Source organism: Pelecanus crispus, chromosome 14 (genome assembly GCF_030463565.1).
Source record: "Pelecanus crispus isolate bPelCri1 chromosome 14, bPelCri1.pri, whole genome shotgun sequence".
Taxonomy (NCBI): Eukaryota; Metazoa; Chordata; class Aves; order Pelecaniformes; family Pelecanidae; genus Pelecanus; species Pelecanus crispus.
Genome location: NC_134656.1, coordinates 13062508 through 13132781, shown reverse-complemented (window position 1 = coordinate 13132781; position 70274 = coordinate 13062508). Strand labels below are relative to the sequence as shown.

General features: G+C 49.2%; 3 protein-coding genes across 3 annotated transcripts in view; 1 reads left to right on the top strand and 2 right to left on the bottom strand.

Annotated features, from left to right (window-relative positions):
• The window catches only part of SERINC3 (serine incorporator 3), an 8103-nt gene extending 2475 nt beyond the window's left edge, over positions 1-5628 (bottom strand). The window contains exons 1-7 of the mRNA XM_075721111.1: positions 5584-5628; positions 4837-4998; positions 4173-4366; positions 2990-3069; positions 2100-2237; positions 1064-1233; positions 236-326 (exon numbers count right to left, since the gene is read on the bottom strand). Coding sequence (XP_075577226.1) covers positions 236-326; positions 1064-1233; positions 2100-2237; positions 2990-3069; positions 4173-4366; positions 4837-4998; positions 5584-5622 — 874 coding nt within the window. The 5' untranslated portion in view covers positions 5623-5628. The remainder of the gene's footprint in view (positions 1-235; positions 327-1063; positions 1234-2099; positions 2238-2989; positions 3070-4172; positions 4367-4836; positions 4999-5583) is intronic.
• A 26919-nt stretch (positions 5629-32547) lies between these two features.
• Positions 32548-38165, top strand: PKIG (cAMP-dependent protein kinase inhibitor gamma). Its single transcript, XM_075721402.1, has 3 exons — positions 32548-32660; positions 36767-36942; positions 38086-38165. The coding sequence occupies exons 1-3, from the start codon at positions 32548-32550 to the stop codon at positions 38163-38165; spliced, it is 369 nt and encodes a 122-aa protein (XP_075577517.1).
• A 4570-nt stretch (positions 38166-42735) lies between these two features.
• Positions 42736-63835, bottom strand: ADA (adenosine deaminase). Its single transcript, XM_075721367.1, has 11 exons — positions 63800-63835; positions 55932-55993; positions 52538-52660; positions 52245-52388; positions 51322-51437; positions 48524-48648; positions 45963-46034; positions 45581-45682; positions 44769-44836; positions 44135-44264; positions 42736-42837 (listed from the first exon to the last, which is right to left on the bottom strand). The coding sequence occupies exons 1-11, from the start codon at positions 63833-63835 to the stop codon at positions 42736-42738; spliced, it is 1080 nt and encodes a 359-aa protein (XP_075577482.1).
• Between the last annotated feature and the right edge of the window lie 6439 nt (positions 63836-70274).

The window sequence follows — 70274 nt, the reverse complement described above, 5'->3', positions numbered from 1 at the left end:
GGGTGTAATAAATAAATAAAATCAGAATGCCCTGACACTTTTCTTTCCCCTCACAAATACCCCAGTTTAGTTCTGGAAAGAGAAGATTTGATGGTTTCAGTAAAGTTGGCTTTACTGCCTCACTAGATTTTATCTAGACAGATCAACAAACCCTACACATCGATCTGTAGTAACTGTGAGCCCCATCAACAGCTTCTGCAGCAAAATATGTTACTCAAGACAGCCTGCTGCTTACCAGGCTCATTGGACATGGCTGACCAAGTGAGATACATGGTGTAGAGCGTGATAACAGAGGACTGGAGGAGGCCAGAGCGAGGCTGATGTTCCTGTTCAAAGACAGAATAGCAAGCCAAGGTCAATAGGGCAAGCTTCACCTATAGTTGGGTAAGTTTTACCTTGCTGCCACAGATTCAACAATTATTAGCATGAAAGACTTTAGTTTTTAGAAATACATTGGGCTTTGTTCTGTGTTTAAAAGACTGGAAGAAACTCCTTAGAGTAATACAATTTATGCCGTGAGCAACTCAAACACGGAAGGAATAAGCAAACTAAATCCAGTTTTTCTGTGCCCAAGACTTGGTTATGGGTTCTTACCGAGTTAATCCCAACTTGCTTAACGGTTTTGTAGATAGGAATCTAGCATGTGATTTATTTGAGCAATTCCAGTTCCGAATCAAGTAACATGCAAGCTTTCTCTCATATTAAACACGCAAATACATAATTTCAAAGCCACAGTATTACGCCAATAAATTCTCAGCTTATTTTGCTTTTCCCTAATGGGTCTCTCTGTTCTGCCAGAATCTCCACACTAAAACCATGCCAGCAGTGCCCCACATGGAAACAAAGTCAAAAACAGTGTAGCCAAAAAAAGCCTATCTTCAGGAAACATGTCACTACATAGTGCATTGGTTTCAGAGTAAGATTTTTTTTTTAAAATGTTCCTAGCTAGCATAGCTATGGACAGCCAAATTTTAAAGTTCTTATGTCTGACTGAGTTGGTACTATTATCTTTCTTACTTTCCTGCTTTGTATGTCAGAAGAAAATAGCAGAGAAAAATAATACCTGAACTTTTGGACAGATAGAAACAATGGAGACAGCAATGCACAGGATCATATTAATGCTTATAAAGAACTTGTTCTCAGTGCAGTCATAAGGCTTTGTGTAGAAAACATAGAAGAGCACAACAAAAACCAGCGACAAGGCATAGAACAAGCTCGTACAGGACAGCAGAGCTGGAGGGGGAAAAAAAATAACTGTTACAATACGCCACATAGTTTAACAGTACATCTAAGGTGATTTAATGACCAGCTACTACTGTAATGAGACAGTGCCTCTTCCTCACTTGGAAGTCTGGTTCAGAAAACTAGACTAGCAGAATGCATTTTTATTTGGTATGGCTAAATTTCTGCTTTGGCTTACTAAGTACTGTAGCTCAGAGGAAAGCCAATGCTGCCATCAGGGGAGTAAGACCTGCCTTTCAGCGGCAGTTTAATTGGTTTAATTGATGCCAAGCCACAGTGTCAAAATGAGAGTTGTTTTTTGCACACTTCTCGGGGGCTATTTATAAGCCCTGAATTCCCCCTTCTATGCTAGAGGCCACCCATTGTCATTTCCATTCTGCTGTGTTCTTTATAAGAAGCTACAAAATGCTGTTGCAGCATTCGTAGCTATGAGCAAAGAACCACAACAATTAGTACTTTGTAATTTACTGGTCAGCTCGGGAGCATGCGCTGAGGCATGCTTTGTGTTGTACTGCAGCCACTGTCATCAACATAACTGACTTCCTGAGGACCTCAGCAGGGGAGGTGGCAAAGCAAAGCTAGAGTCAAAGAGATCCAGGCTACTAGCTCTGCACTCCCACTGCAAACTAGGCAAGTGTTGTTTATTATGACTGCCAGATCTGCTAATCACAAGCCTAAAATATTTTGCCTTTTATTTAACAAGAAAAAGGCAACACTCCAGCTATTAATTCCAAATGTTTACAGTAGTGACTCAAGGAGACTGGAGTGTAATTCTAGGTATGTTCGCAAACTAGTAAGTGATATTCTGCAGAGTACTGGCCAGCAGAAACAAACCCTTTACAGGTTAAGATTCCTACCTGCATACCAACATTTAGAATTTCCCTCCTCCATTCTCTCAACCCAGCTCTCATTCCACGAGTGAGCAAAGTCCACAAGAAGCACCAACTGGATAAGAATGAAGCAGAAGGCTCCACAAATGCCAATAGCAAACCAAGCTAGAAAAGGGAGCAAGAAAAACAGGGTTAGCTTTCATCATTTGCATGCTACCCCAGTTTAAAACAACAAAAAAAAAGTTCCTAATTATACTACAGACAAATAATGAAAAAGTCTGAAACTATATTTAGAAATGCAGATGCTGTTTGGCCTCCATCCTGCAGAAGCATGCAAAGTCCCAACTATTCAACAGTGTAGCCTATGCCAGTCAAGCTGAGCATGGGAACGTTTAGCCCAAAATGTTTTCAGAATGAATGCAAGATCTAACACAAGACATCTTTGCGTATGTAAGTACCATCATGCCACGTTTCTTTGAGGATCAACAACGTTTTCAAGTTCCTGTGATGTGGCCAGACAATAAAGGTTTCTTGCACAGATTTTTCAGAGACTCTAGGGAAGTATCTAAATACTTGTCAGTATTTAAAGCACTTGTATTTAAAGCACAGTATATAAAGCACTTGTCAGTGTTCTGAGCTGCCTCTAACCTAAAGTGTCAGAAGACTCAGCCCAGTAGCAATTGTGTCACGGAGTACGGAATTATTAATACACAACACCTGTGCACTCAAAGAGATTGCTTATTGCCATAACTTCAGCTGGTCACCAAAATACTGGATGAACCAAGATACTCTAATGAAGTAGGACAGAATCTGTATCTTCTACAAGGTAACTTTCACTATCACAACTATAGCCTGGTAAGTCTGTGAAAAGGTTTGAGTTTATTAAACAGAACTTCATGATGACATATTAACTGTACCTCTTGTGAAAGGCCCTTCAGGAATGTAAAATGCTCCAACCATGATAGCCACAATGGCAGCTATTTTGAAGAACCAGAACCTTTAAAAGAAGATGTAAGTTGAAAATATTAGTCTTACTCTGCACACAATAGTCATGGTTTACATGATCAAGAAGCTTGCTGTACACAGATGAGTGTCTAACAGAAATTTAAAGAAAAAAAGTTGTGTTCAGTGGGACTATAGATAGAGATGTTCACCAAATCAGGGGGAGGGTGAAGCAACGGTCAGTACATTGGAGACATGGACCGACAGAAACCTCAAATTCAACAAAGCGTTGAACATACAGAGCGTTGCACCTGGGACGGAAAAACCCCGTGCAACAGGACAGACTGGGGGCCAACTGGCTAGAAAGCTTTGCTGAAAGAGGAGCTCCTGCTCCAGCAAAGGGAACATGAGTCAGCAGCTCATCTTTGCAGGGAGGAAGGCTCTGCGCCGTTCAGCTAGGAGAAGGGAAAAGGGAGATCTAATTGCTGTTTTCAGCTGCCTGAAAGAAAGGTGTAAAGAAGACAAAACCAGACTCTTCTTGCGGGTGCACAGTGGAAGCACAAGAGGCAACATATGCAAAAAAAGAGAAACTACAGTTAGATATTGCAAAAAATTGCACAGGTTGCCCAGAGAGGTCAAAGCGTCCCCATCCTTTTGAGACATTCAAAACTCAACTAGCCAGGACCCCGAACAACCTGCTCTGACCAGGGGGTTGGATCATATAATCTCCAGAGGTCCTTTTCAAGTTAAATACTCTAAGATAATTCAGTCATCTAGCCCAGAACTAACCCAGTTAAATCAGTAAATCAGAAACCAGTTTCTGCTGGCTTACTGGGTCAGACTGGCTTAGTACATGACCCAGTGAGCGCCAGAGTCAGCACACGGATGGTGATATGAACTAGCTGAAATCTACCATCTCTGTGGAAACACAAAGGGGTGGCCAGAGCATCCAGAGTTACCCAACCTCAGAGCATTATCAGAACATTGAACATTACATAAATAGGAAGCTTTTTAGAAGACAAAAGCATTACTCTGTATTCCGTTCAAAAGAAACTCGAGGCTGTCAATGCATGCACAAACAAATTGCCACTGTGTTCAGCAAAGAAACTTGAGAGACGAAACAAGTTGGAAGACCAGACAGCTGGCTCACACACATACCCATTGTGTACTGAGGCTCTTGGATCATTACTTGTTTTCACTTCTATCATGAGCAGAGAGAGGAGAAAGAAGAACACTGCCATGGCAAAGCTGATTCGATAGACAGCTCTGTATCCAACAAACACATCACAGCTGACAAAGCCATCCATATGCGGTATCCGAGTATGAAACCCCTCATCACAAAATCCAGGTATCTGAGTAAAGACACATTTAGTCATGAATTTACATCTGCATTTGCAATTACTTTCTTTAAGCACTCTAAACAGCTAAGGCTTTCAGTCAGCTGTCTTCTGGGAGATCTGATAACAAAAGTCCTTGTGCTCAGCCAGCCTGCACAGACCTTATTGTCGTCTTTTCCTTCCCCATGTCATCACTAAAAACATCCAGGAAGATTAAGATACCAAAGCAGCAGACCTCTGATAACAACTGGCAATCTCCAGGTCTGTTCAGGTTTCAGAGACCAGGCATGTTCTTAAAAAACATACATTCACTGAATTTGCTATTTCAGCTAGAAGTCGTTCAGTACATGCAGTCTCTTGGAGGACAAGGCACATTTGCATGTTTGTGTCTCTCATGTAATCCACTCCCAGTAAAAAGGATCAGTAGTCACTGGCACAAGTAATGTTTTTTGCAAACAGTTAGAAAGAGGTTTTCCCCTCCATACCTTTTTCAGCTGCTCTTCCATCCCTGGTGCCAGCATAATGCAGGCAAGAACAGTACTGAGGAGGAGGAGGAAGGCATAGATAAGGCGCGTCACTGTTGAATTCTTGCTGTTGGGACAACATCGGCACAATAAACACGAGGCACCGCTGCACAGACAGGGAATCTGAAGGAAAGAGACAGAAATAGTAAGGGCATTCCCCTCGTAGCTGACACCGGGCTATTCAACGACAGCGAGAGAGAAAAACCCAGACTCCATTTAGAGACACTCCGCTCCCTGCCGGACCACACAGATAAACCGTGAATCAACACTTCCGACTGACATCGTGTTGGAAAACACCCGTCGGTAATCTGGCTTATCAGCCTGGGCTCCGTTCCGGGGCGTCGCCGCCTGGCAGCGGCCCGCAGCGCCCCGCGCCTCCGCGGCCACCGGCGCCGCTTCGCAAGGGCAGGCCCCGCCGGCCAGCGACCCGCCTCCCGGCCGGGCGACGGAAGAGCGGGACAGTTACGGCCCGGCGCCCGCTCTGCCCCGAGGTGCTGAAGCCGCCCCGGCTCTCCGGAGCCGGCGGGACCAGGCTTCTGCCCGCGGGCCGCGGGAGCGGCGCCAGCGGGGTCACCGGCCCCGGGGTCACCGGCCCCGGGCTCGCCGGCTCGAGCCGGGCGCCCGCCGGAGGCACCGCTCCGGGCCCCCGCCCCCCGGGGAGGAAGGGGGGTGGGTTGGCGCGGCAGCCCCCGCCGCGCCGCCACTCACCCAGCTGGCCAGCGAGCAGACCCCCAGCGCCGCCCCCATGGCGCCACCGCCGAGCCCCCTCCGGCCACTTCCTGCTTCCGCCCCTACCCGCGGCGTCAGGTGGCCGCCGTCCGGCGCCGCCGCCGCTCATTGGCTGCTCGCGCCGTGCCGACGCGCTCGGGGGGCGGCTGCCCGCCAATGAGAAGGCAGAATAGAGCCGCGCGCGAGCAGAAAAATAGGCGAGGGAGGGGGAGCCGCTGTTTATGAATGCTCCTTCCGCCTTCTCCGACACGAGAGGGTCGTAAGGGGAAGGGGCGCTGATTGGTCAAAACGGTCAGGGAGCGGGCGGTTCCTCCAGCAGCACAGCCAATGAATGAGGCTGATCGGCAGGCCCGGCAGCTATTCAATACCTCCCTCTCCCTGAGGCCGCCGGGGGCGCTCGGCGGCGCCTTGGCCCTCGACGGTTGCCATGGCGGCAGCGCGGGCGAGCAGGCGGCGGGGCGGGCCTGTCACCGGGCCGTCACCGGGCCGCCCGCGGGGCTGGGGGCCGAGCAGGCCCTGCAGGGCACCCCCGCCCGCCCTGTGCACCGTCTGCGCCGGTGAAACGGCCCCCCTCGGGTTCCAGAGGGAACGAGGGGTTGCCGCGCATGGTGACAAGCGTCACGTCCGTGCAAAGGTTGCGTTGAAGCTGTGTGAGTTACACCTGCGTCACCGCTGAAGCACTGACCTCACCGGAGGGACTGCGACAAGTGGGACGCCTGAGGAAGCGGGCGGGCGGCTCCCGCCGCTTGACGTCCAGCCCTGTGTGGCTCACAGGGGTGCGGGCAGTGGCTCATGGCTGGGGACACAGCTGTCACCTGCCCTGCCTGAGGCCCAAGGGCCTGCTCAGCCTCTCAGAGCTGTTTGACTGGGGAGGAAATCTGTAGTTCATTCCCATTCTTGCCCCATCATGATACGAACACAAGCGCTCGTGCCTCAGAGCTCGCGTCATGTTGCTGCCCCTTTTTTTCCGCATGCTTTGCTGAGCACTGAACGGTGTCTGGGAGCTTTGGCCTGTATAGTGTCATAACGGGGCCCTGGGTGGAAGCAGCAAAGCTCACGAGCCTTTCACAGGTGGGCTTTCTCAAGGAGACACTTCCGCATCAGTTCACACTAGGCTCAGTTCATGTTTTGAAGGTGCATGGCTGTAAAAGCTAGAGATGCACTCCTTTAAAATGGAAGAAGAGGTAGAGGAACCGTGTGAAAAGAAACGTTGTTCTGCTGCTGCCCAGAGCTCAGGGCCCTCTCTGGTTTTGGATTACCAGCGTACTGCATGACTTACAGTTTGGAGGAGTTAAGAGAGACAGCTGAGTGACTACGTTCCTTGTCGCTAAGGTCTGGGAGCAAATGAAATGGATGCGAGATGGCTATAAGGATATAATAGCAGCAAGAAGGTGACAAAAGTTCACACAGAAGTTCAGGAGAACAGTTTGGAGCTATTTAATTGGCATTAGTGTTGCAAAATATCAGCAGGCAGGGTCAGAACTGACCAGTTTGAGTTACAGGATATATTCTGGCTATAGCAATTCCAGCTATTGCACACCACTTCCCACTGTGTCAGACCCTTCTTTCCTTCACAGTCCCTTTCCAAAAAAACTGCTTCCATCACAGAAAGGGACAAATAATCAGAATGACAGCTTTATTGCCATCTAAAATTGCCAAGAAAAGACAAAAAGCATCCAGTATATACCAGCCCCTTATTTTCCACAGCAGCTTTAACACTCAGAGTTTATGAACATTATGTTAACAGTATCATCTCTCTTGTAATCAGCCTCATTCATGAAGACACACAGGCTTCTTTCAGAAAAAGATCACACCATAAATCATTGAAAGTGTGCTCCCTTCAGCTAATATATGAGCCTTTATTACTAACATATTTTTATTACCCTTTTGGGTGCACCAGCTGGATGTGTAAGAAGGCTTTTGACGTATCCCTGCTACTTCACTGTTTGTTGACATGAATGTATGCAGAATAAAGGCAGAATCCAAACTTCTGTGTTCCCTTCCCAGTAATCCTGGGTATATAATTTCATAGGTATATTACTAATACAGTGATGAAACTCAGCTAAATCCTGAGTCTGAGATGTTTTCTTCACAGGAAATTTATGAAACTAATCATTTTTTTAAGTACTGTGGGATCCTCCACTGGATTATGTTAGGGAAAGACAAAGGATACAGATAAAAAACTTTTTCCTTCCACTGTGCACGTAACGAGATTTCCAAGTGCTCATTTTACTTCCCAGTGTAAACCCCCTCTGATGCTGCGTAACATCACCTCAAACCACACGTTTAACAGGAGATAAGGATGAAGTCAGCCTAGTGACTGTCAGCTATGGGAACAAGCCAGGATATGGCAGGAGGTTATCCTAGTTTGTACAAAAATACCCTGCTCTGGTATGTTAATCAGTTCTGACAGCAGAACCAAACAGTGCATCCCTTACCCTTATTTCCCATACATATCCATATGTTAGTTGAAATGCCTAGAATAAAAACCTTGAAATTAGGTAATATTTAAAGGAAATGTGTCAGATACAGTCATTTGAAAGTAGTTCTCTGCAGTTCTTTGTGCAACTGAGCTCATAAAAAAATGTCACTCAAGCTTGTGCGTTAGTGCTATTCTTGCTAATCTCAAGGGTCTCTCTGTCATGATAACAAAAATCCAGAATTTTCCTGATATTCCCTGGAGTATTTGAGGTTCCCTGCTCTGCATGGCCTGTATTTTTGCAGGTAGCAGATCCCATGTACAGGTTATAATTGAATAATCCTTTGACCATCCAGAATCTTTCAGTCAGGTGAAGGGAACTGCAAATTGGAATGATTGGGTCAAATGTAAAACTTAAAATATCATACATAGCCTGTGTTTCCACAGTAGTGTTGTCTTGACCAGTATACAGGTCTAAACATCTTGCAGTGCTCTGACCTGCATAAACTTCCAGATTTTGAGGCATCAGCATTCAGCTTTGTAATATAACCCTCTTAATTATTGAACTTCTGTAAAGTGTTTGGTTTTAAACAGTATTTATAACTGTGCTTTGATTAGATCTCCAGAGCATAAAGAATTACAGAGTTTTATTTAGGGACAACTGCTTTTCCAGCTGTTAAGTTCAGGCTTTGGGCTGAGCTCTATTCCACCATCCAGATTTTAACTGTGCTTTGAGAACAGCCGTCACAGTCCTCAGTCTGTGAGGAAGATAGTCATTACATAATGGGCAAATACTGCTACGGCTGAAACCACCAGTGGGTTTAATTAGTCTTTAAATGGTCAGAGTTAACAGCTTCTACAAAATCATGATGTTCTAGCAGGGTAGAAAGTTCTCCCAGGTATAAATATCATTAAGTTTATGGAGATCCCAGATTACTTTCACTGGGGTCTAATCTAATTGTGTGCTGCTGATACCAGGATTCACTCACCACTAACATGCAAAGGCCGATGTGTGCTGTCTGCTGCAATTCCCCAGGGAAGCGTAGGTGATCGGTGCCAGCAGCGTGGCTCTTTGCATACAGGCTGGCTTTACGCTCACAAGCCCCTGCAATTTGAGTTCAGTAAAAATCAACCGAGTCCACACTCTCGAGTCTTCAAATATGCAAGCTTCTTTTCTCCGCAGTCCTTTGCTCACGATTTTATAATTCTCATCTTCCCTTGACTGCGTGGTCTGTGACTGCATTAGCACCTGCCTCTGCACTTCTTAGACTTATCATGTCATGGATACGTGAGTCATCTTATTTGTGATCTGCTGAGCTGAGTGAGAGTCATAGTAGAGTTGTGCGCTTCAAGGCCATTAGTAACGCTGCTAAAACTTGCATAATATATTCTTCTGTGTCTAAATCCCTGAGAGATTGAGTAACTGTTTTCTTTTTCACCCCAAGTGACTATGCAACTGGATGAGTCACTGCTGTTATGATAGAGGAATTATAATCTTTGTGACTTTCCAGTTTTGTTTGGACAGAAATTTATTTTATAGGACACCTTTGTTCAGTCTCCTCTAAGTCCTTATATGTCACCAGAGACCTTTTCACTGACTTCAGTTCACTTTAGATCATGTGCTCTGGTCTGGAAACTGTGTTAGTTTAGGCTATTGGTAAAACAGATGGAGAGAAATGTTCACCTTTATCCAATACCCTGGAATGATATTACCGAGCTGTTTCATCTCATTATTTATGGAAGCATTAGTGAAACAAATGTATTGAAAAGTATTTAAATAACATTAAATAAAAGCTTATTAAAAAAAAAAAAACACAAACCACAAACAGAGATATACTGGAGGGAATATTTTGTACAAAAGATCTGCAGTGACATCTGTGAATGAACCATGAAAGGGACTAGCAACAGATGGCTCGTAAAAAGGAGGAGGGAGTGAAGGGTGGCCTTTTGTGATAGGTGAACGTTATCACTGCAAACAGCGTGGTATGCTCAGACAGGGCCCTTTGGTGAGCAGGATCTGACCCAGAAGGGGCTGGCACTGTTGGAGCAGCCTTAGCCCTGCTCTGATGTGAGCTGGTGGTAGCTGCCCCAGGAGGAGCCTTGCAGCCAGAGGCATTGCTGGAGCTTGGCACCTTCCCCCATCCCCATAGGCTAGACAGCGTTAGCGCAGAGCCAGGCATCAGCCCCTGCTCTGCCTGGCAATGCTGACTTAGGCTCGCGTTTAATGCTAGAGCACCTCAGGCTGTACAGGGCATCAAGGTTCCTGCTTTTAAGTAGCCACTTCAAGAGTGGGTAGCCACATATCAAGCCAATCTTCTGCTTGAGCTTTGTCCAAGCACACTTACAAATGTTGCTGAGTTTATTGTTTCAAATGTTTTCAAGATTTTTCCTTGCCTGATATATTTTTTTTATTAAGCCAGGATTTATCTCCCCTGTCTCTGTGACCCCATCTCTCCCATGAGAGCCTGCGCTGAAATCCAGCTGGCCAGCCTTCTTGTATCAGTGATCACTGCAGCAGAACAGCTTCTAGTGAAACAATAGTGGGAGGAAAAGTCAGGAATTTCTGGATTTAATCCTGCCTCAAGCAGTGACGAGTTGTGTGGCTTTTGGTGAGCCACGGGGCTATGTGAGTCAATATGTAAAGTGAGAAAACCAGCATATCCCAGAGTCATGGCAGGCCCCGTTCATTCATTTTTCCACATAGCTTAAAATCAGATGAGTGCCTGACCCAATTTTTTGTCATACTAAAAAGAGCAATACAGGATCATACTGGCCATGGTCATTTCTTTTAGCTGGAGATTTCTTTTCCCCTCTTTTTCCATTGCCCCACACTGGTGCTGCTGCTTTCCAAGATGCTCTGAAGCTAGTGAAATAGTTTTTTCTCATAAATCTTTTAAATCATGTAAATCCTCCTGGCATACCAGCTGACATTTTAGACATTGCGTTTTTGCACTTGTGCCAGGAAGCATTTAGCATGTTACAGTTGCTTATGTTGTAGTTTTTTGAAGAAGGGAAAACAGTTTCTTCCTCTTGTGTCTCCAGCAGAGAGACTGTTTCTCCTTGAGGAAGGAGGTCACATGGTCATATAGATGCGTCAGATAAATCCCTTCCCACGTTTGATATCTGCGAAGTTGAATGACTGTTATTCCAAAGCCAATAGCTGGGATGGTTGTGTGATTTAACGTCTCCGGAGCAATTTTTTCTTCCGTTCACAAGCTTCAGAGAAATTAACTCCAAAAATGAAATCCTTCAACTTAGAAAGACTCATTAACCAAACACTCTCAACCATGTTATCTTCACAAATATTTCTCCTTGTTTGTTTGTTTAAAGCTGGCCAAGAGTTCCAGAAATACTTTTAAGATAACAAAAATGGGCATCCAGATCGGAAAGGAACTCTGTATTTAGAAACTCTGAAATACTACTGGGGGGGTGGCTGTGCTGTTAACTCTTTTCTGGTTGCTCTGAACCTCCATGGCATTGGAGGGTGAGTCACGGCATTCTTCTTTATATAAACATTTTTCCCACCCTAGAAGATTTAGGAAAAAAGTACCCTAAGGGAGTCGAATAATACAATACTATCTCTAGTCCCATTGTGAGTTCAATAGGGTTGTTGCCCAAGATAGACTCAATCAAGTGGTTTCCCAAAGGCAGCATAGGGCAAGAGCTGACAAGGCTCAGTATTCACTGCGTCCATGTGCACTGGGGACAGAAACAGCCACAAGCTTAATTCTGGAAGGGAAGGAAGGGGAAGAACTGAGGGTTGAGGGTTGGTTTATCAGGCGATCTTACAAACCAGCTTCCTTCTGCAGAACACCCTCAAGAGCACTGAGCCTTTACTACACACACAAATTTTAAAAATGTATGCTGAGGCTGTCATGTTATTGTAAAATTGAGAGTGTCCATAGGAAACAAAAGCAGGGCACATTGCTAAGCTTGATCTCCACAGGCGTTTCAGTGGCAGAAGCAAAGTGATTTCCCCCTAAAATAAATAATAGTTCAGTTCTGAATTTGCTGTCTTTGTGAGATAGTGGCAGAAGGGTTTTTTTCAGACTCTAAAGAATAGCTTACAATTTTTAATTAAAATGTGTCTTAGTATAACTGTATTTGTTACCATGTTTTTAGGGGCTTGTGCAGAACCCAATGCCTTCACAGGCCCACAGTGCAGTTCTTGTGGATATTTTGTTTTTGAAGCTGTTTTTTCCAAACATGTATTTAGTATTGTTACAGTCCTCAAACAATTTAATGCAAAAGCCATCAAAGCAAAGCAGAAATGGACATGCTGGTGCCCATGTATATGTTGGAAAATTTCACTGCACTAGCGGTGGTTTCTGGGCTGAGAAATAGTCCCTACAAGAACACAGAGCCTGTGGTGAGATACAACAATATCAATAAGGTGTCTTCTTTCCTGCTTGGATGGGTTTCCTCTCACTGCTGCGAAGCTGCCTACAAGGTAAGTATCTAATCCATGGTAGTTATCGAGCTCTCTCTCTGGGCAGTGAAGATGGACAGATGGGATGAATTGCTCTCTGATACCTGATCTACCACCACTCCCTTAGTTCTGGCCTCTACTTACTGTCACAGGAATGAAAGTCTGATTGTAACCAGATACTAATTTCAGTGAAGAAAATAACATGCAAAACCTGACGCATGTTGGTCAACAAGGAATGTGCTGGGCAGCGGTAATCTTGACTCAATTATCTGTCTGTAGGGGTTGAAATTTAGTTAGCATTTTATGGTTAGGCACCAGCTGGTGTTAAGATGTTGCTTAACTGAAGAGCCATTATTTACTGTTAATAAAACTGATACCATGACACATTCCTTATGGCGTAGATGTGCTATCATATCTTGGCAACGGTAGCAGAAGGAATTATTCTGCCTGACTTGCAGTCTTGTCTTCATTGTAAAAGGAAAAATAATGAGGCTGTAATTACCCAGCTTGGAACTAAATGAACCCAACTGAAAATGCTGAATGATGAAAGATGATTCCTAACACTTCCCAAACTTAGCTTGTTTGGATACCATCACTGACGGTGCCAGTGTCAGCTCCTGGCTCTCACTGGGCTGTATCCATAGCCAGCAGGCACAGCTCAATTGTTTGGACTACGGTCGTGTCCCAGTTTGAAGTACCATTGAACAAATAGGGGTGAATATACCATAAGCCTTGCCAAAATGACCTGTTTACGTAAGGAAGTCAGCGTACAGCAAATTAGGATGAAATTCATAGTGCACAAGCCCCTCCATATTAATTCTCAGGATAAAGAATGCTATCATGTAGTGGTTTACTCCAAATTAGTAATTACTTTGCAGGTGGGATCACACTCCTCCCTCCAACATCCAACATTTCAGTATCAAATCTATGAGGTTTCTCTAATTTTGCAACTTAAATTTATCTAATAAACAAGTAGATTCAATAAGTCTTTTTTTTACCCCTTTGTGCAAATAAAGATGGGAAAAGAGGGTCTGTTATTCTGTTAATTCTAGTTCTCAGTTTCACACAATTTCTTGTTAGCCAGCAATGCAACAGCTAGCAGACTTACTTCCCAAATTGGTTTAGATACTGACAAGCTGGTGACCTGCCTTCAGCACAGAAGTGGCGTGTTTGGTGGAGCTGTTGGAGAGACAAGGATGAACTTCCCATAGCAATGAAGAGCCATGAAAGAATGCTTCTGGGTGCCCAACTGGCTACATTCTTGTTCAACTCACCCTTGAAGACAGTTGAGATTTAATTCTATTATTAATGATATGTTACAGTGCCTGGAGACTTGGATAAATAATAACTAAAAAGGCCTCTTAGTCAAAATAAAGAGTATTTTCCCTCCTGGCTCCTCAGTTTGAGCCCTCTTTTCTGCAGTCAAGCAGGCAGCGTTGCTGTGGAGCCACACACGTCTTGTCCAAACAGCGAGATCGCCTGCTGGTTGCCATAGCGATGGAGAGAGCGGAGGCCGTTTGGGCTAGCAATTCTGCAACACAAGTGCCCGTTTGGTACAGCATTGGCCAGGTCCCAGCAACTACAGCCAGCTTGAGAAGGGCAGCTTGCAAAGTGCCCATCTACAGAGTGGGCTATTTTACAGATATTCAGCTTGTTGCAGAGGTTGCTCCCTTGAACACGCCTTTGCAGGATGGCCAACATACAGAAATATGTTGAAATATAGAAATATATCTGTCCATATAGAAATAACAGCATGACTGTCGCACCAATGGCTTGAAGCATATACAGCAGGTCACAAATATTGCAGCCACCTTTGCATGCAGGGAGGAGCTATTAGGCAGCACAGCAATTTGAGCAAAGGGTATTTTAAGCCCTGAGTGGCAATTATATCTCACTCAATATTAGAGAGCAAGGAACCCAGACCCAAACCCAGACTTTCAGATCAAATATGACTGAAACTTTCTGACCCAGGACAGCCTGTATGGTGGGCTTTTATTAAAGGGTCTTCTGCAAGACCTTCTTGTAAGACATCTAACGCGGGATTGTATGGAGCTAAGGTCTTAACGTATGGCTCGAGGAAGCTGATGTCTATTTAAACACCATTGCTAGATTATGCTTGCAATGGATAATCAGAATAAAGATACTTGATGCTTTATCAAGCCAACTTCTACAAAGCTGAAAATAATTACTTGAGAGATGTTATAAAAGGAAATTATTTAATCAACAAAAGTGAGTGGCAACTGGGATCTGTATGAAAACATTAAATTCTGTGTCCAAAAAGTTATAATCCTGCATAAAAGTGAAAATTTTACACCTGTCCAAAATACCCCAGCCCAGCTTTGGGAGAAAGCAAGAATCTGAAACAGATATAGTGAATTAAGGGATTAAGTGGAGCCCTTTAAAAACTGGAAATGCTAGAATAATCATAAGGGAAGAGTCATGTCACAAAAAGCAGTAAATAAAATACATCTCAAGAGCAGTGGGGAGTGAGATTGGCCATTATTAGGTGAGGAAGGTCTGCTGGCATGGAGCCACAAGAGCATTGGGCTGTCCATCTGCAATGGACATGGAAGAGCTGCCAGTAACAGTGCAGACAAGGTTAATGTTCTGGGCTGGGTGATAATCTGTCTCTGTAGCAGTTGTTTAGCCTTCTGTCCTTCCACTAGCCAACTGCCAAAAGGAGATGATAATACCTCTTTTCCTTTATTTTTGTCTGTCTTGGCTAAAGATAAAGCTTTCTGAGGCTGGGACTGTATCTGCTGCTACAGCAGGGCTGGAGCATGGGATCTCAGTCTGAGACACTGGTGTAACACCACCACGATCACTTGAGAATTGATGGCTCTGCCTCCTGGCAAATCCCACACCCTGCAGCATCCTGCATTCCTCCCGGGAGCCAGCACCATACTCTGCCCGCACAGTTGGTAAGGAACAACAGGGTTTTGTCAGCCCCTGCGTCCATCCCGGTGTGGCAGAGCCCTTCTCTGGGCCACCCAATATGCAGGGTGGCCCAGTCACCTTTGCTTACACCTCCCTGTGTCAGCCAGCGCACACCTGGGCAACACCTGAAACCCAGGGCATGTTCCCAGTATGGTGCTGGGAGCAGAGGGCTGTATGCAATGCCTGAGTGAAATGCTCCCAAGTCACTAGGCAAACCCTGTTTTTATTTCATGTACAGTGTCAGCACAAACAGAATATTTTGTTCCCTGACAAGAACATGGAGCTCTTCCCACAGAGCACCCTGAACTCCTGCTGCTCTCAGACCAAATTGCAGGGATGCTGCACCTCCCCAATCTTAGTCTTTATGGCCTCGGGAACAGCTAGAATAGATAAACAGCACTGTGTCTAAGGGCATGGGATGGTACAGGGCACAGGAACAGCCTTATTGAGCTTATCCTGGCTGCTGCAGTGGCCAGCTTCACGAGACGGCATCTACTTACACGTACCCCCTTAACAAGCCAACATGGAAAGCAGAGAATCTTGCCAGGAGGTTACGCTGAATTTTTCCTGACCTTAGGTAGAGCGTGAGTGTATATGGTGAAGCCTGAAGATTGCAGGCCTTTGACTCAACACAGAAAATTAATAGCCTGAGTTTGATCCCTCACCATTCCAAAGCAGGAGTACTCCTTTCACAGTCCATGGAATAAAATCACATGAAAGCCCATTGAGCTGAAAGCACAAGTCAGGATCATTTACATAGTTTCTGCACATCTGCAACAGGTATCCTTGTCTGGCTGCCAAACACTGGGGAAAAAATCATAACCCTTGGCTGGGTGGCTCTGGCATATATTATAAAGCTGACAGAGATGACTGTTCTTCTCATTTGTCAGCATACCCCTTTGCTCTCCAAAAGGGAGAAGCACAACTGCCAACCCAACCCGCTGCTTGTTTTCCTCCAACTAACCCATCTAGCAGAAACAGAGGGACAAAGGGAAGGAGTAGCTGTGTGTGGACCTCAGAGGATCTCCTGCTTCCCTGCCAGCAAGACCTGAGCAGTCAGTCACAATCTATTTAAGCAACACCTCTCCCGTTGCACCTTCTCATCCCAACAACCATTTTTAGCTCTTTCTGTATATCTGACCCTTCTTAGCAAGCAGAATGAACGTATTTGATTAATAATTGCATATCCCCCCCAATCTGAATATGTCCCTGAGCTGACAGAGATACTGCTATTCACCCTGTGTCCCAAACAAGAAAGCTTTTGCCAGTGGGATGATTTTCTGGTGAAGCATGTGCTGGATACGTGACCTTTGTGTGTTTACACTGAAGAAGCTTCTGGATTCCTTTAGACAAACAAATCCCTTACCAAGCAGGATTTATGCTTGTTTTGTAGTCTTTGTGCTGCTAGCCAGCTGCCACACTTTCTCCTATCAGCAGCAGGTAAAATGCTTCTTATATAGAGTGTGTGAGGGAGTTTGTAAAGGGCTTTGGGACCCTCTGGGTAAAACGTGGCATAGGGCAGTGCTATCACCAACGACTCTGGCTTGCCATGAGATCCGAGTTTGAGACCTGCTTGTATTTGTGGCAGCTGCAAAGAGGTAACCGTCAAGTGACTTACTTTGCAAGAGCCTTTGGACAGAAGGAATTTCGCAGAAATGAAGGATTAGAGGGTGCATGTCCAAGATGGGCTTTCAGCAAAGGCTTTGAACTGGACTTTGGAGACTATTAAAAAAAAGTTCATTTCTTTTCCAAACTGAATACATTCCCTAGGGAAAAAAAGTAAGTTTGGGCTGAGACTCCAACCTATCTAACTGGGAGATACCTTTTGGAGGTGTTTGGCTCAGCAGCAGAGGAGATAAGGTCCCCAGGGAGTAGTGGCTGGGAAGGGGGAAGGGATGAGCTCGTGGAGTGAAATTGCCCAGAAGCAAAGCACAGCCACTCACTTTGCAATGAAAAGCTTTATCATCTTTGCACAGATTACTGGAGCTAAAAATAGCTCCAGCTCAAAGTAAACAGTTTTTTGAGTGTGCGCTGCCCTGCTGGCATGTCAGCCCCGCACCGAGCCACCGTGCTAGCAGCCACGATGCACGTCCCCACAGTCCCAGTGCCAAGAAGGGCTCCCCACTGCCAGGCTCGACTCTTAGCCCCTGCCTGCTAATAGAGGTGACCCTGGAGGGGGTTTGCTAATGAGTTTAGCCTCATTACAAGGTTTTTTTGTGTTTCACTTGTTGGTGAACCTTTCTGGATGAGCAACTTCTATGAAAACAAAATGGGTCTGAATGCCGAGTAATTCATTCAGACATCCCAACACCCACTCTCTCTTCCCTAATCAGCAGCAAACCGTGTCCTTCCTTTGACAGCAAAAAGAGTGGCTTGTCGCTAAAGCTGCTTTTACCTGTTGGTTTCTCTTCTTCTCATGAATGTCTGAGTGTAAGCTGTTATTTGATCGCTTACGACATGACATCCACACTTTCCTTAGAGAGCCCAGCAGACTGTTGAAATATGTTCTGCTGTTTTTTTGATCAAAACTTTATTTAAAGTATTTACTTTGGGGGAGGAAGTCTGGAAAAAAGTCAGTTTGTCACTTTTTTTCCATGTGTATCTTGTGCCATTCCACATTTCCTTGCAATCTTGATGACATCAAGTGACGCGGAGAGATCAATGCCTGGGAAATGCAGTGGGAAGCTGCTTGTACGTGAGGAGGCTTCACACTACATCAGAGGGCTGCTCTAACACCGGCAGCATGAGCTTCTGAGGGAAGCGAGGCTCGTGCTGCAAAAACATTCAGGTCAGAGGTGGGTCAAATCCTTCTGAAGTGACAGGTTGTCTCCTTGGGCTTCAGAGCTTCCTGGAGGGTCCTTTGTGCTGGTGTTTTTTCTTGCTGGAGCAGGCAGTGAGCAATCTGGCACTGCAGCACTGTTCTGGGGGTGGGTTTCTTTAGGATAGCACCCTTGGGATACTCTCATGTCATTTTGACACTTGCCCTACGAGATTGCTCTGGCTTTGTTCCTCCTCCAGCTCAAGATTGACAGTCAACCCGTGGGACAGCTTCTTGCTTTTCTGGGAACAGTGCTTTCTCATCCTGTGCTGCACCAGAGCTGTGAAGGTGGCACCCACAGCACGGGCTGCAGGGCATTGTAGGACCATCCCTTCCCTGGGGTGCTGCTCTCCCCATCCCACTCTGTGACGCAGAGCTAAAATATCTCTGCAATTCTCTGCAGCCCAACTGCATGGTCAACAGCAGCAGTAGCCACCAAAGCAGAGCCAAACCTCCTGCTGTCCAGAGCGGCAATGTCATTAATACCAGTCCTAGACCACACAGGACAGCACAGTATAAAGCAGCTGGATGCAACAGGCAGCAAAAACCTCACCAAAGACAAGTGTATCAGTCAAGTAGAAGCCATAGAAGAGTACAGACAGCCAATAAAGGCTGATTGTGGCTGTAGCTGAGGCAGTTGGCTCAAGGCTGTAATATCATCCATCATGCGGAGCGTGCCAGGCAGCTATAATGTCTTCTCATTATGGCGAGATAGGAACTGCATTTATTCATAGCCCACACCTCTGGGTGAACGTCTTACGATGTATGAAGCAATGGGACAAGAGATGGTGAACCTGAGAACTAGCTAGAGGTTAGGGTGGATTTCCAGAGAAAAATGTCAACTTTCATTTGAAAATAGAAGAATGAACGCATTGAAAGCCATGCATTTTTATCCTAGTGTGTTAAGATTTCAGGGAAACTTTTTGACATCTCACTATTTTTTTTTTCCCCCTTGTGAAAAAAAAAATATGTTCTGCAGAAAATGCCAAAACGCATTTTTCTACTTAAAAAGAGTTTTGATGGACAATGTTTGACCAGTCCTTGTAGGGGGAGGGATGAGGAGTAGGATGTAGTCTTGGATGAGGAGATCACTGTAAGGACATGTGTGTGTATGGAAAGGACGGACTCTTTGATGGATGCTTTGGGAGGTTGTTCCCAGGACCAGACACACAGGATTGGGAGGTTTGAGTATGACAAATAGTTAGGACACATCTTATTCAAAAAGTACAGATCTTGTACTCTGCTCCCAACTTTTTGAAGTGCTTTGTTATTACCATTATATTGCATGTATTGTCACAGTGCTGGCCACAGGCTGCCAAGAAAATGCCTGGGTTACTGGTGCAGCATTTGCATCCTTACCAGATTTGGCCTTCAAACCCGTGGTCCGCGCATTAGTGTAAAGCTGTAGCCTTCTGCATTGCTTTCAAATACGAGCTGGAGCAAAGAAAAAACTGCAGCCTTGGCCAGGCCAGCATAGCAATCTCCCAAAGCTGTGCTGGTCCCTCAGCACAGCGTGGCAGAGCCCTCCTCCCTCCGTTGCATCTCATGAAGACAGGCAGGGCGTTGTGGTGAATCCCTTACCGTTACTTTCGGGTAAGTAGGAATGCGTGACTCAAAAGCACTGGAGAGAGATGACTTTCTGCCAAGTGATACAGCTCAGGAAATCAAACTGGCTTCTTGGGGCTGGTTTTGAAATAAAACCAAATTGAATCAGGAGGCAGAGCTACATGAGGTCAGTTTGGGGATGCACTGAGCATGGGTATGTTTTGCTTTATTGAGGTCTGTTCCCCTTCCTCTGTGCCTCAGTATTGTCATCAGGGTGTTTCCTGCACTGCCTGCCGCTTTTGTTGGTGTTTTTATCTCTTCCTGCATGCGATGGCAAGGGCGTGGGTATCTATCACGGCAAATGGCATGTTTTCGGGTGCGCACAAACAGATTCTGGCTAGAGGTGGCCATGCCAGCAGAGGTGGAGCGGGTCCAGCTGTGCAGCCGGTGCTGGGGTGAGAGGAGAGGCTGGTGCTCATCACTGGCGCTGAACGGCTCCAGGGCCCATCCGTCATGAGAGAGCTGCAGGATGGCAGAGATGCCACTTCTGCGTCTGTCTGGTGCTCAGTGAGATGGCAGGTTGGGACAGCCAAGTCCTCCTGGCTCACAGTGCTCACTTTGCACGTGACCTGAAATAAAAGCTTGTCTAGCTTGAGCGGGGACTGGATCCGGTCCTTGGCAAATAACCTCTGTGCTCGCCAGTTGCGTCGTGCCACTTCTCCTTCTTACAAGGCTGAGGAATGGAGTGTCCTTACAGCAGGAGTGGAGTGAGTCTTTCACTCTCTCAGCAAAGCAATTAGCACTAATGAGCCCTGCTCCAGTCTGGGCATTCAGGCAGGAGCAGGCAGCAATATCTACACCCTTGTGCGCTCACACACCTTCCCAACGGGCTAGCAGGGCTTTGCAGGAGCATGGGCCAGGAGGAAGGCTAGAGACCCAGCCCTGCAACCAGCTTGTTCGTCTGGCTTCAGCCAGCCGGTGGTGTCTCCAAGGCTGATGTGACACAGGGAGGTGATACCATGCAGACGGACATTCCTGGGCTCCTGGGGTGACCAGAACAGCCAAAACTTCCTCTTCTCCTGGAGTGGCCTCGAGCTCCCTGGCTGTGCTTCACAGCAGGGTGGATACAAAGGTATGAGCTCGATATGTGGTGTTGCCTTGCCCTTAAGCATCTTGCCCCTCTTAAATGTGTTTGCTGTCACCAGCTCTGCATTTCACCCCCAAATAAGGCTGGCATCCAGGGCAGATGAGCTGAGGCACACTCGGATTTTACCCCGTGGGACTCTGCGGAGCAAAAGGCACTCTAAACACCCACAAAGCTATTTTTCTCGCGGGAGGCGCTTCCCCGGCGCTACGCCCGGTGAAACGGCTCCGGCTGCCTGGGGTGGGACGGTGCCCTCGGCCGGGCCCCGCCGGAGGCGCCCGAGCGGCGGGGGGCGGGGGAAGCGCCCCGCAGCCAAACCCGCGGCGCCGAGCACGGAGGGCAGGATGTTCGGGCACATGCAGCTGCCGGGAGATGGGGTTACAAGGGGGAGCTAAACAAAGATCGCCGCGAAAAGGAAACGGATCCCTCCTGCCGCCTGTAAGGTAGGAGCTGAGCGGTGGCTGCTTGACATCATGGGGCTGAGCATTGGATTACGGCGGGCAGGGACTGACTCGGGAGGGGAGGAGAACACGCCCCTCGGCCCCAGAAGTGCAACTTCATTTAGCGGCTCCCAGCACAAGGAAACTGCAAGTCTGAGGCTGGCTGCGACTCCCCCGGCCGGCTTGGCTGCTCGCCACAGCGGGCAGGGACGCCGGGAGGGTGTAATCCAGCCCCGGTTTCTTCCTCGGCGCTGGGACCGCGGAACTTGGGATTCGAGAAGCAGCGGGAGCCAGGGTGGCCGTAAGTGGGGCTGTGGGCGCTGCCGGGAGAGTCGCGGGGCAGCGCGGCGGGGGGCGGCTCTCCCGCGGCTCCCGGCGTGGGAGCCCGAGCCGCGCTGCCCAGGGGTGGTTGGTTTGGAGGTACGGTTCACTTTCCCCTAACCGGCTGCGAACAGCGAGATTTTTGCTGCCCACAGACCGTGGGCTGAAAAACTAAGCCGCATCCCGGTTCTTCTGCTGTTGGGAGAAACTGTTTGTAGGCTGATGGCAGGGAGGTGACTGCTGTTTCACTTGGAAAATATTGCAGTTCGGTACTTGCTGCGAAGGGGTAGCAAGGAGAGCAGACTCGGTGGTTGGAAATCACAAAGGACTGTGGATCAGTGATCCCCGTGGGGATTTCTGGCCTCATTTCTCACATGTGTCTATTTATTCCGAGTGACTTGCTGGAGGGAATCCCTTACAGCATCAGGGTATCTCTGCACTCGCACGGGAATGGATGCCAGCCTGCAGGACAGGCGCCTGGTATACCATCTTTGCGGGGCCATGGTATGAGTCCATCCTTAGGGCTGTCAGGAGCTGCAGGGCTGTCTGGGACTCCCCTTCGAACTGTGGGCACAAGCAAGAGCTTTGCAGAGTGCGGTGGCAGAAGCGGGCTTGGAGACTCCCTGGCATCCAGCTTTCCAAGCAAATGTTTTAAAAGGCAAAGACTTGGGATAAAAAAAGAACTGCTGTGTGGTGGTATTCTCAGGAGGCTTTGCAAATTCCTCCACCTCGGAGCTGTGTGTCTTTCTCTCCTCTCTCTGGATTCCCCTAAGCAGCTGGTAGCGAGCCGCGGTGGTAAGCTTTCACATGCATGTAATGCCTTGGCCCCAAAGGGGTGTTTGGGAAACGTTTCCCTTTGCTTGGAAGGGGTAAATGGCTCTGCAGAACAAAAGCCAAGTATAGCTGTGAACCCAGAAGCAATGCCCTGGGTGGCTGGGCTGGTCACTGAAAACTAGGAGGAGGACATGCTGGGGTCAAATGAGCAAGAGGCAGCCACAGCAGGGATGCTCCAGCAGTGCAAGGGTGAGAGGAGACTTGTGGAGCGGGGATGGCTTGACCAGGTGGCAGAGCCCCTCAGATGGTTGCAGCCCTCAGGCTCTGGGCTGTTTGCTCATGGCGAGGTCGGTGTGCCTGGCTTGCGTAGCTGTGGGGCACACCTTGGCTTCTGAGACCCTTGACTGGAAAAGGTCACCATGGTAATGCGTGGCCACCCAACTGAGAAATTGTCACGTTTCTGCTCTCATGAGGGACGGTGCTTGGGAAAGAAGGATGCATGAAGAGATCCTCAATGGCTGGATTCATTTATAGTGCAGCTGTAGGTTAAACAGCCATTTACAAACATGGATGCACCCAGTAGTGCTTAATACACCTTAAGCACAGAACAGGGCACTGAGTCCTTCAGAGTTCCACATGGATGTACGAGTCCCCCCCATGCCATCATTTTCAGGGACACTTTCCAGAGAGTGCAGACTCAGATGCCTCAAAGAACTGGAGACCATTAAATATAGTTCATAGGCTCCCAGTGTAGGCAGCTTGGTCATGAAGAGATGAAAACCCAAGAATGTACATAGCCATGCATCTTCCAACCACCCGATATTTCTGTACTCAGTGGCCGATTCTGAGGAGGTGCACAGACACATGGTGAGCTAGAATGTGGAGTTTTGCTTTTTTCCTTTATCCTCCTATTCCAAAGAAAAGAAAATCTACTTTTGAGCCCATTCAGAGGAATACCTGCAGGCATACAACCCTGCCCCCCGAAAGAACTATGGAAAACGTTTTCCAGGTTGCTAACATTTCCTGATCTCCCACATTTCTGAGCCAGTTCCTGCAACGTTCTGCTATGCATTAATTCCTCAAGCCTGTCTGGGCCACCAAACACCAGCGTTATTCCTATTTTACATGGGCTACACACAAAGCAGATGATTTTCCTGGGCTGGCTCATACAGGTGTGGCGGAATCAGGGAGGAATCTGCAAGTCCATAAGGAACAGCAGAAGCTTCACCCCAGCTTTTGTTTGCCTTTCTGTGCCACCCTCTTCTGGTCTCTCCCATTTTCACATTCAAAGCCTGGATCCAATTGTTTCTCCACACTACTAAGGGTTTCCTTAGCATCACCAAAGCTGTATATATGTCTGATCCAGAAAACAAATTTTGCATCACAGTACCCATTTTAGAGTGGATGAGAGTGAAAAAAACCCCATGCGTCTAGTTGTCTCTAGCCCCTGACTAGAAGAAGTCAAGTCATAAAGGGAGCTGCTCGCAAGGCTTGCCAGCACCAGCCGGTGAGAAAGGAAGGTTCAGCTGTTGCGTGGACTTTGTCCCCAGCTCCTCACAACAGCAGTTGGAGAGGTCAAGACATTGCTTCAGGATTCAGCTGGCACCTGTAGCACGAGCAGGAAGAACAGCAGTTGGACTGTGAACCACCTATTCATAGTGATTATTTCAAAACTCTCACTTCTCTGGAGCCTACGGGGATATGTACTTTACACCACGTGTTTCTGGTTTGTACAGCGACTTCCCAAACACTTCCTTCCCAGCGCAGCCTTGGAGAGAGTCGGTGCTCTTTCCGTGGCTCCTCCATGCTGGCTTTCATGCAGGCACGTTGCTGGTCGCAAGCCACTGCCTTGGGAACTTCCCAGTGAGCAACGAAATGCCAACATTTGTTGATATTTGCAATGATGTAATAAACCAAACACATCCCCACCAGAGCGTCATCAACTTCACTAGAATTACTGTTTCCACAAAGTGTAATTAATCTGTGGTGCTCATTGCCATGAGATACCACTGAACTAAGAGCTCAGAAGGCATTTTAATAGATACCAGGTAGTTATCTCGGTAACAAACCAATCCTGGGTATGATTAAGAGGATATTGCATTTTAAGGATTATAAAACCTCCTGGTTCAGGGTAATTAGTAACTGATGAAAAACATTCCACTACAATTACAACTTTTCTTGCACCTCTGATGCCAAGGATGCCAGCTGCTGCTGGGGACAGGGCACTAAATGAGAATATCTCGATCTGCTCTGGGTAGACTGGGCTCCTGTTCTCATCAGCAATGCATTCAGCCTGTTGTTTACCCAGGAGTCAAGAGAGAGAGAACGACCTTCTCTCTGCTGCCATCACCTTGCTTGAAACCAGAAAGGATTTCCTCTCTGGATCAAAAGCAGCACCAGAACAGCTGTTGTATAGAATAATGCTGAATTCTGCCAAAAAGCATTCTGTGTTTGTTTGGAACAGATACTCATTTTGAAGCAATGCTGAGAGCACTGAGTGTCTTTTGTGTGCTTGTTCCTGTTGGGTGACAGCTGATCAACATGGAGGGAATCTGAACCCCAAATGTGTGCATCATGCTGATGCCCTTGTAATTCAGTCCTGGTGGGGTATGGATGTTTAGCTGTCCAATGAACATTTCCACAGGGGTCCCAAGGTAATCCACGGTACCTTGATGGGTTATAGGACTAGATTAGGAGATGTAAAACGTTCTTTAACAAGTTACTTTAGCCCATCCCTAGTCACATTGCATGGACTAATCCACCTCACCACCCTTAAATCCCCAGACTCTCCATGTGGGATGTTGCCTGGCCTTTGCACAGAGGGACCTTCAGAGCTGTGCCTGTCACCCCGGGAGCAACAGGACTGGACGAGCCAGCAGAGGATGAGCCTTTGGGGATGGAACAAGGGGCCCAGCTTCACATTTGTAGACTCCAGATCCCCAAGCAAGGGCTGTGGGGACAAACATCTAGCCAGAGCCAGGGCTGCAGGGTTGGAAAGCCAATACCAGTTGCTAAAGATTTTGTCTCCAAAATCAGTCTTTTTTGAGAGAAAATGGGGGTTTGTCCCCACATCCCATGAAGAACAGGGCTGCTCAGTGATAACTTCTACTTCAGAGCATCATTGCTCCAATTTGCTTTAAGCCTCTCTTGGCAGAGGGCCATGTATTTTGAGCTATTTTGCAACACATCTGAAGTGCTGGAGGTTTAACTGTTTGGGCTGCGTAACACATGAGCCAGAGTGAGGCAGGAAGGCAAAGGGAGGGAAATAAAGACTCATGGATTTCCAAAGCTGGCTTGCTTCCTTCCTGCTTTTGTTTGCCTGCTTGGTGCCCCAAAAAGGGTGATGCATATTCCCAGAGTTGTGGGAATACTGTTTCTTTTCCGTTTCAGTGTTTCCAGTAAGCACTTCACTGTAAATGGGGTAAACACTAACAAAAGTGTATTGTTAAATCCCCATGTCTTTGTCTGGCTACTGTCATGATCATAATTAGTATTTTCCACTTCTGTAAGCCTGTCATCTGCAGATCTGAAAATGCTATACAAATATTTGAAGCATCTAGCAAGGGGAGTGAGTATTAATAGCTCCATTTAACAGATGGGCAAACTGACACACAGAAGCAGCAAGTGCCCTGTCCTTGAAGAGCCAGCAAGTAATCAGCTCCAACAACTAGGGAGTTTTAGAAGTGGGTCAAAAAAAAAAAAAAAAGAGGAAGGCTGTAGATCTGTCCCAGCTTGGAAAATGATGGGGAATAGTTCCAGAGTGGTACTCAACCCAAATTGGCCAGACAAATTAATTGCTGGATGAGCTACTGCTTATATGGTTAAATGGTTCATCTCTTGCTTTCTGTTCTGCTAATATTTATCCCTGGGACAAAGTGAAAAAAAACAGTTCATGATGTTCCAAAAAGTCTGAAAGCTGAAACAGCTGCTAAAATATGCAAGTGTCTTGTTGGCTGGGCTCTGCAGATCAGGAGATTGCAATGCACCCGCAGATGTTAAGGCCGCAGGGGAAATGTCTTTGAGTGGGGCTTGGGGACAGTGGGAGAAGGCACAGCTGTGCACAAACGGCAAAGAAACCCAAGGAGCAGAAGACAGACAAAGCAAGGCAACTAAAAGCAGCAGATCAAAATTCCCCTTTTGCCTCAGAGAAGCTGACATGGGAGTTTCACTTCTTTAAAGGGCAGTGAAGCTGCAAACCAATATTCATTTATACTCTTGAGGCAGCCGCCAGGTCCCCCCATCATGCAGGTCAGGAGACGTGAGTTGCTCCGGTTCTCCCCAGCACACCCACATGAAGTTAACAAAAGGAGAAGCAAAACCAAAGAGAACTTCCCTGTGAAGCCAGGCCCCCAGCTGGACTTTCCTTGCTCTTAGATGCAACAGGCCAAATCTCTATTAACACAAACCCTCCCAAGAAGGTGCCATACGAACATCACCATCCGGCAGCCCTTCGCTTGGTGTCTCTGTGCTCGCCAAGCCAGGCTCCAGCTGAGCCTGCTGGGCAGAGCCCTGCCAGACCCCGCGTCCCCTTTGCTGTCCTAGTCACAGAAAGTGGAAAAAGCAGCTGAGCTTTACCCTTTCCAACAAAAGCATGGATAATGTTTTCTTACGTTTATTTTCTTTTCCTTCCCTTCCCCAGAAGCTGCTGCCCTGCTGTGTATGAAGCCTGTTTGAAGTCATGCCCAGAAGGAAAGTCAACTAAATCAGGTAGGGATTCACACTATGGACTGATATAATTTTTATTCACGGGGAGATATGACATAAACAGGAACGGGTTTTTTCCTTCCTGTTTCATAGAGTCATTTGACCTCCCAAAGTATTCCAAATTACTAGATGCTAGAAAGCTAAGAGGAAAAAAATATGAACAATTCTGCCGTAATAACTTTCCTGCTGTATTTTCCATACCTCACAGCCACATACTTGTACCAAGCCATGTTCTAACGCTGACCCTAAGGGCAGCCCCTAGTGCAAGCCGTGCTGCACAGCCTCTCCCCTGCCAGTGGTGGGGACATTGTGTGCAAATCCTACTCTCAGGCTGCCCGCGCGCTTTGCATGGGAATATTTTTTGCCCATACATAACCATGTAAGTGAGTTTTGCTCTGGACATAGTCAGGCCAGCAAGATCCAGGGAAACTCCAAAGCTTAACCTTTTGTGGTGCTGGTGTAAATGGCAGATCTACCAACTCAGACAGTCCTTTCCATGGTTTCACTCCCATGGCTCCTGCACTCAGAGCATCTCCTCAGTCCTCAGATCACCTTGCTGCTTTCTCTTGTTCCTGTGCTGAGCTTTCCCTTACACAGAGCTGCCACCGCTGTATTGTTTGCAGATCCGACAATACAGGATCTCAGGACTCTTTGGTGCATGTAGACATTCCTCCTGCAGATCCCTCAGAGCAGTTCATCTCTTGTACCCAGCATCTTTCCTGTGTATGCTAGAGACACCTCATGTCCTTCCATACCCAGGCTGCATTTCAGTGGACCATAAAATAGTTGGCAATTCATTTCATTAGAAGCTTTCCGTTTTCTGAGACTATAACTTGCGATGATCACTGAGCATCCCCAGTATAATGCTACAGGCATCTCTCAAGCACTGCTTCAACTTGTGTCTAGATGTGATATTCCTGCTGACTTATGCAGACAGATTTACCCTGCCAGCAGAAAGAATCAGAAGCTGCTGTCACCTGACACAGATGTACAAAAATTCTCCATCCATCACAGAAATACTCAGAGAAGGGGGCGTGCAGGCCAGCAGAGCTTTCTCTGCCCAGGTGGGGGTCCCAGCAGGGTAGCACAGCCAAAGTGCTCATTTCAGTGGGTAACAGAAGCACGGGGCCACCTGAAAGGGCGTAGCTTAGCCACGTCTCACTGCCAACCTATTTATAACTCCTACACTTTCCATTTATGTTGTATGTAAAGCACCAATAGCACCAGCCATCTAATCCCTTTCACAGCTCCCGAAGACAGGTCTTCCCCCTGCCCCTGCCCTGGGCTAGAGTCCTGCTGGTGGCTTTCTTCTGTGCAGGGAGCAGAGCTAAGCCTGGTTTTGCTAATCAGCCTCATTCCACAGTGACACTCTTAAGAGTTGCCCTGGCTATTTTTAGGCACTGCTGGGAGCTGCCAGGGTTCTCACACCTCAGGAGGTTTCACAGCTTCTCTTTCAGCCCCTTACAACACACTGAGTCAGAAGGACTCTTTGGATGCTGGATGTGAGTTCCTATGGGATTTTGCAAGCCTGAATGAGGAAGAGCCAAGGCAGGTGGCTCTCAGGTTCATGCACCCCATGCTAAGCAGAGCCTCCTCAACTAGCAGCAACCAAAGCTTCATCATTAGAGCCTGCACAACACCTCTTCCAAACTAAGCTCTCCTTCCCAGCCCTGCAAGCACTGCTTTCACACAGCAGCAGAGCTCAACTCCTCAGATCACAAAGAAAAGCTAGATAAAATTGCTCATTTTCCTGCTAAGTATAAAGACCCATCCTTGCTTACATCTGTCTTTATAGAAAGATCTTCCTCAACCCAGAAACAGAGCTATCCCAACAAGGCCTGCTGTGACTTCCCCTTCCTTTTATACATGACAAGGGCAGCTGTGCACAGTCCCAGCTGCATGTCCTCTGCACTTATTTGACTTCTTGCCCAGGGAAGCCTGCAAGGTGTTGGGGAAGTTGTGCCGGGGGTGAGCATCCCTGAGCCAGGAATTCAAGTGGGGTTTGAGTAGGTCAGTGCCTTGGTGTGATCAGAAGAGCTGTAGGACCACTGGGGAGTTTCCAGCCTTTGAGGTGAAACCCAGCAGGGACTTTTCTCCCTGAATGATTTGGGGGAAGACAGGGAACCCAAGCCTGAAGGGGATCCCCATTGCAAAGGAATCCATCCCATGGCCCAGGCATGATGGTGTGTCCGCACATCACAAGCAGGGACAATACATGAGCCTTCCTGGAAAATCCCTGCAACAGCAACTGTGGGGCTTTTGCACCTGAAGGGTTTAAAGTCTGTGGTCTGTGGTTCGTCTGCTTTGCCAATTCAGGCATTAGCAGATCTTCCACACAGTCACCGGTTTTGTTCATGTAAAAATATGTTTATATATAAAGCCAGCTAAATAAGAAGCTGGAAGAAAATAAAGAATAATGGAGGAGGGACTTGTACCCTCATACTTCTTACAGCTTTGAAAGGGTCTCTGCAGGGGACAGAGGGACCTGTGGATGCTGGCTCACAAGGTGATGGGTGCTCATGGCTGTGCTGGGTGAACATGAGGGCTTTGGCTCACTGCTCTTTGCTGTGCAGAAGTCAGAGAACCGTGTCCACCCACTGCACACCTGGCTTGAGGGGGTGAAAAATGGGGGGGAGAAAGGTGCCAGTCTGCCATGTCCTAGGGCTGGCAGGGCCAAGTGTGCCTCATCCAGCTCTCCCACCCCATCCCTCAGAGGGATGTGCGTCTTTTGGAGGCAGGGAGGGGAACCCGAGTGCCCTGATTTATTAGCACCTTGAAGCTGTGGGATGTGAAAAACAAGCTCGACCTGGGAACAAAACAAAAATACAACTGCTGTCACGGCAACTGTCTCCAGATGCATGAAGAGACCAATTATTTCCATTAATCAACTTAGTGAGAAGCTGCAGCCGAGGCTCAGTGCTGAGGGGAGGGAGGAGCAGAGAGCTCCATCAAACCCTGGTTGCCAAGGCAAACTGTGATTCCTCTTGTGGCGGAGGATTTTTGGAGCAGACACTTAGCACCCATGCCCTGCAGGGATTGGCAGAGGCGTGCCACCTGCTCCTGGCACAGGGATGCAGGCTGGCAGCACTGTGTGGCCAGAGCCAGGCGCCAGGCTACCCTCCTGACGGATGGACGGATGGACGGGTGGTTCCCTCCTGCTGTCACCCACATGCTAACGCTAACGAGATGCTGGTGGGGCTGAGCAATCCCCTCCTGCCTCCCCCGCTCCTTGCCAAGCCTTCCTCTCTCCCTTGGGGACCACAGCAGAGCACATGAGGACTCACCCTACCCCGATGCCAAGGGTTGGCTGTAATTTGGAAATCCAGTTGGAGCATCTCTTACGTCAGCTGGGAGCCAGGCAGTGGCCGGGAGGATGTGGGGCAGCAGGACGTGCCTTGGGACGGCAGAGACAGTGCAGTGGGGGTCCCTGGGGACGTGCTGAAGGCCAGGAGGGAGGGGAGGGAGTTTGGGGAGCTTGGTAGAGCTAAGTGCAAGGTTTGTGAAGTTATAGAGGAGTCTGTCTAAGCCTAATCTTAAATCTGAGGCTAAGCAATTAGTTACCAGTTCTACAGGCATTAAGTCAGTCATCTGTAATGTAAAACAAGGGCAAAGCAAAAGAAGGGATCTGTTATGAGCACTGAGCCTCGGTCCCCCCGCTGTATCTGCTCTCCTCCTATTATAATTTTCCACTAAGTCCTAGAGAACCCTAAAAGCTCTGTTCCTGCAAAACCACTGCAGTGGCTGGAGAAGCTGTGATGTCTATGCTGGCTGAATTCATTGTATTTAGCATAGGAGCCAGACAGTGCAGAGTTATTACAAGGAGTCCCACAGCAAAAGCCTTCCAAAAATATCAGTGCGCCATGCCCAACCTTGACATCTCTTCATTGCCAAAGTGTGGTGAGGCTTTTCCACGCTATTCTTACCTGGAAAGAGGCTGCTCAGCACATGAGATGGACACACATGGTAGGAGATCAGGCTGCTGCCATGGTCCTGCCTGTTTTCTTACGCAGCCAGGGAACTCGGGCTTCAGCAGTTTGGAGCACATCAATTCTGGCCAATAAGACTTGCCACCACCACATTTTGGAGAACATAGACCCATCAGGAAAGCAGGGGAGCTCTGTGCCTGGAGCAGACCCTGTCACCAGCCTTATCAGCTCTTGTGGCATATGTAGCTGCTACCAGACCGGGCTCCCAACAGGACATCTGCAGCTTCTGTTCAGCTTCTGGACGCAGATCTAAGCTCTAGTGCATGGGGGTCATGAGCCATAGCAAGGCCTTCAAGGCACGAGCACAGGTCTAAAAATACTCTCTAACCCCAATAACACCGTTACAGAGCCCTCCTTCTTTGATGTGCAACCCCTCACGCATGTTCCCAGACAAGAGTCAGTGGAAAACTTGCTGAAATTCCAGCTGGAAGTTGTCAGACAGTTGGTGGAAACCCCCTGACCTCAAGTGCTGGCTTCAGCCCTACAGCATTTTTTTCCCTCCTTGCTGGATGTGAGTCTCCCAGCAGGAAACCTCACAGCAGATCCACAGGGAGCACAGAAATCCTGGTGCTGCTGTCTCTGTGCTCTATCAGGCCCCCTCTGCAGTAAACCACCTTACACTGTAAATATTTTAAAAGCCCAGCAGGGCTGTTGAGTATGTTTTGCTATTGTTATGGATCCTGCCCCAGCAGGAGAAGTCTAATAATAGTCACCGTACCCTGGAATGAAAGGGCAAGGGGGCACTGCTTGACACGGAGAGCTCGAAGATGACCATATGGACTTCATGCCCTGGTCCCTGCAGGTTGGCAATGAAGGGATGCAGTGCATGAGCAGAAGAAGGGGTCGCATCCCTGTTCCCCAGCAGAACACAGAAATTTCAGCCCAGAAACACAGCAAGGTTTAGTTTGGCTTCGTGGCTTTATGACTCCAGAAATTTGGGGGTCAGAAGAGAGCATTAGATCCTCTGGTGTGACACCAGGCAGGCGGGAGAGCATGCCCTGGCCGGGCCGTGGGACCAGGGAGCCGTCTCCAACCAGAGCCGCAGCTGTTGGTCCCAACTGCCGCTGGCAACGGGCTGGCGCGGGGCCACGGCCGGGCCGCAGCACCCCAGGACGTGAGTCTGCTGGGGCTCCTGCCCCCGGGGACCTCGGCATCCCAGTCCCTGTGCTCAGGGGCTGCCTGCTGTGGCCACAGGGGGGGCCACGGTGCAGGGCTCCCCTCCTTGGGTGTCCCAGGGGACAGCATGGCAGGCTGAGCAAGGACCTTTGCCCCCAAGGACCAGGGAGGTCTCTAAAGGAAAGTAGGGTGGGATCAGGCGATGATTCAGGCTTAGTTAAGCAGGGAAATCCATTGCTGTGCTTAACCTTTGAACCTTCTTCCTTCCAGCAGCCCAGGCATGCTGTGCTGGCTACCCTAAGGGGCAAGGATGTCTAAGCAGGGGGCTAAGCTGCCTTATGCTCCAAAGTGCCACGGATGCCATGCAGAGACAAACAGGACTTTCTCTGACGTAGAGGCCCTTTGCACTCACTGCAAAGGTGGGTTAGGTGGAGAGGAAAATACTGAGGAAAGCAAGAGGTAAGAGAGGCAGAGCAGAAAGGAGCCGAGCAGGCAGCGGAAGGGAAGTAGGCTGAATTCAGCACAGCCTGATGATAGCCAGCATCAGTGCAGAGTCCAAAAATAGCCCTTCCTAGCCATAAAAAGCTTACAGTTTAACCTAGACAAGGGACAGATGCAATATCGTGCGAAGGGTTTCCTTGAAACTGGAGTCCGGGGCTGGGTGTGACTGTAACATCCATCCGATCCCCTCGGCGTTGGACCCTGGCTGCTGGCTCAGGTCACAGGGCTTGCGTTTGCCCTGTAGGCGCATGGCCCTGTGTTGAATTTAACTTGCCCATGATGTTTCCAGGTCATTTGTCTGCCACTCTTGTATTATTTTCAGTAACTGTTTGCTCGTAGTCCCTGGGATCTGTACTGTGGAGAAGCAGGCAAGGGGGAGAAATGGGAATTAACTGGGACCAAGAGGGGCATTGAGCTGACCCAAAAGAAATGCCCCCGTTTCTTCGACCAAAAGGCAGAAGAAACATTTAACCTTTTAATTTCTTAGCATCCACCTTCTAAATGGGTAAAATTCAGCCCCGGTGTGCATAGGGCTGGTTTGGCTGCAGCCCCCCCCAGAGCAGACCCAGCTGCTGAGTAACTTCCCTGGAAAATGCCAGCGAGCCCAGCTGTGGTCTGACAGCAAAACCAGCTCTGGAAGTTGAGTCTGCACCAGCAAAGCCAAGACTATTACAGCTCCAGATGTTTTAGTCTTCATAGGACACTGGAAAAATAAGTCCAGGCCAAACAGCATGTTTGGCAGGGCCAGGTTACTTCAGCAGGGCACAGGAGCTGAGGCAGCTCTGGGGATGCATCTGGTGTCTGTGGCAGCTTGCGAGGGGCTTCCTCACTTGTGGCCAGCTGCCCTGGGACAGGCAGCACTGTGTGCTCACGATTGGTGGGACACAGCCTCTCTCCAAGCAGCACAGAAAGCTTTTGAGGAGTGTGCAGCTGGCAGCAGGTCCCAGCGCTCTGCCCATGGCCTTTGTCACCATGCCACACATCCCCTGCCCCGTCCCTGCGGGCTGGCATGCTGCGCTGAGGGCACACGGACCATTTCTGTTACCATCAGTGGCAAGGAGGAAAGGGAGGCAGGAAATGACCCTCTGGGGACAAGTTGAATCATCTCTTTGAAGTGCCCTGGAAACCCTTGCGCAGTGTATTTGTATGCTGCGGGCTTATTCCTGCAACGCCTGGCAAGAGTTGGCACATCATTCCCTCCTGCCAGCCCATGGGAGTATGAAAAACCAAAGGTGGGGAGCCAGCGGGTGATGTATTCCTCTTTGCACCCCCCTGCCACTGCTAAATGACTGTCCGTGGTGACACAGTTTCAGTTTGAACTATGTGGGCAAGAGGGAAGGTGGTTCCTTTCCAGTCCCTGGCAGATGTTAAAAGATGTTTCCACTGACTAAAAACCCACTGAACTGTTTTGCACCTGCCTGGAAATGCTCTTTGAAAAATCAGTTTTTTCTATCAAAAATTGAGGCAACCGCTCCCATCACCTCCTCGGTCCAGCAGCTTCCCGGAGGAAGAGGCTGGAGTGTCTCTGCCAGCAGGGAGGGATCTGCCTGCAAGGCTTTTGAGAGCCGCCCACCTTGAAAATTGTGAAGGAACTGCACATAAATCTGCCCATTTATCTTACTCATAAATCTGCCCCTCTCCAGCTCTTTGCAGGGAGAGCCGAAGACAGGAACACTCCCAGCCATGGAAAATAAATAAATCACATGCGCCATCTCCTGGCCGCCAAGCCAGGACCCAAACCTGCCCCGAGCAGGACCTGCTTCTGCACACTTGGTTCCTTTCTCTCTTTTAAACCAAGAGCCCATCCTTTTCCCATGTGATGGGGCATTTAGTCCCTTGGCGCAGCGCTGCCACAACTGAACACATCTACCATTGGCAGCTACATCAAGGGACACTGGGAGAAAGCTGCGTCCCGGGGGCTGGTTGCCTCCTGCTCCCCAGTTTGTGGAATCCATCCTATGAATGAGGTGGTCCAGCCCCTGGTACAAGGGCAGGAGGACTCCTGAGCATACCAGCTCTGAACTGGCCTCACTGATATGGAGATGGACCCAGGCTTGTGTGGACTGCTCTTAGGGAAGCCTCCCAAGTCTGGGTGACATCTCTGACAGAAGGTCAGCAGCCTCTGGGCTCTGATGAGCTGTGAGGAGGACTTGTCTGGGAATGATGGACGCTCATCCTGTCCCAGGGAAAAGGTGCTTTGCTCACTGAGATCAGCCAGCCTGCTGCATCCAGAGCGGGCGCCTCTTCCCGGGAAGGGCAAACCTGGAATGGAAGGAGGGAAGATGAGGAAAAAAAAAAAAACAGCTGGGATCTCTTCCTGGGGCAAAGGATGCAGCTTTTTCTGGGGCTCATTTAACAGAGGCTAGATGGATGCCAAGCCCTGGGAGGAGGTGGGTGTTTGCCAGGATTTGCTGGATTTGGAGGAGCAGATTCTCCCGGGAGGTCTGGGTGGGTCAAGCCCCACGACCCACCAGGGAGCCAGTGCCAAGCGCTCCCTGCGCTGGCATCAGCACCAAGAGAGGAGTCACTGGGGCTACCGAAATGTACTGGCTTTATGAAGGTTTGAGGCTACTGCACCCTGCTTAGTCTCGGGAAAGGGAAGAATTTAACCTCTTTTATTCTGGCTATCGCATCTTCATCAGCATCTTCTTTCTACTGCCATAACATCAGGGATTACAGACTGAGGAGTGTGATTCCTACCCAGGCTGGTGGTCTGCCAGCAGATTTCCCCGAGTAGGAAGATCAATATTAAGCAGGATTTGTAAAGGAGCTAAGCAAATTTCACAGTGGGACATTAACCCCAAGACACAAAAGCAAGTGAATAACAAGAAATTGAATTGTCTCTCATTACACATGAGTGTTTCCAATCAGGACCTCCTTCTAGTATTGACAACATCACCAGGGCTAAAGGCATTTTTTAGTGGGAAAAATTGGAGCCAAGACAACTATTAATCTCTAATTTCCATGCAGAAAAACAAACTGAGTGCCAAACTGACTAAACAGGAGCAGGAACCAAGAGCACCAGGTTTCCAGTGCAGAGGCAGCATGCACTCATTAGCTCTGTGCCCAGGAGCCAAGATGCCTTGAATACGTTCCCCAAGCTGCTGAGGTCCCTGGGCTCTGCATGCTGTACAAACACTGGCAAATTACACCATCAGCTGAAATGAAAACCCAACAACTTAAGGACTCATCAGGCTGAACTAAGAGCTGGCTTGCAGCAGTGCTTGCAGGTGACGAGTGGCCACTCCGAGCCTTTCTTTGTGCTGTGCACTTGGCACAGACACAAGCCTGGATTGAAGGGATCCAAACATCTCACAGAAGGGCTGATTTTCACGTTAAAGTGCATATCTTGAGCCCAACACTTTTTCACTGTCATACGACAAACAGTGAAGGCCAGTACTGATCCAAAGCCCAGTACCTATAAAATATTACCCTGCTCCCTGAGCTTTCCAGTGGGTATCCATCGCGGCCCTGATCATTTCCCATTACAAATTCAGGTTGGATCAGCACCCCATCCCCCCATGCAGTGAGCCAAATTTGGCCTCTGTTTAAAGCTCCCGTGGCATTTTGAGGAGGAAGGAGGGCTTTTTCTGTAATGCTTTTTCTGTAGGAAAAAGCTGCTGCAAGCAACCTTGCAGTGTCTAAAGGAGAAGGCCAGAAACTCAAAAGGAGAGGCAAATGCCTTCTCTGCCTTGCTTTGCAATGGGAAGACAGAACAAGGGCCGGTACGGCAACTGGGATGGATCCTTCCTGCCTGCCTGCCCTCAGCTGGCATGGTGGGTCACCCAGCACCGTGGGTCACCCAGCACCGTGGGTCACCTGGCACAGTGGGTCACCCAGCATGCCACCCCACATGATGGCGTCGATATCTAAGATTGCAGTAGCTCCTGTTAGAGGAACTGGAGCAGAGTTACAGGGACTATTTTTTTATGCTGTAATTTAACTCCATGGAGTAACCTAACCTGGAGGGAGCCATGACTTGAGGCTTGCCGAGCATCCTTGACCTCACAGCTGTGTTTTCTCCACAGCGCTTTGCAGGCATATAGAGATGCAATGGAGGTAGAGTCCAGCACATACACCGACTTTATTTCCTGCGATCGGGCTGGTCGGAGGAATGCTGTCCACGACATCCAACGAGATGCAACCACCATCAGCATGCGCAAGCTGACTGAGGACCTAGGTGACCTTGCCGTTGAAGGAGCAGGTGAGCTGCCACAGACACTGGTAAGCCCAGCTCCTGGCACCCAGGCTGGAAGGGCAAGGCACAAAATGGCAGGACAGCTAACCAGTGTTTTCCCTGGGAGCATCACATGGATGCTCAGGAGGAATATCCCATTCCTTGGTGCAGTCAGGGCCTTCAGGCTTGGTGGGTACTCAGCTAGTGGGATACTCCCCAGGCTGAGGGGCTCTTGCAACCAAGGGGATGGTCCCAGGGTTCCCAGCACACGAGCCCTGCACGCTCCAGCCAAGGCCCTTTGCTCAGCTGGTTCGTAGAGGTACTGGTGCTCAAATAGGGCATGGACTGACCAACAGCCTTCCCAGAGCAAATTACACAACAGATATATCTCACGCTTTATAAAAATCAAGTGGGGGATGGGTTGTGGCTTGCTTTCTCTTTGTTGGTTGTTTTATTTAAAAAAAAAAAATCAGCCCCTCAAATAGTTCCACAGTATTTTAAATCACCAGAAATAATTTTAAACACCACCAGCCATCTCCAAATCTTCCCCCATAGCCCAAACATGGCAGCAGTATCACTCTGCTCAATACATGCTGACCAGCTGACTACAACCAGCATAAATCCTCTGTTCAGAGCCCAAGCAAACCAGCCTGTCTGATTTCACTAATAAGCCTCAAAACATACAGCACCACTGCCAGGGATAAACTCATTTTTTGCCCTTTCTCTTTTACTCCTCCAACTTACAATCTGTAACTATAAAAATTACTTTAAAACCTATTACCCCAACATGTCCATACTAGCACATGTCCATCCACCTGTCCATAATAAGCACAAATTAGAGCTCTTCTAACAGAGGGCAACTCAGGTTGCTGCCAGGCTGTGGGTCAGACATTCCTGGAGCACTCGCAAGTTGCTGTTACAGGGTGAGACAAGGAGAGCACATCCCTGCCCCGAGGCTCTCTCCCAGCATCACCAGATGTGTTGAGAAGCATTTGTGCTCCAGGAACGTGAAGGGAGAACCCAATACTCTTAAGCCAAATATCTGGCCACAGGATGGTAGTGATAGGTCTTCAGGTGGAGATCTGAATAAAATCAGCTATAGCAATTACTGATCGCTTGTGTCCTCAGCAGAGTGTAACTGTACTTTCTTCCCAATCCTCCCTTCTGCAGAAAGCCAAAGAGATGCCACTTCTTCTGAGAACGACCCTGGAGCAAGACCAAAGGGGCAAGAAAACAGCCCCTCTCCATGACAGTGTACAGGGGGTGGGATGGGCAGGAGGAGGGCCTTGCTGTGAACGTTAAACAAGAATTTGCTATTGAATCTGTGGACAAAAGCCAACCTGGAACGGCAAGTTGTCTGTCAAATGCCTCTGCTGCAACCATTTTTGTTTAGAGAGCCGCAAGATGCTGTGCAAGGACTGGCACCTCCAAAAGACTTCTGCTCCCATCCCTAACAATTTAGAGCAACACTGCCATGGTTGTAGTGATATGAGCCATTCTCAAGATGCCTTAGCTGCAATTTTCCCCTAGGGGAAAAAACAATTTCAGTAATAATAGACACATCAGACTTTCCTGTCCAAGGTACCTTCCTCCTTTGCAAATTTAGACTATTATTTATTCTGTTTCCGTAGATGAGAAATTTAGATTACTGGTTTTTCTAAGCCTCACCCTCATCTGCATCTTAGACCTGACCTGGCCTCTGGACTGTCCATGTGGCCCCTCGTCACAGTGGGCAGTGGGGAAGGGACCCAGCCGGTCCCGCTGCCTTCATGTCAAGCACCATTCACCTGTGCTGCTGCCACTTAGCATCAGGAAAGGACCAAAGCACAGCTCTGTATGGACAAGCTCTACCTACAGACCCAGCACCACCAGCCACAGGCATCTTTTTCTTGGGGTTTTAGGATTTTAAGATATTGTTAAGGGGAGGGGAGAAACATTTTGCGGGTTTGACTGTTGAAATTCAGGCTTAACTTTGCAAGCTGTTAGTTGAGATGATCTCTGGTAGGATCTCACACCATTCTCTCTTTTAGGAGACGTGTTTTGTGTTCAAGATGGTTTGATAAAACTCTATAAGCTGTTGGAATAAATAACACAGCCTTCAATTACTGAAGGTGGTTTTTTTCTGCCTGGATGTTTCTTCTTCCTCTGTTTTGCCTTGTAGCTGGTTGAGTTGCAGGGTGGTTATACCAGTTTCCCCTGATAGGGAGATACCAAGCTGTGTTACAAGAGTTCCTTCTGGTTGAGTCTGTGAAACCCCATGCGTTTGCACCATTCAGGTGGAAGCCGATGTAGTTGAGCACAAAAAATGCTAACAGTCTACCTCCACTTTCCCAGGTTTGCTGTCAGGCAGTGCTTTTCCCATGGGTGTTTCATACCCTGGAGGTATTTAAAAGACATGTAGATGTGGTGCTTAGGGACATGGTTTAGTGGTGGACTTGGCAGTGCTAGGTTATTGGTTGGACTTGATGATCTGCAAGGTCTTTTCCAACCTAAACGATTCAATTATATGATTCTATGATCCACCCATGGGAGCACTGCTGCCCTCCATGTTACTACCCCAGAAGTCAAACACAAGGCTGGCTTGGGACTTGGTGGAGTGGCCCAGACACCAGCAGAAGAGGTACCGGTGGGAGGAGGCATCTTCCTTCTGCAGCACAGCGCTATGAGACCATCACTGGCATTTCACCCAGCCCAGGCAGGGCCAATCCAGCTGGAGCTGTGGGAGGCAGCTACAGCCCAGCTGGGCTCAATGGCCGGGGCAGGGACAAGGCAGAGCTGGCCTGAGAAATACTCTCCACTGGTGACACAAGGACAAGCATCACCCTGACAGCCTAGGGAAGAACTGTATGTTACAAGTTTGAGATTTATCAAAGAAAACAAGACCATAAATAAGCAGAGAAGCAGCTGCCAGACAGAAGGACAATTGTCTGTGGGCCTCTGGGAAGCCCTCGGGCCACAGGACCAGGACAGAGATATCCATGGCCCCAGCCCCCACAGGAAATAAGGATTTGGCAGCCAGGTAGAGGCTGCATCTGCTGCTTTGGCAGCTGCAAACCAGCTCGGCTCCCAGAGCTGCCTGGATACTATTGCAGCTCTGTGCCCAGACGGCAGCCAAGAGCCTGCTCCCATTTCCCCGTGCTCAGGGGCAAAACAGCGGGTAGCTCCTGGGCTTGGCTGGCCACACAGTTGGGTCTTTAAGCCCCATTTCCAGTTCTCCTCACTGCCACTGAACAGTATTTTTGGCTCATGCTGACACACACAAAGCCAAAAGGCAGTGCAGAGGGACTGTGCACCACGCAAGACCTCCAGCAGTCAAACATGGGCTAATCTTAGGTCTCTGTGGTCAGAAAATATCTGTTCCAGAACTATATTTAGGCAGATGATTAGGGACCTGTTGGCCAGCTACCCTCAGAGGACAGGCGAGAGGCATCAGGTTCCCCCTGAAAGTGAAAGAGCCAGGTCAGCTGCCATCACTGATTGTGCTGAAAGACCAAGGGCACTGGCTTAATCCAGCCGCATCCTGACTTGCAAAGCTGCTGATCACACGGATGCTCCAAGTCCATCATTTCAGTTGAACATAGGGGCACGCTGGACCTCCTGAAACTCTAACCAAGCACTAAATGATCATCTTTCAGCAAACACTCCCCTGGCTGAGCTGACAGTGCAGTCCAACAGCCAGGGAGCCCAGGCTGCGCCGCTTCCGGCTCGTCACATCAACTGACTGGACAAAATTCAGGAGATAGGCAAAAAGATTTTGTAAACTATTTTTGATATGTGCTTGAAAAAGTGAGAGTACACAGTGACGGTGCTGCTGCTTCTAGCAGTGAGATACGTCCCTTTGATTACTGAAGGGAAAAGGACACATGAGGTTGGAACAACCTGCATCCATAAATCCAACTTGCTTGTCTAGCAAGGGAGCAGGGGTACCTTCCCACTGGCTTGCCCCGCATTAGCTTTCAAAGTGCTCTGACCTGGCAACAGGAGAAGGCAGGAACTGGGCTGCCAAAGCCCCCATCACACCTACTGATTAACGCTCGTGCTCTGGCAGGGCTACGATGGCTCACATTGTGAGCCACGGTTCCTAAGTCTCCCTTGAACAGAAAGGCAAGAGGATTTCTCTTTTAATATAAATTTGTTATTTTATTAAACAGGATTAACAATCAACTGTCCAGAATCCAAACAAGCAACTCTTCTTTAGAAACAATTTTTGCAAAAAAATTACCCAAAAAAGCCTGGTTCTTACTGCAGTCATGTTCTTAAAAGTGATGCTTTATCATTTGCTTTATAAAAGTAACAAATTCACTCTCTCATATCCATCTATCTAACTATATATAGAGAGGTGTATATATGCACCATGTGCTTCAGAGATAAGTTTTTTACTCAGAAGACAAATACGGAAGCCCAGAAAGAATGGAAATACTCCCAGCACACAGTCACTGCTGGCTGGGACTGGACCAGTCTCACACACTGTCCACGGCAGTGGTAACCATGGCCCTTGTCAAAGGCCACTTTTTGGTACAGTATCTTTGGAGTAAGCATCTTGACAGACACCTGGGATGCTAAAGCACACTGCACACTCATGTGAGAAAAAGATGGTCTCCTCTCTGGATGCATGGCTTTTGCATATTAAGAAGAAATACTATAATGCACCAAAATAGCTTAGGAATTTTGCTGAATATTTCTGTACAAATTCTCCACCAAACTGAAGATCTGACTTCTAGCCAGTGTTGTGGTTGAGTGAGAGAAACAATTCAAATGGGACCCGAGTCAACATGTGACATTGGGCCCTAGCTTATTTATTTACTTACTCAGTTTTAATAGTGCCTAAAGATTACAACAAGTCAGGAAGAGCACAGAATGGTTAAAACAGGCTAAATCATGGTTTTTCCAAGTCCTAAACAAAGATACAGGAAGAACAAACAGCAGTTCACAGGAATTCTCCAGGATGAGAACAACACTGGGAAAAGTCCCAGAAGGCAGATTTTGGCCCAAAATGGTAAAAATATGTTCCAACTTCATATGCATGTGTGAGCATGGTCACGGCCAGCTGTGAACACAGCTGGAGCCCGAGCCCAAGGTGTGCGCTTCTGTGGCAATGACATTGGGAGGCTTGATACATGGGAGTCCTTATCCAAGAAAGGATGCCAAAAAAATTGTATTTTTTTTTAAATGCCCTTCAGATCTGTGCATGGGCAAGAGCACCAGCTTCCAGCTTGTTCTTGTTCCAGTCTTGTTAGTACAAGACTAACCCTGGAGACTAACCCTGGGTAAATATAGCTGTGGCCAAACCCTCCCACCCACACGGATGGGAATAAAGCCTCTGTTTCTTAACTGCCTGCTCACTCCCTGTCAGCACTAACACACCTTTTTCCTAGAAAGGTGAAGATTAACCCAGGCCACAGTCACAGTTAAAGGTGGTTATTTCTGCACTGCAGTGCAGTAAAAAGACAAGGGCTAGGCAGGTCAGTGGGGCAGGACAGATAAAGCAGGGGAAGAGGGGAAAAGAAAAAAAGCAGGGGCGGTTCCTCTGCATTTGCAGTACATAAAGACCGGCAGATGGAGAAGTCAGTCAGGCCAGGAGGCAGTTTCAGTCTGCTTGCACAACAGCAAGATAGGAAGCTGGATATCCATTTGGAAGAGAGTTTGTGGGGATAGTCGTGTATGTGATAGCCTGATTCTGCTTAGCACTGCAAGGGTTAACACAGGGGTGCCAGTAATAGAGACCAACTCCAGGCACCTTCTCCCAGTGCTCCCACTAGCACACAGGAGAGTCAAGCACGCATGAAGAAGGGCCACTGCTCCATGCTCCACAGGGATGGGTCACAATGCGTTGGGGACCATCCCATAGGCTTCGTACAGTGTGTCCAGCAGTTCCTGCTTTTCCTTCTCAGGTAAGAAGCTGGACTGAGCTGCGTTGATGTTCTGGGGAGGCGGAGGGGGAACACAAGGGAAACATTAAGACACATCAGACATGAACATGTGGTTGTGCACATCCCAACATCTGGCTCTGAGCAGCCACAGGCAAGGGAGAGTGTAAAGTTTCCACTCCAAGATTCATTTCCACAGCCTCATTTTAACAGGGCAACTGCTCTGCCCATCACTAGCAACAGCCCCAAGAGGAAGGAGGCAGGCACAAGTAAAGGTCTTTAAATACCGTGGAGTTCTTAGGATACGCACTTTAGACCCGCTCCTACACTCCCAGCTCCCCTTTGGTCAAGGGCCTCTCCCAGCACGGTGGTGGTGGCAGCCTAATGCACCACTGCTGGGACACAGGCTGGCTATGCAATTTAACCTGCTCATCCGCTTTGTGCGGAGACTTTTCTTCTATTACACAGGGACAACCTGTTTTTGCAAGAGGAGAGGACAGCTGGCAGCAGAACAGCTGTGGAACCAGGATCCCAGAGCTCAGAGCTGTCCTTGTTCCCCCTTCCAGACCCAGACAGCGATGTCTGTAGGAGAAAGGGACTTGTTCCTCCAGCCAGTGCTGAGAGCAGGACTGATGCTCTCCTGTAAAGTGCATCCTGCACTTCCCAATCCAAGCAAGCATCTCTGCAAGACACATAGGTGAAAGTGCCAAGCATGACTCTCACTGCAAACCAGGAAAGGTTTGCTTGGTAACCAGGTAAGTCAAACTCCCAACAACTATCCTGTCTTTCTGTCTTGGGTAAGTAATTAGAAAAATCAATGATTAAAGCTAGTTTTCAGGATGTAATCAAGACACATAAATGACTGTGTGCCATAAGTGAAACCAGCAGTCACCCTGTTTCCAGCTCAGTTGTTGCATACTCACGTTACACATGCAAAAACTGCAAGCACTTTTGTAGCTGCTGAAATCTTGCTAACTTTTGGGCCATGCCTTGAAATAACCCACATGTAATTCCAAATCCAGGATGAAAAAAAGCAACAGGCACCTTCCTTCCTGCTCAGATCTTCAGTGGACAATTTCCACTCTGACCTGTTCCCCATAAAGCCCAAAGCAGTCAGCCCAAGTGATGCAGCCCCTGCAGAGCCAACCCTGCACTCGGAAGCCCCGGCTCCCCACAGCGCTCCCAGCACCTGCCTCCAGCCAGCTCAGCAGCCCTCCTCAGCCTTGTGCTTGCAAGGCCAGTGCAGGATTTTCTGATTTCCATTGAAAACTCTTCAGCTTATAAAGAAAAGCAGCAGGTTGTTCTGGGCTGCACTGGGACATCAGCAGAGCATCCAGCTGAGGCCTACTTACCACTCTCTTGAACTCCTCTTCAGTGAATCCCATGTAGTCCTTCATTATGCTGTAATCCTTATCAATATTGGAGTTAAAGATGAGGGGGTCATCCGTGTTTATAGAATAGTTAGCACGATCCTTCTGAAATCTGCAAGGACATTAGGTTGAACCGGTGGGTAAAACACTGGATATGGCACTGGTCACGCACTTCTCAGGGTAAAATGCAGTAAAAGCAAAAGACCTTGCAGCTGTCCCTGCAGCTTGCATTGCTGGACACAAACACAAGGCTCGGCTTGTCTCACCACCACTCTGCAACAATCTGCTTTTCCAGTGGAGAGAGGAGCAGAGCATTGGGGTGTCTCTTGCTTAGAGGTTCAGCAACCTCAGCTCCCACCCACAAACTAGGGCTAACAGCCAGTGTGCAGCATCTCATTGCCCCACAGCTCAGAGCAGGGGCAGGAGGGACAGGACAGCCTCGCTGAGGGACCCCCGCACCTCCTCCAGCTGCACCAGGCCCCTCTGTGCCAAAGGGCGAGGAGATACCACATTTTCCTAAGTGGTTAGATGTGCATTACCTTTGTAAAGCAATAAAGCAGCTATAATCAACCCAAATCCTGGTTATTTAAGACTGCACATAATTGAGAAGTCTTACTGTGCTACTGGGTGTTTCCCAAAGTCCGGAAGACACGCTCCAGTGAGGTAACTGGACCAAGGGCAGACCTGTTTGGAGGAGTTAAACACAAAAAGCAATCAACCACACAGATCTGAACCCCAGCTGTGTACACAGATAGCTAAGCACACTGGTAAAGCCAGATACAGGTTTAGAGCTTTGTTCACAGCTACCCCTCAGCACTACTCCAATGGACTGGTGTATGTCCCAGGACACAGATACAAAGAGCCCACAGCCCGCATGACAGTGGCAGGAGCCAGTGGGATATTTCCCATGGCCAGTCAGCCACCAGTCATGTCTTGACCACAGTTAAGAAACCACTGGCGTTAAGTATATACATATATATTCCATATATAAGTTGGACACACCCATTCTGGGGAAAAGGCAAGGAAATCTACCATGCACAGTAGCTCCCAGGCACTTCCACCCTCCACCCAGACAGGCTGCAGTACAGCACCCCGCTTTGCAGAAGGAGAAGCCTGCAGGCTTGAGGTATATAAATTAGTGAGCAAGCTGCCCCAAATTTATCCTCAGCTAGAACAGAATCCATTTCTCTCTGCTACACACCTCCTGCAAGCTGCTGTGCTCGCAGCAAAAATCCCAAACAGCCAGGTGTCACCACCATTTTTGCTGTGGAGTTTTAGTGATCCAGGTTCAACGGCAACATGACTATACACATGGTCAGCACTCAGGTGTCCGGTCGTGTCCCTGGCTGTAGCACAGCCCAAGTGAGGGTTGATTTTCCACTTGGACAGCAGCTACCTGGCTGTCACCCTTCCACCACACATCCTTACCTCAAAATGCATCTTTGCTCTCAACAGCTCCTTGTAGAGCTCAGGGTCCTCCAGGACATGGTAGCCATGGCCAATGCGCTCAGCCTTCAGGAGGTAAACTGCCTAGAGAGCACAGGAAAGCCACGTACAGCCTCTGAGCAGCAGCTCTGCTCCTGCCTGCCCAGAGATCCCTGCCCCACCGTGGGTGCAGCCCATGCCACTGAGCCAGTTCCGGGGAGATCCTTCTCTGAGCCGTCAGGGCCAGATCTCTGCCTGGGTCCCCAGTGTTTGCTCTGCTATGAATACAGAGAGAATTTGGGCTCCTCCTTCCCTGGTGCAGGGGATGTGGGGGCACTTCCCACCCCTGCCCCTCCCTCTGCCCTGAGCCAGGAGCTCCTCATACCTCCTTGATCATGGCAGGCGGGCCAGCCTCCCCAGCATGGACAGTACGATGAATCCCACATCTTTCAGCTTCCTGCAAAGCAAGGGAGGACACACTCCTGTCCCATCACCCACAGCAAGGTCAGCAAACCCTGGGCCAGCAGTGCTCTTGGGGGCACAGCAAGCAACAGGGCTCTGCGTGAAGAGCCCCCAAGCCGTGAGCCCCACGCCCCAAGAGTTGCATGCTCTCTGCTGTAGCACAGGCTGCGAGAGAAGAGCTCGGTAATGCCAGAAGCAGAGAAACTTGGATAGCCTGGTTACCTTCCCCTGGAGCCCAGCCAGACTCCTCCAGGGTCATTTAATACTGGATGAGCTCACCACTGTCTCCTCTCCAGACAGCAGCAAGCTCGAAGCTCTCCTTCCTCCACCCACTTGCCCTTCTGCATGAACCTTGCAGCAATTCCCATCTTTGAAACTTCTACCTTTTTGGTCAGCTGCAGCCAAGTGGGAGAATTTAAAAGCTCCCAGGGCAGAGATGAAGTGATGCTCAGTTACTGAGCGCTTCCCTCCTGTAAGGGGCTGGGGGCAGAGGCAGTCCAGCCGGGAGGACTCTGTGGGTACAGCACTGGGGGCATTGCGAGATGCTCTCCATGGCCATCCCAAAAAAATCCTCTGCCAGAGCAGCCACAGACCACCTGGGCCTTGGGAAGCCATGCAGCCTCGAAGGAAGCCTGGTTCCTGCTTTGCTGGAGAAGGGCCACCCAGCTGCCGCTGGTGGGCAGACTGCAAGTGCCATCTCGCAGCAGATGCTCTTCCTGGGCACTCCTTCAGGGCTTTTCACTCATGATTTTCTTTTCAGTTACTTAATTTTCAGCTCCTCGTGTACTGCACACCCAGGCCCAGCGAAGGTCAGGTCAGGCTCTGCCTGGGATGTCTGCAGAAGAGCCCTGTGTGCATCGACCTGAAAGGCATTCTGTGCTCCCTACATTTAAATGAGTGTTGATTTTTCCAAAACAGCTGATTTTTGACACTTTTTAAAATAAAAAAATCCCTCTGGCTGAAGTACCACACCAAGAGAGACAGACTCACACCCACACAGAGATTTTCCATTTGTTCCCACACAGGATGAAGAGAAACCAGAAACACTCACACCCCCACTCCCAAGACAGGCATCGCTAACTATCCCAACAGGAGCTGGGGATACAAGCAGAGAGGTCAGGAAGAGCACATGAACCGGGACCCTTGCCCATTAACCCTCCTGGCTGCTGAAGCTTGAGCCCCTCCATCCAGGAGGGAACGCATGTCTAACATCCATCCATGGGCATATCTTCCCTGGAGTGCTTTAATCCCTTTTTCAACCCGTTTGTCCGAGGACACACAGTGCTTCCCTTGGCTTCTCCTCCAAGGATCCCTGCTTCCTTGGACATGGCGGCCCTAGGAGCCTTGGCTCTACACTTCCCAGTCCTCCTCCACAGCCAGCAGCCACAGTTGAGTTCTCGCTATTACCTGCTCCAGCAGCCCCAAGAGCTCCCAGGCAGAACATGCCTGCCCAAGGGACATCACAAGTCTCTCCAGTTTCCCTGGATGCTTTATGTACCCCACAGAGCGTAGCAGCAGTGTTTATGGGTATGTACTTCCCTGCCACGCAGGCCAAGAGGGGCCAATGCATAGGAGCAGGCATCTCAGAGCCTGAGCAAGCCCCCAGCACAGCGACAAGACACATCCTTCAGACAGAGGAGTTTGGACCTTGGTCCTGCTGGCACACCAGGGCATGATGAGACACACCTGCCTAACTTTATCAGTTAATAAAACCCCGTGCCTGCATCTCCGTTTATAACCACCTCAGTTCATACAGCGTGGTACAGCAGCACAGGCAGACCTCGTATCTGCTCCCACTGATGGGGGCAAAGACCCCGAGAAAGCCCAATGTTATTTCAGCCCTGAGCACTGCTTGCAAACCACCATCCTTTTTGGCAGTGATGGTGTACCTCCTCTCCCGCTGATGCAGGGGACCCCGAACTCCCACCAGCAAAGAAGAGCGAGGTGCGAAGCTTCCCCTTTGAGCTGCTGCAAAGCGCTCAGGTCTAGTGAGATTCTCTGATCCAGCTCCTGAAGCCATTCCAGCATTTGCATTTGAAATGATCAGATAAAAGCACTTCAAAGCTACAGCTTCTTCTCTGCTCCTCTGGAAAGGCCAGTCTCTTCCTGGAAAGGACTGGAAAGGCCACTCTTCCACCCTCAGCCGTGGTTTCACCAAGCCCCAGGAGCAGACCCCAGCTGACAGCAGCGGGGTGCTGCCGGGGGCGGGAAAACAGGCTCCATGTCACTCGCGTTGCACTCCATGCTACAGGGTAGCGTGCCAAACTCCAGCTCTAAGGCCATATTTAAGCGATGATGCCTGGCATTAACCATTTAGGAAATATAAATGAATACTTTTGCTATTTAACACAACATTTTTAATAGCTGCAATATAAGCTGTCCCAGCTGTTTGCAGTTTAAATAACATATTGCGTGTCCCCTCTTGCATGTCCCCTCAATATATGTTTCTCTTATCATTTATTTTAAGAAGCTTATTAAACAAACCTCGTAAGCCTTCTTATGCTCGGAGGAATTTTCCACCTTCAGAGACTCATCCCCAGCCAGGTCAATGGCCACCACAGAGTTGTTACGATACTTCTTGCAGAGCTCCACCACCTCTGGAGACCAGCCTGGAAGAGACAGCACCAGGGTTCAGGAGAAAGCACTAGTAAGAGTCATACCTTCAGCATTTTTCTAAACAAATCCTGGTCATATAACTAGAAGGCTAGATCTATTTTCTTTGGTCTTTCCTAAAATTTGACACTAAAAAAGAAAGCTAACAAACTCCTAGAAAGGTCTGCCATCTTCAGGCAAATAAAAGCTGCCAACTGATTAGTCCATTGTCAATCAAAGGGAAATCAAATGCATTTAGCAGCTATAAAGCTGTTCTCATCGTGTTTTTCTGCTCGCTTTCAGCAGGGATAAAAAAAGAAAAAGAAAGAAAACAGAAAAAACCCTCCAAACACAGTGGTGACTGCAGTTGGCCCAAAGTAAACTGAACTGCACGGCCCAGGTGCTGTAACATGGCACGTGGGAGAAATCCCTCAACTCACTCCTGAGCTTTCACCCCGTCCCAGGCTGGGCAAGGGCAGGGGAAGGGAAGAACTGGCCTGTCGGACGGAGGAGTTTGGCCTGTGTCATGGAGGAGTTTGGCTGTGTCATGGAGGAGTTTGGGCTGGGGGGCTCCTGTATGACAGTCAGCCCTGCCCTGTTGCGGAACATCCTCAACTCCCCCAGACAAGATGATGGATGCTACTCCTGGTGGGAAGGAGCTGGTCAGCCTCCTGGAAGGCTGACCTTTAACACTCGCAGAGTTTTATCTTTTTGGCAAACAGTGGCAACAAGTGGCAAACAACTACTTCAGAGCTATCCCTAACCAGGACAGAAGACAAGCTCTGAGAAAGGACATGCATCTACGAGCTCATATAGCACCTACCCTTACCAAAAAGGCCAAGAAACAGAGATAAACGGTAGTGTTAATAATTAACAGGCACCCGCTGTGTACATACAGTCCCAAAATCATATGAACACAGAAGAAAATGTGTGCACTTTCATCATCTTTTTTCATCAGTTTCCAACTCACTGGGTTAGAGCCATTATTTTATTAACAAGTTTCATACAAGCTAGTTCTGGCTGGCATCTCTGCCTTTCTCTCAACAGTTCATAAATTACACGGTGGCTTCTCACTGTGCAGCACGTCCCAAATGCAGCGCTCAAGACTCTCGTATCGAGCGCACCACTGGCTCTGGGTACAAATTGGTGCCCTGGGACATTGGCATGAGAATAGCAACTGAGTTGTTTGCAAGAGCAATCCCTCCTGCTGTGCAAGCCAATGCTGCATATGCCCTTGGGTGCTCCCGCCACCTTCTGCCTTTACTACTTGTGTGTTGGCAGGGACTGTAACTGCAGACAAGTGTGATGCTGCCTTACAGCTTTCCAGTTTCTCCAAAGAAAAAAGTTTTCTTCCTAGAAACCAGAAATTTAAGGGTCAAGTTTTCAAAGTACTGTTTGGGGTTGATTGTGCAGGCAGGAAAAAAAAATTACTCAAATCTCCCAGTTTCCAAGAATATAATTTTTCACATTTCTAGACACAAATTAACCGTGTACCCATTAGCAAAAATCTCTCCACCATCTACCCTACTAAGCCTACATATCTCAGAACAGTTTTATGAAGATATTCGTAACAAAGCCTTCACACAGAACAGGTACTGTCATACAACCTTGCTCTGACTGCATATTTCCCTAGAGGAAGATGCTCACAGAACTCAGCAGCCCAGTGAAACAGTGGAAATTGCTTTTTCTTCCTATTCTAGGCCACAGCACCTGTTACCGATGAGGTTCAGAGCTGTTCATTTTATAAAAAACTTCCTATATATGTGACTTAAGTATATTTTACTTGTGTTTTCAGCTTAAACCAGCAGAGTCTGCAGCCAGCGGATTCTCTGGCTACCCATGGTCCAGGCTAACAAAGGAGTACGCTGCTGTAGCAGCATGACCATGAGAAGGAAAATGAGATCTCACGCTTGGTCCTCCTCCCGTGACCGCTCACTCTCAGAACCACCAGATGGTCATGGCAGATGCAACCACTCACTGTGGCAATGGCTTCAGCTGGCCCAAGGAGAGCTCCAGCCTTTGGGCAAGCATTGGAACAGGCTGCCCAGAGAGGTGGTGGAGTCACCATCCCTGGAAGAGTTCAAAAAAATGGGCAGATGTGGCACTTTGGGACATGGTTTAGTGGGCATGGTGGTGTTGGGTTGATGATTGGAATGATGATCTTAGAGGTCCTTTCCAATCTTAATGATTCCTAGTTTTTACTTTCATTATAAATGATCCAGCCACCAAGCCAGGAGGCGTGGGGTTGCTACTCTCCCCTTAATTGGTTTAGTGGTGGACTTGGTAATGTCAGGTTAATGGTTGGACTGGATGATCTTAAAGGTCTTTTCCAACCTAAACGATTCTATGATTCTATGAAGTACGAAGCTATGAGCAGAAATCACACCTCCCCCAGGGAAGGACAGAAGAGCCCATTCTTTCTCTCTGTTAAGACCTTTCAGATACTGGCTGTACCCACAGACCCCCACTCTTGCATCCAGCAGACCCTTTCCCCATAGTAAAGGGAGCAGAGGACCCCCACCAAGAAAAAAACTCCTCCTCCTCAGCACTGTCTGGTCCTGCATTGGACCCAGGGCCACAGGACCGGGGCTTTCCCTGCATTTCTGCAGGGACCTGAACCCAGGGGACGTCACCCCCCGCCACGCGTCACGGAAGGGGAGCAGAGCAGCAGGGGAGCTGCAATACATTACTTGGCATATGGCGCATGCAGCATAGAATAGACCTGGCTTTGATGCGGAAATCCCTTTCTCCATCCTGTAGTCCCTGATTTACGAGGTTAACGACTTCATCTGGAGTGAGGTCTCCCCTGCAGGGAAGCAAAGCCATCAGCAAGAGGTTGGACACCCACCAGGGAGGCAAGCAGGAGCCACAGGTTCAGTCCAGCATCCCCACAGGACAACCCACGCAAAACCCAGACTCCCGGGGTCCCACTCACCTTAACATCCAGAGGAGCACGATGAGACTGCCCAGAGCTGAAGAACACCTTTTACACCCATGCCATGCCCAGATTTACAAGATGTTGGGCACTTTTTTTTGTGCATGCAAAGTTAGCAAGATTTAGAAAAGCCTTGGGGAACTGAATGCCAATCCTGCCTGAGCAGAGGAGCCCGCTCTTTGCCAGAGCATCTCATTAGGGCACACAACTGCCTGCAGCTGGGCAGGAACAAGCATGGAAGCTCAACGCCCATCACAGCATATTTTGCAAGGGGCCACAGAGCTCAGCATTGACTTAATCAGAGGGATTGGATCACCAGCCCCCTACAACATTACCCATCATCTCTGCCAGCTCAAAAATCACATTTTGTGGGCAGGCAGTCCACATCTGAACACTGGTTTCCCTTGCACAGAGACTAGCCCCAGCCGGAAGTTTAAGCACAGCTGCTCTACACATGCAGAATTAGGTGCCCAAAGCAAGGGACGTTAAAACGTAGTAGCACGCAGAGATATTGTAAGAGGAAAAATCCTATCGATGGGGAAGAGAGGTGGAAGAGTGCTGGCGCTCACTGCGTTGGAAGAGAGAGGAGGTTTGGTTACACCAGATTTTGAACACACACTGGATTCTTCATGCCCAACCGGCCACCCACCAGCTCCCCGGCATGGCAGGATCACTCACTCAGTTTGGCCCCAGGGGATGGGATCTACGCGGCAATTGGCCAGGAGGTGAGGGCTGTACCGGACCTCCACATAGATGACGCCTTCTTTTGCTTTTGTTTCCACGAGCTCATAGGCAATCCTCCTCACCGCCTCGCGGTCACCCCTGCAGGGATGGCAGTGGGACTCATCACCAGGACTTGTCATCCTTGGGGCACACTGAGGACAGGCAAGGTGACCCTCAAGGCTGAGCAACGTTAGCCGAGCGGTCCTGCCAAGGGTGGAGGGGGAAGAAGCAAAAAGTGGGGTACTTACGCAATGGCAGGCATGTAGTGATTAAACTTCTCTAGAAATTGGGTAAGTGTCAGTGGTGTTTTGTAGCTGACATGCTTCAGGAGGTCATCAACAGTGCTGCCGGGAAGAGGAACCCCTCTTTTCCTGTGAACGAAGCCACATGTTACTGATGGAGAAGGCTACTGCATTTTTAATCAGTCCATTTCATACAGCAATCGCGTCCCGAGCTGGCAGCATTAACCTCCATTCCTTCGCAGAAAAGATATGGCACACGTTGTCCTTCCAAAATCTCCCTGCAGATGCAGCCCTGAATCTCAGCCGGAAGGCAATCCAAAATACAGGCAAAGCACAAACAAATCGAAATACAAGCCCAGACTGACCCAGCAGGAACACAGCCAAAGCACATTTTAAGCTTAAGAAGTTCATCTAAAGGGGCTCTCGATCATTTCTTAGCACCTCCTAATCCTAGTGGCAGAATTGCCAAAATTCTTTTAAAAAGTTAGTTTCCATGCTCAAAGGCTTGAAAAATCGCGGACACACTCCCAAGCACAGAATCATGCAGGCAGAAGTGTCGTGGCTCATGGGTTTAATGCCAGCAGCTCCTGTGAGCGAGATGGTTCCCAAGCCAAATATTGTGGTGGCATCTCCTCTGATGGGGACACCTCCCACACAAAAGCAAACAGCAGTCCCAACAACCATTCTCACCAAAGGGATGGAGATGGTAAAGCCCATCTAAACTCTTCCAAGAGGAGAGAACCTGTTTGTCCCTGAAGCACCTGGAGTCCCAGGTGGGTGGAGGTGTCCCCAGTGGGGTGACAGTGAGGCTCGAGGGGACTGCCAGCCAAGGATGCTGCATGCCTCCTAGGCAGGCTTTGTCACTCTGCCCATGAATGCAAGCCTAAACTAGGAATAATAACTAGATATTTGTTTTTAATCCTCTTTCCTGCCACAATGAATTACAGCCAACTGATGGATGTCTCCGCTAATAGAGACAAAACACCACAGACAGCTTCAGTGTCCTGATGCCAGCAGTTGTCCCAATAAGCAATCTGCAAGGAAGCAGCCCAGAGGACCCAACCCCGCTCCTGGGAGCAGTAAACATTGCTCATTCCCTGCTCAGGAAGGAAGGAAACCAGCCTCATGCTCAGCCTTCACATGCAATCTGCACAGATTAAGTTGCTGGCACTCGGCAAGGGACATTCACCACTGCCAAGGCATCAGTTTTCCTCCCTGCCTTTCCCTTTCCATGACACTGACACATCAGTCTCTGCTCCAAGAACCACCCTGTGTCTTCCTCCACCTGCCCAGGGAAAGTTTCCCACAGCAAAGCAATTTCCCTGACCACCTGCGCACACTTCCCAAAGGATTGCCTCTGTGCAGCCAGCAGCAACAGCACTTTGGGATGATCCATAGCGCAGAGATGCTGGAGCCAGGTCTCTGGCTGAGGGGGTCTGGTGGATCTTGCCACCAGGGCTTTGGGAGCTGCTGCTGCCCCACCCAACCTGCCTGGTAGCTAGGAACCTTCCCACAGCAAAGCTGCCCCAGGGGAACATGCTCATGCCCACCGGCACCTCTGCATCCTGCCCAGAGCTACCTCCACCCATGGGCAGCACCACACACACTGTCCCACCACAGAGAGGGCACCTCTCCTGGGAACACCCAATCCCATGAGGGGTCTGCCATGGCTCTAAACCCTTTGGCTGGGCAGGAGGGATGCAAAGCCTGACCCAGACCTTGCAGAATTGGAGCTAAAGCTTCTAAAAATGGCAGAGTTCAGCCACTGCCCAAGGGAGCTTGTACAAGCCAGTAGCTTTGGGTTGTTTGTATGTGGTCAGCCACCACCTGGCAAATTTATTTCCAGCTCTTTACCTTTAAAAATAGACCACAAGCAGCTTTCTGGGTTCAGGGCGAGGTTATTAAGGAAGTCCCCCACAGCCTCCTACACTGCCCCATTGCTTTTGCATTTATGTGAGTGCTAGTTTTAGAGCCCATAAATAGCACAGCCTTGCTCCACCCGAGGGCTGGCAGCCCCGGGGGATGCCAGGGCTGTTTAAAAATAAGAGGGAACTCAGCACACACTACAGCAACGGAGGTTTCTACCCTAAGCAAGAGAGAGGCACAGATCCTCAGATGGCTGGAGTCCCCTAGGCTTCAGGGCTCCTCCAACCCTCCTGGGGGACTACACCGGCATTTGTCCTTTGCTGGCAGCAGAGACCCAGCAGAGACCCAGGGAGTCAGCACTGACTCTTCTGTCCATCAGGACTTGTATTCCAGCCCTGCAGCCCACAGTGGCACAGGCAGAGCCAGCAGGAACCCCGACTCAGCTCACTGTGACAATATCCTGCAACAAATTAGATGGATATGTCTGATACACCTTCTTTACTCTGACTGTACTGCAAAATGTATGGCTGCTCCCTGTGCAAAAAAGCTGCTTTAGAGAGAGTATTTCCCTCTAGGATCGCATTGCCTTGGAGTCTGCTGGGCTTACAGGATGCCAGAGCCACTTCCCATCCTCCTCAGAACTGATTTCCTCCCCAGAGTACCAGAATTGCGCCTCAGAGCTGTCTCCTGAAATCTTTAAGATTGCAACTTTCTTGATCTGAGGGTACCTGCTAGTCTCCATTAGCTTTTTGAGCAGTGATAGCTGGAAGAAGTCTTAAGTTTATTTTGCTTACAACTGTGGAGCCAGGTCCTCGCACCAGTTAATCATTCACCCTGGTGCTTCCTGCACAAGCTACGCTGAAGCAAGAAGATGCACGTGCGCTCTGTCAAGAAAACCACCTCTCCAAGTCACTGCCAAGTGGTTTCCTGGGTCACCCTCACACAAGCACGACTCCTCGACTGCTAGCACCAGGCAGACAGTCTGGGGTTCAAAGGCACACAGCAGCAGGGCAGGGAGGAGCACCCAAGCTGGTTTTTCCTCCCAAGACTGTGGCGTGGCAGCACCACTGAGAAGACACTCCCAGCCTGCTTTCATTTAACTTGCTTTTGCAATTAGGAATGTGGAAAAAACAAGAATACACTGACACTGCCATTTCCCAGGTATGCTTCAAAAGCAGACAGCTCTGTTTATGAGACACCTTCTGTACTTTTCTCACAGTGGCTCCTCTTAGCTTGCCTGGCTCTCAGGACCGATGACCACTTCGCTCATGCTTCTGCTACCAGTGCAGCCCCACTGCAACATCGCCTTTTGGGATGTGCTCAATATCCTCACACTGTGCAGCCAGAGAACCCGTCTGCGCAGAGATGAGACCAGCACCAGCCAGGTTTGCTGCCTGCACAGCAAGGGAGAGAGCTTTCCCAGCTTGCCAGCACCAGCTCTTCTATCAGAGAACTGGACAAGCAGAAGGCATGGGAGTAGGGACTGATGCTTTTGGACTGCAGCTCCCAGAGCTTTCTTCCCCCTACAACTCACCTGCCAAAGTGCAAGATGGTTTCTGGTCTAATGGCTCCATCCAGGTGGACATGAAGTTCGACCTGCAATAAGATAAAGAGAAGTTAGTGAGGTACTCTTAGAGGTCCAGCAAAAGTTTAGAGATAAAGCAGCCAGTGCTAACACAGGTATAAATGCAGCTAACACAGGGACAAACTGAAAGCACAAAAACATTTTTTAAAACACCATCATTATAAATCTTATTTTTTAATATCTAAATATTGTCTAAATATTTTCTTATTGCTGCTGCAGCTCACACATTTAATGGATGTTTAGAAATTTATTCCATTTCCAGTAATCTTCAGGAACTGCCCTATCCTTATTTAGCTTCCATGGTTTGGAGTTTGGGAAGAGTGAAAAAAACAAACCCCAAACACCTTGCCAGCTTGCTCCTTCCTGAAGTCACAGACACCCAAGCATCAATTAATTTGCTTAGAGTCATTACACAAAAATGTTGACTTCACTTCCAAGAATCAGCTCTTGATATATTGTTAATTACTTGGTATTATCAGAGCATACGGGCTTTCTAATCCTACACATGGAGTCAGTCCCATGGTATGAGGTGCTGTAAAAAATAAAAAGAACAAGAGCTGCCCCGTAGAACTAACAAGGTGGTTTCAAAATAAAACACTTAAATTTTGACTCATTAAAAATTGGACAGTCACTCAGATCTCTTCACTCTAAAACCCTGTTTCCTGATTATTGCTGAAAATTGGATTTTGGAGAAAGAGCCCCAGAAAAGCAAAAGCAAGCTTTTTCCATTAAGCAGCTGGGGCTTTTGGAGGAACATGACAAATGTAATTTGGAAGTCGAACTGGGAAGGAAAATATTAGCTGTAAAATGTTTCAGCTAGATCTTCGTATTTCCAGAATTGTTTTCTTTTAAGCAGTGGAACAGCCTACAAAATACGTATTTAATTTTTTTAATAAGCAGGAACTTAATACACAAAGTTCTTGTTAGTTACAACACTGTGCAACTTTTCCTGTGCAGATGATTGCTGCAGGATGCTGAGGGTACTAATTGTGTAGGATTCAGAAGAGGACTGGATATTTGCACGGATAACTAAACTGCCCAGAGTTACTAATTAAAACACACAAATCCTCTGGCGTCAGGGTATGCAAACAACACTATGCGGAGCTGGAAGAAAAATGAGTAAGTGGTCCCTACAAGCAGGGCAATGCATAACTGTCCACCTCAAGATCCTTTTGCTCTCCTCTGAAGCATCTGCAAGCAGCTGATGTGAGCTCAACACCGCTGGTCCAGCTCCCGATGCAGGGCTGGCAATGCCCATCTCTGGGACAAGCGCTGATGCCCACGAGTGCGCTATCATCCCCACCACCTCCCAAAGCCCTAGACGCCTGCCACGCAGGTATGGACACCCATCTTCTGACTCACAGTCAAGGTTTTCATTGACTGCTTCTGCTGCAAAAGACCATCATTGCTGAGGTGGGACAGGGCTTGGGTTCGGGCCACCTGCATAGGATGGCCATGAAGCTAGCACTGAAATGTGCACTGGTGGGATGCAAAATGCAGGTGACAGGCCCAGGGCAGCTTGAGCTACTGACCATGCACCATTGCAATCAGCTGGCCCAGGGGTCATGAATATCCCCACAGACACCACTGCAGGCAGGCTGTAAAAAGATATCCCTGTCACTTCTCCTACCCTTAAGACACGATCTGAATCTACAGTGATGAAGATTTTAAAAGGGCAAAACCTGATCTTTCCCCCAACCTCGAGTTATGCAATCCTGCTTATGAGGACTAAATGTCCTGAGAAGCAGCCGACAAAATAACAGACTACAGACATGATCTGCATCACCAGATGTGAACGCCTGGCACATTTTCCACTCTTGAGCTCCGATTCCTATTTCAAAACCATGCAGGCTCCATTCCTTGAGGTTTTCAACAGCCCTTGTGACCTTCTGATGGAGTTACAGGCTTGAAGCTTGGTCATGCTGGATAGAAAAACCAAGCAACCCAAACCTACTGAGGTCTTCTCACTCCAAACATCTCTCAAGCATTTCCTGCAAGAACATCCCAAAATTTCCATCAATGCAAAAGTGAATTCAGTGGTGTCCTTCATCCATGCAAGCTACCTCCTTCTGCCACTACTGCAGGTGAGATGCTTGTAAAGCAGCAAGGTTCCTCTCCAACACCAGCAACAGGCTCTTCCTCCCCTGCCATGGATTTCTTTGGGTCTGGAGAGACAAGAAAATCTTCTGCAATGCTGCTCAATCCAAAAAGTTGCGGGGTTCCTCAAGATCAGTGCTTGGGGGGAGGGGGGGTGTTTTCTGCAGCTGAGAATTAATCTATGCTGTTTAGATTACCGAAGGACATCCAAGTGAAGAAGTAAAGGTGTGCCTACAACAGTCTCCACCAAAAGCCGGCCCTAGATAAGGATGCAATCAGCAGAGGCACAACCGAGCAGCTCAGCTCCCCCAGGCACTTTGCTTGCAAACCCTGCAGGTTTGCAGGTCTGTGGGAGGCTGCTTGCTGCAGATTACACTTCAGCTCTCTTCCTGCGTGTTTGTTTTGAGTAAACAAAGCAAAAGACTTTTCCAGATACAAGCAGGTGACATGACCTTGCTTTAAGTCAAGGAAAGTACCCAGATAAAGATGAAAGAGTTTTCTCCGAACTGTGGCTCCAGGAGACGATGCCTGAGCAAGCAGAAATAAGGTGAACACAGGAGCCCAGCACCTCTTCCAGGGCTCTGCTCCTAAGCACACAGAGGTCCACACACACGTAGTCTCCCACCCCAAGCCCTCTGGTTTATTTGGAGAGGAAGCCTGTGCACACAGATTAAATAGGGATCTCGACACTCAGTCCAGGACCCCAACGCCACCACAGGCTGCACCAGCACTGGAGCCTTCAGCCATGCCAGGACTAGCAATGCCTTCCTTTCTCACAGCAAACCTGGATGTGGTAACGTATGTTCTGATGAAGAATGAGAAAGCAGCAGAGCTCTCAAATGCTTTCCTGGGGCAGGAACAGTGCTCTTGCCCCAGCTGCAGCAACGACCCTCAGGACCACCTCTGGAGGGGGCTCAGCACGGTGTAGCCACCTGCCCTTCTGCACCTCCACAGCGCTGCAGCTGAGAGGACATTCACTGACTGCTGGCCAGTGCATCGAAAACACATAGTGCAATCCAATAAAATCCTCAGAGTTTTACTAAAGAGTTGTTGAAAGCTAGAGGGATGAGTTCAAAAGACACAAACGGCCCTAAATTGTGCATCCTCAGCACAGAAAACCCCCAGCAAGGCTGTCAGAGCAAACCGAGCGCTTTCCATTTTTATGCAAAAAAAGTTTTAGCTCAACCACAGCACATAACTTGATAGTGCAGATATCAGCAAGTCGGTTCAGACTTAAAAAAAGGAGAAGTTTTAAGAGCTCTGGCTTGACTTTTCTCTTCCAAAAATACTGTAATGTTTCCTTTGAAACTTAATAAGCTTCAAAAATAAATTCAAACACAAAATTAGATACTGCAAACAAGTATGTTCCGTCCTGTCATGGTTTAGCCCCAGTCAGCAACCAAGCACCACCCAGCCGCTCACTCACCCTCCCCCCCTGCCCCGTGGGATGGGGGAAAGAATCAGAACAGCAAAAGAAAGAAAACTCATGGGTTGAGATAAGAACAGTTTAATAATTGAAATAAAACAATAATAGTGGTAAAAATTGTAATGAAAAGGAGAACAACTTGGGGGGGGGGGGGGGGGGGGGGAGAGAAACAAAACCCAGGAAAACCAAGTGATGCAACCTCTCACCACCCACTGACCGACACCCAGCCCATCCCCGAGCAGCGATCGCTGTCCCCCAGCCAGCTCCCCCCAGTTTCTATACTGAGCATGACGCCATATGGTATGGGATAGCCCTTGGGCCAGTTTGGGTCAGCTGGCCTGGCTGTGCCCCCTCCCAGCTTCTTGGACACCTGGCAGAGCACGGGAAGCTGAAAAAAATCCTTGACTAGCATAAGCAGTACTTAGCAACAACTAAAACATCGGTGTGTTATCAGTATTATTCTCATACTAAATCCAAAACACAGCACTATGCCAGCTACTAGGAAGAAAATTAACTCTATCCCAGCCGAAACCAGAACATGTTCAAAGATCAAGTCTGATTATTTGTAATTTAGTGAAATTACAAGGAAAAAGTTAACCAAACTTTCCAAATATTTTCAGCTACAGTCAACCCAACAGAATTTCTCTATTACTCTACGGTTTGCTTCAGCAGACCATGGCAGAGCACTTAACTGCTCAGTTCGCCTGTTATGTGGCATAAAAAGTACCATCCAAGCTAAGGCACCTGAGGGAATTTCTGTATTAGGTGGTTTTAGCATCTTTTTTAAAAAAATACACAATGAACAAAGTCAGCCCTAACACCACAGTAAAAGTAACACCAACCTCATCTTTTATTTTGATGGTTTCCAGCAGATGTTAATAGATAAACCAGGCAGCTGCTAAAGTTGCATTATTTTAAAACCCTTAGCAGTGACTTTGCCCAGGATTATTTACCAGCACATTAAAAGGTGGTAATTTAAAGTTCACTCTGTTGATCTCAATAACTGAAAAGCGAAGTAATTACAGCTGTCATTTGTCAACTGTTAGACACACGTGGCAAGAAAATGTTAATAGAGAGCAAAATTCAACAAGAGATAAGACAAACGCCAAACACAGCAAAAAGAATGAACAGTGTTCCCTGAACACTGGTTTTATGAAAGCATGCTGTCAGGAGCAAAGTTATCCTCATCACAAACTCACCACAAACACCCATTTAGAAGCAATAGGTGAGAGTGGATCAGTGGATCAAGACCCACCCAGGATGCCCTGGTGCATCACCCTCCTGCAGGGACAGCTCCCACGGGGTGGCAGGGCCACGTCCCTCCCTGAGCCGTCACAAACCTCGCACCCGCAAGGTGTGGAACAAGGCAACGCTTCGGAGCGATAAACAGAGTCCCGGTACTTCGAGCAGCACCAAGCCAGCCTCTTACTGCCATCACGTTTGACAAGTGGAGCCGGGAAGGTTATCTGAGAGTGTGCCTGCAGAGCATTACTGAAGGTATGAATATGCACATCAGTGCGTAAGGTACGGCTGAGCTCAGTGCAGCCTCGGCGGCACCAGGCTCTGACCCGTGCCAAGCCGGTCAGGTTGTGCATGAGAAGCGGATAAGCCGAAGAAAACACCATCCTTAGCACACCCCCATGCACTTGCACTCCCCACAATAAGGATCACCTTTTGAAAGGTTTTTTTTTTTTTGGTTTTAAGTTTTGCACCCAAGGCAAATACCTGTACTATCGGCTCAGCACAGATGGGCAGGTCTATCTCAAGCAGGGGGAGGCTGCAGTGTTACGGGGAGCAGAGCAGGATGCCCACCCAACCCCCCCCGGGTACAGCCAGCGCTCTGGAGCAGAGCGGGCACCTTTGGTGCCATCTGGATTTGGTCAGCAGGCACTGTCCTAACCATTGACGGGGACGCACGCAGTTACCGACAGTTCTGGCCATCTCTTCCAATTCCCAGATACAAAGGACACATCGGAGACAACTGCCTCCCTTTGGATAGGGACAGGATCTGAAATGCCGTGACAGTGGGCCCCGGGAGGGCTTGCGGGAACACCTGCCCAATGCGACCTGAGCTCAGTTTGGGAGCAAGCATCCAGCGGCAGAGCTACACCAGCTGCTGGGAGGGAACGGGCCTGACCCCAAAAGCCCCCGTTCCCATCCTGCTCCCTGCAATGCAGCTCAAGGCACATGGGAGCCGCAGGAGAGGAGAGCCACATGTCCCACAGCCCCTGAGCTGGGGCTGGCCTGTGGGGAGAGGAGCCAGCAGCGAGCGAGGACACCGCCTCCACTCTGGTTGTGGAGCGGAGAGGGAAGAGGCTGATGGTTGGCATCCAAGGAACTGCAGTCTTTTCCGCTCTTTTATGGCCTACAATAAGCAGGGTTCAAAGTTGCCCTCCAGCAGCCCCAGCAGGTCCCTGTTCATCAGCTGCAGTAGCGGGGAGTCAGCGAGTTCCTGAAAAACACGGAGGCAGCCCCAGCCCCGCGTTCAGCCAGGGCTCAAAGCTGCTCCAGTTACCAGAAACATCTCTAAAACACAAAACTGATCGTTTCCAATGGCAGAGGGTCCAGGCAAATGAATAGGGCTCATTAACTGACTTCAGACCCATTTTTTTTTTCCCAAGCCTGACTTAGCAGGTTCACAGGACTGAAAGGGACTGCCTGACTCAGGAAAACCAGTCTCATAATCGCTGGCAACCAGACAACAGAAGCCTGATCTTAGCGGTCAAACCCTGCATGGTTTTTCCTAGGTCACTCCCTTCAGCATCGCACTCTCCCACACACTGGAAAAGTAGGAAGAAACACAAGTGAAAGAAGAACTTAACTTGCTTCTCTCAGCTGAACGTTTAAAATCACTGGGGTGAACCAACAGCTTTTGTTCTTAGTGGACATCAGTTGTTCTTAGCCAACACCTCCCAAAATTGAAGTAGCTTTACAAAGGCTTTAACCATTAGGAGACATCAATGCTCTCTGGATTTCAGTATTAAGGTTTGCCTGCTATTGCATGGGTCACCTTCCCCAAGAGGGAAACCTCATGCAGCGATGGAACAAAGCACGAATCAGACCCATGCACACAGGCTTTTCCAAGTATGCTAGACATTTCTGGTGCGAGCCCAAACTGAGAGACAAATGGTTTGGGAGCGGTAGGAGATACAAACAGCGACAAAAGAAAAACCTTTTGGGTTTTAGGAGGCAATCTTCTTCCCCAGGAAAGCCACATGCAGTTACCACCACTCAGGTTCTCCCAGAGCCGGACCACCACAACCCTCACATCACTTTTCTTGGTCTCCTCTGCCCCAGCCCCACCAAGAGCCCAACCCCACCTGGCAGTCAGTGCCAGAACCTGAAGGCAGCCAGGCAGAGAAAGCCTGCTCCCCATACACCAGCTTAGCCAGGCCTCAACCCAAGAGCTGAGCTGTCCTGCAGCAAAGGCAGCACTCTGTCATCAGATACAGGGTTATCACTAAACAAATCTGTTTCATCTTCTTCCTTTGCAACTTCTTTTATAATCTGATTAATGTTACTGTGTGATCCTACTTGAGATGTATTTATACATGGTGAGAGCAAAAGACTGGAACACCATCTGACAGCAGTGACCAAGGTGGTATCTCAGGTATCTGAGGAATAACTGAACTAAATGTTTAAAAGGAAAAAAACACCACCAAAAAAAAAACCCCACCCACCAAAAAATAACACAAGAAAACTAAACCCCCAAATGAAACAAAGAAAAAAAAGAGAGAGAGAGAAAATGTTTGTTTTAGTAGACGAGGCAACAGTTGGAGTGCTGGACGCTTCAGGGCTCCCCCGTCCCCAGCCAGGCTACCAGCGCACCTCCAGCCCGGAGGAGCAGAGAGGCCCTGGCTGGGCACCGGGATGTCCGGTGGCGGGGAGCCGGGAGCGGCACCGCTGCGGCGGCGGGGGGTGCGGGATGGCCGGAACACGCGGGGCAGCTCCCGCCTGTCCCCGCGGGGAGCAGCGGGCCGGGGCAGCGCAGCCGCCGGCCGGTACCGCCGAGCGGCACCCCAGGGCACACCCTCACGGCTCGCCGCCGCGCCCCGGGCAATGCCCCCGCTGCCACCCCGCTGCACGCCGCCTCAGCACCGGGGCACGGCCCGGCTCCCACCCCCGCTGCACGTCCCCGTTCTCACCCCGGCGCACGCTCCGGCCCCAACGCCGGTGCACGGCGCCTCATCCCCGGTGGAGGTCCCGGTTTTCACCCCCAGCGCACGTCCCGGTTCCCAGCCCCGGTGCACGCCCCGCTCCCAGCCCAGCGTCTCCGGCAGCGCCGCCGCCCCACCTTGGGGTCCCCGAAGACGCACAGCCCCCGCTCCATGCTGCTGCTGCTGCTGCCGCCGCCGCCGCCGCCGCTCCGCGCCCCCCGCCCCGCCCCGCCCCCTGCCGGGCCAGCCCCGCCCCGCCCCGCCCCGCCCCGGTATCGCGGCCGCCACCGCGGCCTCGCGGCGGGCAGCGCTGCTCCCGCGCCCCCAGCCCCGAAGCCCCGCCCGGTGGTGTCCCCCCCGCTCGCGTTTCCTTCGGGGGCCGAGAGCCCCGGCGCAGTCCTTCGTCCTCCGATAACATCGAGGGAAAATACAGCACGATAAAGGAACGGCTCAGCTCGGAGAACTGGAATGGGATCTCCAGCTTTGACTGCAGGCTTAAGCCAATGCAAAAATTTTTTTTTTTTTTTTCACTTAAAAAGGACTTTAATTGCTCAGCTTAGGAGCAGTCATCCCTCACCCCCTTTCCTGCTTACAAAGCTGCTGCTCAGTGACTCACTTGTTTTGTCTGATGGCTTTTCGGACCGGTTTGGTCCATCATACACCTGCATTCAGCTCCTGCAAACTCACTCAGGGTTTCATTTCTTATTTTTAGTGACCTGGCCATATTTTACTCTGCTCCTCTGCCTCCTGTCTTCCTCTCCCATAGGTGACGCACAGAGCAGCCCACGTCGCTGAGGGACAGTGGGGCAGAAAGTCCTGCTCCTCCCCACTGAGCATGGCTTCTGTGGCACGGGGGGAAAGCAGAACTTTCAGCCGCTCCAGTCTTGAAGCACCCACAAAGTTGCACCCATTTAGCTAAAGGCAAATCTGCAAGGTGGAACCACTCCCCAGAGTGAGCTTTGAGGAACATTCCTTGGGTCCTCATGCAGCCTGGGTGAGATGAGATCCCAGCTGCTCAGAAGGCACTGAGCGGGCAGCTGATGTTTCCAAAATCACTGCAGAGCCAAGGACCACAGTTTTTTTTCTGCATGACTGGAGTTTACCTGCCTGGGTGAGGCCATCCCCAGACCACCGGCCAGGTCTGCGGGGAGCCTTGGAGATGAAAACCACTGTATCAATGTAAAATACTATTATTACTTGGTCTGGCATGTAAGCAGAGAAAGCACTGGGGGCTGTAGGCGTGAACACTACCACAAATAGTTGGAAAACAAACTTTCCTCTTCTCTTTCCCCAGCTGTGTTTACACCAGAGGGTCACTGTTTGTGGAAGCTGGCAGCAGGGGATTAGCTATGCTGAAGTCCTGCCTGCGGGGTCAGGGAGCGCTGCGCACTCCTCCAGCCCTGCTCTGTCACAGCCACGCTGCTGCCCCAGCAAGGTCACATGAAGCAGCCCAAGGGAGCGAGCAGCCCTGAAGGTGGGGGCTGCAACCTGCTGCTAGGCACTGCTTAGTAAATGCAGAACATGCTGCACACTCGTTGTGCCATAGGGAAATATCACCAGCATCCCTTGTCACTCCTCCCCAGCTTTGCCATGAGAGCAGTGATGGAATTTCTGCCCCAAAGCCAAGTAGACATTGAGAAAACAGCAGTTTTTCAGCTTGAATCTCAAGATTGTCTGGGTAAGTGCGCTGCAGCTGAGCCTGTGGGAAAAGCACAAGGCTTGGCTGGGGAGGAAAGTTCATCAACATGTTCTCTTTTATTAAGCACCACCTTTCAGAGATGCCCTGACTGCATCCCTGCTGTAGAGGTGAAAGCACATTAGCCACAGTTAACTGGCAAAAATAGTCTTTACAAAATAGTGACTGGCAGGGGAAAGCAACTGTTAGCTGCCAAGCACAGTGCCAGCACCGCTCAGGGCTTTCAGGAGCCTGTGGGATGGAGCAGCGCTGTGCCAGGCCCATGGGAAACCGGTGGGAATAAGCAGCAGGTATTTTCTGCACTAAAACTTGTGATTTCTGGAGTCAGCAAAATGTGACATTGCTCCAGGCTCCCAAAGTTTTGCAAGCGCTGATTTGGGTAAAACTTCCCTGGGTGTGCACAGAGGGTCTCAGCAGAAATAAAATGCTTGAGTGTGCAAATTAGCAACTGGGTGCAAAGCTGTCCCTGGGAAAGGTGAGCTCTGGCTCACATGGACAATTTCACCTCCACATCACAGGCTTTTTCAGCAGCCGCTTGAAAAACATCTATCTTGCCTGAAGAATGTGCCGCAGCACCACATGCTTGAGGTCTGACTTCTGCTTCAGAGCAGCTATAGCATAAATAGTCCCCATGTGAATACATGGTGCTGTCTAGTAGTCTTCTGTGGGCACAGCCTTGCTCGATGTGTCACCTACGCCGGGAGGACAGAGGTCACTTAGAGCCTTTATTTGAGATTAAAAGAAATTACAAGGTAAAAATAGGACATGGGTAATTTTCTGCTGGGAGAAGGGTTGTTAGCGAAGGTCAGAAAGAGGCAAATGAAGCTGAACTGGCGCCATCGACTGGGAACGGTGCAGTAAGGGGTTTTTGATGGTTTTTTTCTGCTTAGCAAATACATGTGTGCTGCAGACTCAGCTTTTTCCAGGAGTGTCAACACCAGGACCGCAAAGCGCGTTCATTACACGCAACTGTGTTGCAGTGCCTTATAAATAAGGCTTGGGGTTGGGCTGATTTTAATTGACCTGACCCTGATCCACTTTATCCATCTTTACCACTGGCTTAATTGGGTGGTCGCAAGAACTGCTGTACTGTTGATATTCAACGAATGTTTTCCTACAGAGAACACCACATGTCTCTGCAGCCAGGAGGCTCAAGAAGAACAAGAGTCTGTTATTTAATGGTTGATGGTGACTTCCCACCTGGGAAGCCAGAGGGGCTCAGACAGGGACCTCTGTTCCACCCAAACCCTTCCTTAGACGTTTGTGTCATACCTCATTTGCTTTCCCTTCCATTTTGGTCATACCTTTAAATTTACATGTAAAGACAGACAGCCCTGTGCTGGGTTCAGCTTCGAGGATCAGTGCTTTTGAAGTGGAGAAGAGACCAAACCCCTCTGTCCCTTCAGCATGACAGATGGTCTTGCTGTCAGGAATAGAAAGCAAACCACAGCTTGGGGGAAAAACACAGTTACAAAGGTCCCCAGTGTGATTTTGCTCACTCGGTTCACATCGCTGCCCAAGTTCAGAGCCTCTCCTGGCCTCTGCAACCAGCAGGAGAGGCAGTCCCAGGCAGGAGGATGCACATCTGGGCAGGTGCAGGAGCACCAGTTCTGCTGCTTCCCCAGGGCTACTGGAGTGAAGGATCTGTGCACACTCTAACAGGGCTGTGAGGTGCAAGAGGCACCCCAGGCTGCATTACTGCCCGTGAAAGCCACCACAGGCTAGCAGGGAGGGTAAGACGGACAGGGACACATCTCATGCTTGGAGTGGTCTGGCCAAGCACAAGGCACCACATAAAGATGCTCTGGAGCCATCCCTGGGGAGAGGGACTGCTCATCTGCACAGCCTGCCTACCGCTCTGGTCTCTGCTGTTGCTTGTTTAGCTTTTGTACTTTTAGGAAAAACCCAGGCAGCAAAGTAGGGGTAAAACTGATCTTGGAAGACATTCCAATGCTTATTTCCAAGGGGTTATATTAAAACCGGCTCCCTTTCTCTTGCCCCCACAGGTTAAGACCAGCTGTCTGTCAGGGTTACCGACACCCACAAATAACTTTCCAAAAATACTAAAAAGTGTGCTTATGCTGGGCCTAGATTTTCAAGGAAAAAAGCACTTCTCTGATTGGTTTTGGGTGGGTTTTTTTTAACCAGATACCAAAGCGTGTTACACTACAGCCCATTGTAAGTAGCTAAGAGCAGAAAAAGTGTTTAGATTTATTCTACCACTAAGGGATTATAAATGCTGATGTCCTGTATCACACAACATACTGCTATACTGGTCATTTTTGCAAAAGTGGATACTCTCAGCCCAAACACCCATTGCTTCTGCAAAATTTTTGTTTTTGAGACAAAGCCCTAACTTATCTCAGCATTTTCCATTTAACTTCTGCAGCTTCCCCGCAGGGCAGGGAAAAACTCTGCCCCAAGGCAAGCCATCTCCAGTGCCCATGCTAGAGTCACTGGTGGGGACTCAGTTGCATCCTGCTTGGATCCTGAGGGGATCATGGGACCCTGTGGTCAATGGGAAAGGCAAAAATGCAGCTGAGGAGCCACTCTGCTCCCCAAAGGGATTTCATTTCCCCTCTGCTCTCAAAGGAGCTGGAAGCAGACCCAACACTGGCCTCTGAAAGCAGAATAATCTCCTGCACTGCACCACAGTCCCAGGCAGGCTTTCCCCCAGCTCTCCATCAGCCGGGAGTGGGTGACAGGCATTTCCTAAGGATATTCATGCAACTGCAGCCCCAAGAGCATTAGGGTGCCACCAAGCAGCCCCTCAGAGGGCTGATGGCTACCTGGGTACACCCGAGAGCTGCCACTGGGCAGACCTTGCTGGGAGCTCCTGCCTGGCACTGCTCCCAAGGAAACCACAACCCTCACACCACTAAATGCAACATTAGCCTGAAAATAGAAAGACCTATTAACCTCCACAGTGGACCTCCCCCCCCCCCCCCCACCCCAAGATGTACCCTAGGGTACAGGTGAAGCTATCCTGTAAACAGGTCGCATTTTCCCATTTCAGGGCATTTTTGAGCAGCACAGAAATGCACATCTGGCTGATGACAACATGCCCAGCACAGGTGCCCAGGCACACGGGCACATCCTGGGATGCAGCCACCAGCAGAGCCACATGGGCTGCTGCAAGCCTGCCATGCTGATCCCCTAATCGGATTAAGACTGTAACACGGAGGGCCAATTCGTACCTAGCATCAGGCCATGCTAATGTATTTCAATCTATTCTGAATATCATCTGGACCAGAAGGGATTCTTGAATTGAGCTATGAGGACATGAGGCTGCTCCAGGGCCCATAGGACATTGGTATAGCACAGCTTTAAAGGTGATAGAGCAGAGAAGAGGCAAAGAAACACAGTGCTACTGCTTTGGGTTGGGAAAAAGAGCAGTGGTCTGGATCTGGCAGCGTTTCAGACCTGGAAATGCCTCAGAAGCCCACCCTGGAAGCTGTGAGTTACCCAAGGGTAAAAGCAGCCCCATTCTCACCCAGCTCTTCAGATCACAGGGTGCCGATGGACCCAGTGCCCGCAGGCAAGAAAAGCACACAATCCCCACAGCGCGGGGCAGCTTCACCTTGGCAGGAGCACCACCCTTCCCTCTGCCTTACCCGCTTTGTCAGCCTGTTTCACGGTATTAAAATCAAGTGTACAAGTTCAAGACCAAGGGTAATACTACCACAAATGGAAGCAGGGTTCACGTTGCCATGCCATGGAGGTCAGGGGCAGACAACTCACCTCCTACTAGGCCCTTGGGCTCCAGCTGCCCTTTGATTCCTCCTGTGGGTAAAGAGAAGGAGCCAGCTCCATCCTGTGGAAAGATGTGGCCCTGTCCCTCTTGTGCCAGCGCTGTCAAGAGAAGGAGCTGAGAAAAGTCTGAACCAGCTGCAGCAGCTAAGACAGAAGCCTCACTGGGATGTGACCTCTTCTCTTAAGGCCAATATCATTATCAGCCAAGATCATCCTGAGGAGGTCAGGAGATAAGGGGGTGGGTGGGTACAAGGCTTTGCTGGCTGAGCATGCTGGAAGAAACCCACTACCTTCACCACAATGGATGGTGCCTCAGGCATTGGAAGAAGACTTTGCTGCCAGGGAATTACTGAACCTGATGCTACTTGCAGGACTGGAGCCACCTTCCCACCAGTAGCTGGCTGTGATGATGAGATGTTCCCTGCTCCTGCCCTGGTGCCTGGGTCAGTGCCCAGAGACCTCCACCATGTGGGACAGGACACCCTCTGGGTGCCTGCGCCCCAGGGGACCCCAACCCAGGCACACACCAGTCCCTCCCTGCCCTGCCCTGATTTTCACAAAGGGAAACCCAGAGAGAAGAGTGGAATGTGAACCAGGCATGCTCCAGCAGGTCCCAGTGGGTGCCCACACCACACTGGGTCAGGTCCCAGTGCAGCTCTGTCCAATTCCCAGCAATAAGGAGGTAGGTTCATTGCCAGGGCACATTCCTCTGTTATATCATTCCTTAAATAAACACATCCCCTATTGAATGCACTGGATGTAACAGAGCTGGGACTCAGCACCGCGGCTCTGCCACCCGGTGCAAAGCCTTTCAGGAGTACTCAGAGGAACCAAGGAGTGAGGCAGGGCAGAGCCATCCTCATCATTTTGCAGGAGGGGGAACCATCCTGCTGGGATGGAGGGGATTAGGCCCTTCTCGCCCTGCTGAGGATGCTGCCCTCCTTGTGGACACCGTGCACCAACAGAGACCAAGATTTGCACTCAGATTCAGCCCAGCCTGGCACAATGTGCTTCTCCTGAGGATTTTTAGCATGATCTCAAGAGGCACAGCTCACCTGCAGATCAAAACCTCTGCAGGAGCCGCAGCAGGGTGTCCAGGCTGGGGCTGGAACATGATCCCAGTGCCCCACTCAGATCTACCTGACCTCTCTTGCAGTGCTAGA

Bases quoted from the DNA above. Each gene is read 5' to 3' on its own strand.
- PKIG (XM_075721402.1), top strand. From the start codon at position 32,548: ATGTCTAAGCAGGGGGCTAAGCTGCCTTATGCTCCAAAGTGCCACGGA. The intron at 32,661-36,766 runs GTTAGGTGGAGA...TTTTCTCCACAG, and splicing joins TGCACTCACTGCAAAGGTGG to CGCTTTGCAGGCATATAGAG. The intron at 36,943-38,085 runs GTGAGCTGCCAC...TCCCTTCTGCAG, and splicing joins CCTTGCCGTTGAAGGAGCAG to AAAGCCAAAGAGATGCCACT.
- ADA (XM_075721367.1), bottom strand. From the start codon at position 63,835: ATGGAGCGGGGGCTGTGCGTCTTCGGGGACCCCAAG. The intron at 45,683-45,962 runs GTATGAGGAGCT...TGTGCTCTCTAG, and splicing joins CGCCTGCCATGATCAAGGAG to GCAGTTTACCTCCTGAAGGC. The intron at 44,265-44,768 runs GTAAGACTTCTC...ATGTCCTTGCAG, and splicing joins GGGAAACACCCAGTAGCACA to ATTTCAGAAGGATCGTGCTA.